Here is a 72,089-nt window from a genome sequence, read left to right as displayed (position 1 = left end):
ATGACCTTTCATTTGATAGTGACAACATGCTCAAACAATGCTTGTCAACCTTGATTAAGTGTTATAACTATCAACTATGTGGTCCTCTGTAGCTCAGCTGGTAGAGCACGGCGCTTGTAACGCCAAGGTAGTGGGTTTGATCCCCAGGACCACCCATACACAAAAAAAAATGTATGCACGCATGACTGTAAGTCGCTTTGGATAAAAGCGTCTGCTAAATGGCATATTATTATATTATATTAACTATGCAAGGCAGCACTTTAGAAAATTAGAGTTAATTTGGTCTAATTCTAAAATTGGAAAAGTTCAAACAAGTTTCACATTCTAAGAATGTTTAATTATATCCGTTGTGGAAGGGGTTTCTTGGTGTCACGGCTAATATAGAAATCCTCCACAGAATCCTGGTACAGCATACCCCTTGCTCTCACCCCTGTCTTTATGCAAATAGACATATAAACCAGTCAGTGCATTTAAAATGCAGTTCAAAACGTTTTACGACACAATCTGTATATTAAGTACCCTACACATCGTTTATGGCCACTTGTGTGTTATAAAACTATGATTATTTGGGTGTATGTATTTCTGGACAAAATTCAGAAATTACAGTGAGAGCATCCCAAAGTAAGCGATCAGGGACCACAATACTGGGGGAGATACTCTAGCTGATTGAGGAAATATTACATTGTGGCAGTAGCTATACATTTAGGAATATGCCTGATGCCATACCTCTGCTGCCTTCCAGTGTTTTTGTTTACTTTATCATAAGACGGGTGGGAGATGTTCAGGCAGTAAGGAACGGTAACAGGCTTGTCAATTACAGACAGGCTGGGGCAGATGTAAATTGGGGATGTATATCCTATCCTCAATGCCATCTTTCAGAGGCAATGATTCCACTGTAGGGGCACCAAAAACCTGGGGTTGTTTTTAGATTGGTTTTAGTATCTGGATATGTGTGTAGAGGGTCATTGAATAATGAAACATAAACAGAAAACATACTCTCAATTTAACATGTGTTTAGTCTTTGATAAATAAGAATACTTATCATTGATAATCTATATCTGAAATGTATATTTTGACATCTACATCAATAGTACGTGACAAAGTGATATTTCAATTTTTTGACTGTCCTTAGTACTACAGATCACAGGATAAAATGAAAAGTGTTGCCCTATTCTACACATACTGAAGTTTCACATGAAAACATACATAGATACACTATATATACAAAAGTATGTGGACACCCCTTAAAAGTAGTGGATTCGGCTATTTCAGCTACACCCATTGCTGACAGGTGTATAAAATCGAGCACACAGCCATGCAGTCTCCAGAGACAAACATTGGCAGTAGAATGGCCTTAATGAAGAGCTCAGTGACTTTCAACATGGCACCGTCATAGGATGCAATCTTTCCAACAAGTCAGATGCCAGTAAAACGCTACCTGCCCCAATGCAGGTCCTCTGTAGCTCAATTGTAGAGCATGGCGCTTGTAACGCCAGGGTAGTGAGTTCGATCCCCAGATCCCCGGGACCACCCATACGTGAAAATGTATGCACACGTGACTGTAAGTCGCTTTGGATAAAAGCGTCTGCTAAATGGCATATTATTTTTATTATTAATGCATAGTGCCAACTGTAAAGTTTGGTGGAGGAGGAATAATGGTCTGGGGCTAGACCCCTTAGTTCCAGTAAAGAGAATTCTTAACACTACAGTATACAATGACATTCTAGACGATTCTGTGCTTCCAACTTTGTGGCCACAGTTTGGGGAACGCCCTTTCCTGTTTCAGCATGACAATACCTCTGTGCACAAAGTGAGGTCCATACAGAAATGGTTTGTCGAGATCGGTGTGGAAGAACTTGACTAGCCTGCACAGAGCCCTGACCTCAACCCCGTCGAACGTCTTTGGGATGAATTGGAACACCGACTGCGAGCCACGCCTAATCGCCCAACATCAGTGGCCGTCCTCACTAATGCTCTTGTGGCTGAATGGAAGCAAGTCCACGCAGCAATGTTCCCAGAAGAGTGGAGGCTATTATAGCAGCAAAGGGGGGACCAGCTCCATATTAATGCCCATGATTTTGGAATGAGATGTTCGACCAGCAAGTGTCCATATACTTTTGGTCATGTAGCATATATCACAAAATCCATACACAAGATGGCATGGTGTAATATTCTGTGGTGTAAAAGAACCCCCAGTGTTGATGTTAATAACCAGTTATTGTTTTACGCTGTGGAGAGTAAAATGATCCCACCAAAATCACGCCCAACATTATCATATTACCCAGCATGCTACACTGCAGGTAGATTTTTTTGGATTGTTTTTAATATCTGTGTTTCTGCATATACGATTGACTGATTAATATATTTTTCTAAACTAATCCAATGAGGTATTTAGATTTATTGCACCTGTTACTGAAATGGTTATTCCAGTTTAAATGCTTTAGGTAGTGTCCTTTATCAATTTCCATTACCCTGACAGTCATTCTGAATGCGGGTTGTGGGTGAATAAAAATTCAAACTGTTGGATATCTTAACTCTGACTGGATTCCAGTAGGAATTACACATCACTTTAACAAGCAATCATAATGTTTTGCAGACCTGATGTGGCCTGTAAAACAGGAGTTTCCGAACACCACTGAGTCAGGATAAATCTAGGCCATCAAAGCAAGGCCTTAAGATATATGTAATGTATATTGTCATAGTCTTTCATTTTAATGATAACATTTGCTTATGAACTCACTTGGTGAAAGCCACAGACCTTTTAAAAATAGATTATTCAACAACAACCGAGTGGCGCAGTGGTCTAAGGCCACTAGAGATCCTGGTTCGAATCCAGGCTCTGTCGTAGCCGGCCGCGACCGGGAGACCCAAGGGGCGGCACACAATTGGCCCAGCGTTGTCCAGGGTAGGGGAGGGAATGGCCGGCAGGGATGTAGTTCAGTTGGTAGAGCATGGCGTTTGCAACGCCAGGGTTGTGGATTTGATTCCCACGGGGGACCAGTATGAAGAAATCAAACAAACAAAAAATGTATGCACTCACTAACTGTAAGTCACTCTGGATAAGAGTGTCTGCTAAATGACTAAAATGTAAATGTGTCACTAACAAATACAGTCATGGGTGGTAACTCTGCAATTCACTCAAAAAGAAAAGGCACCCTGGGAAATAAGCAAATTTGGCAATACACCATACACCATTTCACTCCAATGTAGAGTGAAATTGTGTATTTTTCATCCCACAGTGGAGTAAGTGCATTTTCTATTTCACTCCAGAGTAAAGTTAAATACTAATTAGTTCACTCCAGTGTATTGTGAATTTCACACAGCCAGTGTAAATGTTCTACTCTGTATAGGGTCACAGAAATACTGTCTAAATGTAAACATTTGAACACTTTTGAAAGTGCAAAATTAACACTGCAGCGAGTTAGTTTAACACTTTTAACACCGATTTTGCTGTTTACTCTTATGGTAATATTGACAGAAAACTCAAAAATTGACCAAATCTGGAAGAAAATTGACCAGATCTGTTCAGCACACATAAGGTAGAGGAAAAAAGCCATATGAACAAGAGCAATAATTAAAATAATCTTCAAACCAAAGAGTAAATTATTTTACATTTTGGTGTGTAAACTTGATTATTTTGCAGTTGAGAAGACTAAAAGAAGTTCTAATCATGTGTTTAACTATTCAAAGCAAATAGGCATCCTTATGTGACATGCCTGCATTGGGAAGATCTATTAGCTAATTACAGCTTAGCTCTGAGAAGGGAGGTACTTGTGTGGTGGGGGCTATTTTTTATGATGCAAGGGTGCAGATATGATAGAAATACCCACATCATTGTACTGGGAGGCAGCAGATTCTCCAACGTGCTCTTAACCTAAGGATATACAGCAACAGTAGGAGGAGAGTGATCCTGAAGATTTCTTACCCCTTTTTGGAACTCATACTCACTCAACTACATGCAGGTATGTGTGCTCTTCCTCTCTATCCTCGTCATCTCTTGGGGTAGTGAACACTAAGGCCCTTCCGAGGCCTGACTCCTACTCCCACTGGGATGAGCTAGGACTGGGCCGGTGGAAGAGATGTTGGCGCCTTATAAAACCAAGCAGGATAGCCAGTTCTAGGAGAACAGGCTGAGATCCAGGAGGCTGAAACTCAGTGTTGAAATGAATTTCCATGCTATCTATATAATTTGTTGTGCTGTCTTTGAAATTGCTGTGACACAGTTTCAACGGACAATGTAAGAATTAAACTATAATCAATGATAAATCTAACATCTTCACACGTTACCACAAACATGCATATTCATTTGCAAATTTTCCACTTAAAATATGATTTCCATCTGAGGATTTCAACTTTCAGTTCTTGCACAGGGACACTCAGACATACAGTTGAATGAATGAATGAATGAATGACATTTTATTTTTGTGTCAATTCGCCAGTTGGCAACCCATCCCTTACGGGATTAATTGACACATAAACAAACATTGCAATAATTCACAGTGATAATTCAGTGATCATTTTTCCAGTGTTCTGTGCAGCGCGCACCGCATAATGAATGAAAAATAAATAAATAAATAATAATAACTCTAGAGCAGTAAAAATAACACAAATAAATAAAGATAAATAAATACAAAAATGGATGGCGTTTGAAACCGGTCTGGCACAAAAATAAGATTCTAGTGTGGGACAGGTCTACACACAATCTACAGAACAAAAATATAAACGCATGTAAAGTATTGGTTCCATGTTTCATGAGCTGTTTCAATATGCAGGGGCGCAGTTAGTGCCGATTCACCCGAGAGCACTTCTCTAATTTGAAACATGAGCTTTTACCAGCTCAAAGGGTATGCAGTGTAATCATTGGCTACTGGGATCTGGATCTTTATCCAATTGCTGAGTGTTTCAGGCCTCATGATTTTCATAGTAGCACTTGAATAACATTATGTTGCATACTGTCTGAAGTGAATACACTGTGTATGCACTTGTTATTGGCGCAGTGGTCTAAGGCACTGCGTCGCAGTGCTGGCTGTGCCACTAGAGATCCTGGTTCGAATCCAGGCTCTGTTGTAGACGGCTGCGACCATGGGGCGGCGCACAAGTTGTCCAGGGTAGGGGAGGGAATGGCCGGCAGGGGTGTAGCTCAGTTGGTAGAGCATGGCGTTTGCAATGCCAGGGTTGTGGGTTCGATTCCCACGGGTGGCCAGTATGAAAAAACAAATAATGTATGCACTAACTGTAAGTTGCTCTGGATAAGAGTGTCTGCTAAAATGTAAGTAACACTATTTCTTCAACAGTCATTTTGTAATCATTCTAGAACTGAGTGTTCTTTTACCTTCATGATATCTTTATTTCAATTGAGTTTCAATTTCATTTTTACTGGATTCTCAGTCAGTCTCTTGGTGCCTTCAGTAGGTCTTAAGAAGTGATTTTAGGATCTCCAGTTAGATCAGTGATTCAGTTGTATAGAACTTAGTGGGGCATATACTGTAGATCTGCTGACATTTCAGTATTTTTTTAAACATTTAACGTTAAAAAAGGACACATCAGTAATGGAAGTTTACATGCCTCATAGTACAGATGATAGCTCATTTATAAACTGCCAATAAGTTGAGCTGTCTATAAATTATTTATTTGTTATATTATAGATCTTCTATTGTAATGAATAGCTGACTTTGCCCTACCTAACTGATGGTAACAATACCGAAGTCATATATACAGTTAGTTAATGCATTACTACGGAAAAAGAGACACATTTTATGATTGTTCTTATGTTTATGTTTCAATTAAATATATATATATATGACTTGAAAAAATTCAGTATCGGTACTGTTACCATCAGTTGGGTTGGGCAAAGTCAGCTATTCATTACAATAGAAGATCTATAAGATAACAATTCAATAATTTATAGACAGCTCAACAGCATCGGTTTCTTGCTGTAGCAAACGAACATTCAATTGTCATCAACTGTATTTTCATATCATATAAAGTAGTGTGTAAAATAGTATGTGCCTCTTGTTAGTATTATATGTACTTTAACACCGTCAACTACAGTTCAATCACCCATAAATGTGGTTGTATGGGTGCGCCTTTCAAAAAGTAGAAACATCTGTTTTGATGAATCTAAACTAGGCCTCTACATTTGACCAAGGACATGCCATTTACACCCTGGGTCATGTGACCACATATAAAATGTATTAAAAAAAGACCCTTACATTTCATCATCCTGCTTTACAAATGCGTGTTTCTTAAGACAGAAAAATCAGCTTTTTTGTATGGTGAAATAAGAACAGGTTGAACAATTGAGAAGATGACTTCTAGTTAATAATTCAACAGGTTTAAATGTCTATGAAGGTTTGACTTGCACAGTTTATGCTATCATACCCAATGCTCTAAGGGGTCATTCCTACAAAATGTTGATTTAATATCCTAGTTTGTATTATTAAGTGATTTCCTCCCCCAAGCAGGTTTAACATACATGGACAAAAGGGCAATTTCATTGATAAACATTTAGAATAAATGTGCCAAACTCGATGGAATGACATTGAGGGAGAGAGTACCCCAACATTTTGCAGTTGATCTGAGGCCATATATAACAAGCATTTCCAAGTAGGAGTGCTGATTCAGGATCAGTTTTGCATTTTAGATCACTATGAATAAGATTATATGGACAGGGGGGACCTGATCATACATCAAAACTCCAAATCTGAGACACTTGATACATACAGCCCCAGGACTCAGGTTCCCATGTTTCCAGCAAAAGGGGGTGTTAACCAAATGTCAAACCAGAGCGAGGTTAAATTGGGAAACTCCACTTACTTCTGTCTAGCTAGCTAGCTAACTTCACTACCAAAACAAAGATGTAATACACAATTTTTGTAAATGGTCAGGCGGTGAATTGCATTCTGGGAATCCTAGTATGCAAACACCCCCTTTTTCCTCCAAACATAATGATGGTCATTATGGCCAAACAGTTATATTTTTGTTTCATCAGACCAGAGGACATTTCTCCAAAAAGTACGATCTTTGTCCCCATGTGCAGTTGCAAATCGTAGTCTGGCTTCTTTATGGCGATTTTGGAGCAGTGGCTTGTTCCTTACTGAACGGCCTTTCAGGTTATGTCGATATAGGACCCGTTTTACTGTGGATATAGATACTTTTGTACCGTTTCCTCCAGCATCTTCACAAGGTCCTTTGCTGTTGTTCTGGGATTGATTTGCACTTTTCGCACCAAAGTACGTTCATCTCTAGGAGACAGAACGCGTCTCCTTCCTGAGCGGTATGACGGCTGCGTGGTCCCATGGTGTTTATACTTGCGTACTATTGTTTGTACAGATGAACGTGGTACCTAGAGACGTTTTGAAATTGCTTCCAAGGATGAACCAGACTTGTGGAGGTCTACAAATATTTTTCTGAAGTCTTGGCGGATTTCTTTTGATTTTCCCATGATGTCAAGCAAAGAGGCACTGAGTTTGAAGGTAGGCCTTGAAATACATCCACAGGTACACCTACAATTGACTCAAATAATGTCAATTAGCCTATCAGATATTTCGAAAGCCATGACATCATTTTCTGAAATGTTCCTAGTTGTTTAAAGGCACAGTCAACTTAGTGTATATAAACTTCTGAACCACTGGAAATGTGACACAGTGAATTATGAGTAAAATAATCTGTCTGTAAACAATTGTTGTGTCATGCACAACGTAGATGTCCTAACCGACTTGCTAAAACTATAGTTTGTTAACAAGACATTTGTGGAGTGGATGAAAAACGAGTTTTAATGACTCCAACCTACGTGTATGTAAACTTCCGACTTCAACTATATATATATATACAGTGGGGAGAACAAGTATTTGATACACTGCTGATTTTGCAGGTTTTCCTACTTACAAAGCATGTAGAGGTCTGTAATTTTTATCATAGGTACACTTCAACTGTGAGAGATGGAATCTAAAACAAAAATTCAGAAAATCACATTGTATGATTTTTAAGTAATTAATTTCCATTTTATTGCATGACATAAGTATTTGATCACCTACCAACCAGTAAGAATTCCGGCTCTCACAGACTTGTTCGTTTTTCTTTAAGAAGCCCTCCTGTTCTCCACTCATTACCTGTATTAACTGCACCTGTTTGAACTCGTTACCTGTATAAAAGATACCTGTCCACACACTCAATCAAACAGACTCCAACCTCTCCACAATGGCCAAGACCAGAGAGCTGTGTAAGGACATCAGGGATACAATTGTAGACCTGCACAAGGCTGGGATGGGCTACAGGACAATAGGCAAGCAGCTTGGTGAGAAGGCAACAACTGTTGGCACAATTATTAGAAAATGGAAGAAGTTCAAGATGACGGTCAATCACCCTCGGTCTGGGGCTCCATGCAAGATCTCACCTCGTGGGGCATCAATGATCATGAGGAAGGTGAGGGATCAGCCCAGAACTACACGGCAGGACCTGGTCAATGACCTGAAGAGAGCTGGGACCACAGTCTCAAAGAAAACCATTAGTAACACACTACGCCGTCATGGATTAAAATCCTGCAGCGCACGCAAGGTCCACCTGCTCAAGCCAGCGCATGTCCAGGCCCTTCTGAAGTTTGCCAATGACCATCTGGATGATCCAGAGGAGGAATGGGAGAAGATCATGTGGTCTGATGAGACAAAAATAGAGCTTTTTGGTCTAAACTCCACTCGCCGTGTTTGGAGGAAGAAGAAGGATGAGTACAACCCCAAGAACACCATCCCAACCGTGAAGCATGGAGGTGGAAACATCATTCTTTGGGGATGCTTTTCTGCAAAGGGGACAGGACGACTGCACCGTATTGAGGGGAGGATGGATGGGGCCATATATTGCGAGATCTTGGCCAACAACCTCCTTCCCTCAGTAAGAGCATTGAAGATGGGTCGTGGCTGGGTCTTCCAGCATGACAATGACCTGAAACACACAGCCAGGGCAACTAAGGAGTGGCTCCGTAAGAAGCATATCAAGGTCCTGGAGTGGCCTAGCCAGTCTCCAGATCTCAACCCCATAGAAAATCTTTGGAGGGAGTTGAAAGTCCGTGTTGCCCAGCGACAGCCCCAAAACATCACTGCTCTAGAGGAGATCTGCATGGAGGAATGGGCCAAAATAACAGCAACAGTGTGTGAAAACATTGTGAAGACTTACAGAAAACGTTTGACCTGTGTCATTGCCAACAAAGGGTATATAACAAAGTATTGAGTAACTTTTGTTATTGACCAAATACTTATTTTCCACCATAATCATTTTCTCTGTCATAGTTGACCTATGATGAAAATTACAGGCCTCTCATCTTTTTAAGTGGGAGAACTTGCACAGTTGGTGGCTGACTAAATACTTTTTTCCCGCACTGTATATATATATATATATATATATATATATGTACACACACACAGTATCTCACAAAAGTGAGTACACCCCTCACATTTTTGTAAATATTGGAGTATATCTTTTCATGCGACACTTTTGTTGCCAGCGGTTTAGACATTAATTGCTGTGTGTTGAGTTATTTTGAGGGGACAGCAAATGTACACTGTTATACAAGCTGTACATTCACTACTCTACAATGTAGCAAAGTGTCATTTCTTCAGTGTTGTCACATGAAAAGATATACTCAAATATTTACAAAAATGTGAGGGGTGTACTCACTTTTGTGAGATACTGTATATATGTGTATATGTTTGGGAGGGAACAGCTATGTGTTTGATATTTTCTAAGAAGTGATATGTGTCCCTAAAATAACTGGGGTGCTTAGTGGAGAGGGGGTTGATATAATTAAGATGTTGTAGGACTCACTGTTGCAGTCAGAAACAATTTCTCTTCCGGGGGGAACCTCAACGGGAACTATCCAGGTGTCTGGTTCTTTGTGTATACACCCACTCAATTGGTTGGCACTTAAAATAGCCTTTGGGGGTTGAGTAGTCAAGTTGAAGCCGCAGTAGCGAATTTACTTGGCTTTGACGGCATTCTCGGTCTTCTTGGGGAGTAGCACCGCCCGGAATGTTGGGTCCTCGTCGTTACGGAAGGCCAGCTGCAGTTGACAGGGGATGATGTGAGTTTTCTTGTTTGCACAGGCAGTGTCTCCGGCCAACTCCAGGATCTCAGCAGTCAGGTATTCAAGCACGGCGGCCAGGTAGACTGGTGCGACAGCGCCCACACGCTCAGCGTAGTTGCCTTTGCCCATCAGCCTGTTCACTACATTCTGATTTTAAAAAATAAGGGCATCTTGTAATCCAGCTTGATTTAAATGTTCACTAACCTGGGATATGTATGTTAAGGATTATGTTTACCAATAGATGTCAGTATTGACTCAATACGGGGTTTACTTTCCGCTATCCCTAGCCGTTTAAATGTCTGACGTATAACCGTGCATGAGAAAGCCACAGGTAGCATAATGTAGTCCCCATACCCATTCCATACAAGTGAGTGTCAGTAGTCTACTACACTGTAAACCCGAATGTTCAAAATAATTAATTGTAATACGTAGTGTAAACTTAAAATGTTCTTAAAAGTTGTACTTACTTAAAAATGTTGAGTGCCAGTAGCAATTTTCTTCTTTTTGAGTTTATTGAACTTATAATAATAATAATATGAACATTTTTCATTTTTATGTAACTGCTACTTAACATATTTTTTTTTTACTCAAAACTATATGGATTAAACATGAATTTATGTCTTATTTTGAAAGAACAAATGAATCAAATCAAGAACTTATTGAGAATAAATCAATTGCATCAGATAGATTTGTATATATATATATAAAATATTACACACACACACAAGTGTATATACGTTTATAAATAATTAATTGTTAATAGTTTGCTTGTTACAAGGTTGGCTAGTTAATACTGTAACGACCCTGTATTGTGTTCTGTGTTCATGGATGTGTTATCGTTCTCATGGGTACTAGCAGGGGTTAAATATGCCAGGACAGATGGAAAGGTTGGGGGGGTATGATGGGTAATCCCGTGGGGTTTTGGAATGATTAAATAGGGGTTACGGTCTCATCTCTCTCTCTTCTGTTCGGGACCCTTGATTTGACATGTTCTATTTGTGTATGTTCAAGGTTTAGCGGCGTGGGTTGTGGCCTGAACAATAACCCATTCAGGAATAAACCTGTGTTCTGCCTGTACACCTGGTGCCCGTCTCTCTTTTACTTTATGACCCAGCCGGGGGTCATTACATTGGTGTCAGAAGTGCTTTCGAACGACGGGATAGATCGAGATTAGGCGAGTTAGCTGTTTCAGTATAGGCCGTGGTTAGCTTTAGCGTGACTCGCATCTACGGTCATGATGATCGGGGCGAGGCGGAAATTTAAGGAAGAGTCGGACAAAGTGTCCGTTGTGGGCTCGGGTGTACCCGGTCGGGAGGGTCAGGCGATGACGGCTGTAGAAGAGCTGGAGAGCCACATGGCGGGAGTTAAATTGTCAGTCAGCAAGATGGCAGAACGGGCGGGTTTTCCTTCAAACCGCTCGACCAGAAAAGACGTCACGGCGACGGAGATATCGACGTCACCGCGTCCGGAAATGGCTGGACCTCCTTATGTAAACAGAGATGGCAGCGCCCTATTGCCATTAGCCACGGTAGCGGCTAAACTTCCAAAGTTCAATGGACAAGGTAAATGGGAAGTTTTTTTCACTCAATTCGAGTTGTTGGCTAGAGCCGGGAGGTGGTCTGACGAGACGAAAGGCTTGCCCTGAGCCTGTCAGAGGAGGCGTCGGAATGCCTGCTAACGCTAGCCCCGGACGAGAGGGGCGACTACGGTGCGCTAGTGGAGGCATTGGGGGGCCGTTTCGGCAGCGATACACAGCCCAACATGCTGCGGATTGAACTGAATAACAAAAAGAGACTTCAGGGGGAATCATTAAAGGCGTTGGCAAGTGATATTCTGAGCCTGACCAGGTGGGCTTATGCAAATATGCCGATTGGGGTGCAAGACGAGCTGGCACGGGACAGTTTTATTAGAGCGCTCTCCCCCACCGAACTGGGTAAGCATGTGCAGATGTTGGACCCAGCATCTCTGCGGGCTGCAGTGGAGATAGCCAGGAAGAGGGAGCTGATCTGGGGTGAGGGAGTGAGAGTGGAGGTTGCCAGTCAACCAGAGGTGAGAGCAGCGGCGGCCGGGGTGCCTTTAAAGATAGCTTCGCTTGGGGGGAAGATGAGGTAGGGCAAACGCACCTGGTTCAGCACGACATCGACACTGGGGACAACCAACCCATTAAAATTCGGCCCCGTCGCATTCAAAATAAAAATAAATAAATAAATAATTCCCCTTGCCAAGAGGGAAGCAGCAGCCACAGCTATTGCTGACATGTTGCGGGCTGATTTCATTGAGCCATCAGATAGCCCATGGTCCGCGCCGGTCGTCATGGTGCCTAAGAAAGGGGGTAAACTTAGGTTTTGTGCGGACTACAGGGGCCTAAATTCTGTCACCATTAAAGACTCTTACCCCATACCGAGGATCGATGAGTCGCTAGACCACGTCAGAGGGTCCTCGTGGTTCTCTTCCCTTGATCTGCGCAGTGGCTACTGGCAGGTGCCCCTCTCGCCTGGGGCACGTGAAAAAACGGCCTTCTCCACGGATAGGGGCCATTGGCAGTTCAAGGTGCTGTGCTTCGGGCTTTGTAATGCTCCTGCCACCTTTGAGAGGCTCATGGACAGAGTGCTGGCGGGGGTTCCGAGAGACGAGTGTGTCGTGTACCTAGACGACATATTGGTACACGGCACGTCGTTTGAGGGGGCACTGGGGGCACTTAGGCGAGTGCTGGAGAGGATCTCGGGGGCGGGGCTAAAATTACACCCGGAAAAGTGCCATTTCATGCAAAGGGAGGTGGCGTTCCTGGGTCATCAGCTGGGTGGTGAGGGTATCAGCACGTTGCCAGACAAAGTGGAGGCTGTGAGGGGGTGGCCAATTCCAAGGGGAAAAAAAGAGGTTAAGAGCTTCCTGGGTCTGGCATCCTACTATCGTAGGTTTGTGAAAGGGTTCGCGGGGATAGCAGCTCCTTTGAACCACCTTCTCAAGAAGGACACTGTCTTTCTTTAATTAATTGCTGTGTGTTGAGTTATTTTGAGGGGACAGCAAATGTACACTGTTATACAAGCTGTACATTCACTACTCTACAATGTAGCAAAGTGTCATTTCTTCAGTGTTGTCACATGAAAAGATATACTCAAATATTTACAAAAATGTGAGGGGTGTACTCACTTTTGTGAGATACTGTATATATGTGTATATGTTTGGGAGGGAACAGCTATGTGTTTGATATTTTCTAAGAAGTGATATGTGTCCCTAAAATAACTGGGGTGCTTAGTGGAGAGGGGGTTGATATAATTAAGATGTTGTAGGACTCACTGTTGCAGTCAGAAACAATTTCTCTTCCGGGGGGAACCTCAACGGGAACTATCCAGGTGTCTGGTTCTTTGTGTATACACCCACTCAATTGGTTGGCACTTAAAATAGCCTTTGGGGGTTGAGTAGTCAAGTTGAAGCCGCAGTAGCGAATTTACTTGGCTTTGACGGCATTCTCGGTCTTCTTGGGGAGTAGCACCGCCCGGAATGTTGGGTCCTCGTCGTTACGGAAGGCCAGCTGCAGTTGACAGGGGATGATGTGAGTTTTCTTGTTTGCACAGGCAGTGTCTCCGGCCAACTCCAGGATCTCAGCAGTCAGGTATTCAAGCACGGCGGCCAGGTAGACTGGTGCGACAGCGCCCACACGCTCAGCGTAGTTGCCTTTGCCCATCAGCCTGTTCACTACATTCTGATTTTAAAAAATAAGGGCATCTTGTAATCCAGCTTGATTTAAATGTTCACTAACCTGGGATATGTATGTTAAGGATTATGTTTACCAATAGATGTCAGTATTGACTCAATACGGGGTTTACTTTCCGCTATCCCTAGCCGTTTAAATGTCTGACGTATAACCGTGCATGAGAAAGCCACAGGTAGCATAATGTAGTCCCCATACCCATTCCATACAAGTGAGTGTCAGTAGTCTACTACACTGTAAACCCGAATGTTCAAAATAATTAATTGTAATACGTAGTGTAAACTTAAAATGTTCTTAAAAGTTGTACTTACTTAAAAATGTTGAGTGCCAGTAGCAATTTTCTTCTTTTTGAGTTTATTGAACTTATAATAATAATAATATGAACATTTTTCATTTTTATGTAACTGCTACTTAACATATTTTTTTTTTACTCAAAACTATATGGATTAAACATGAATTTATGTCTTATTTTGAAAGAACAAATGAATCAAATCAAGAACTTATTGAGAATAAATCAATTGCATCAGATAGATTTGTATATATATATATAAAATATTACACACACACACACACAAGTGTATATACGTTTATAAAGAATTAATTGTTAATAGTTTGCTTGTTACAAGGTTGGCTAGTTAATACTGTAACGACCCTGTATTGTGTTCTGTGTTCATGGATGTGTTATCGTTCTCATGGGTACTAGCAGGGGTTAAATATGCCAGGACAGATGGAAAGGTTGGGGGGGTATGATGGGTAATCCCGTGGGGTTTTGGAATGATTAAATAGGGGTTACGGTCTCATCTCTCTCTCTTCTGTTCGGGACCCTTGATTTGACATGTTCTATTTGTGTATGTTCAAGGTTTAGCGGCGTGGGTTGTGGCCTGAACAATAACCCATTCAGGAATAAACCTGTGTTCTGCCTGTACACCTGGTGCCCGTCTCTCTTTTACTTTATGACCCAGCCGGGGGTCATTACATTGGTGTCAGAAGTGCTTTCGAACGACGGGATAGATCGAGATTAGGCGAGTTAGCTGTTTCAGTATAGGCCGTGGTTAGCTTTAGCGTGACTCGCATCTACGGTCATGATGATCGGGGCGAGGCGGAAAGTTAAGGAAGAGTCGGACAAAGTGTCCGTTGTGGGCTCGGGTGTACCCGGTCGGGAGGGTCAGGCGATGACGGCTGTAGAAGAGCTGGAGTGCCACATGGCGGGAGTTAAATTGTCAGTCAGCAAGATGGCAGAACGGGCGGGTTTTCCTTCAAACCGCTCGACCAGAAAAGACGTCACGGCGACGGAGATATCGACGTCACCGCGTCCGGAAATGGCTGGACCTCCTTATGTAAACAGAGATGGCAGCGCCCTATTGCCATTAGCCACGGTAGCGGCTAAACTTCCAAAGTTCAATGGACAAGGTAAATGGGAAGTTTTTTTCACTCAATTCGAGTTGTTGGCTAGAGCCGGGAGGTGGTCTGACGAGACGAAAGGCTTGCCCTGAGCCTGTCAGAGGAGGCGTCGGAATGCCTGCTAACGCTAGCCCCGGACGAGAGGGGCGACTACGGTGCGCTAGTGGAGGCATTGGGGGGCCGTTTCGGCAGCGATACACAGCCCAACATGCTGCGGATTGAACTGAATAACAAAAAGAGACTTCAGGGGGAATCATTAAAGGCGTTGGCAAGTGATATTCTGAGCCTGACCAGGTGGGCTTATGCAAATATGCCGATTGGGGTGCAAGACGAGCTGGCACGGGACAGTTTTATTAGAGCGCTCTCCCCCACCGAACTGGGTAAGCATGTGCAGATGTTGGACCCAGCATCTCTGCGGGCTGCAGTGGAGATAGCCAGGAAGAGGGAGCTGATCTGGGGTGAGGGAGTGAGAGTGGAGGTTGCCAGTCAACCAGAGGTGAGAGCAGCGGCGGCCGGGGTGCCTTTAAAGATAGCTTCGCTTGGGGGGAAGATGAGGTAGGGCAAACGCACCTGGTTCAGCACGACATCGACACTGGGGACAACCAACCCATTAAAATTCGGCCCCGTCGCATTCAAAATAAAAATAAATAAATAAATAATTCCCCTTGCCAAGAGGGAAGCAGCAGCCACAGCTATTGCTGACATGTTGCGGGCTGATTTCATTGAGCCATCAGATAGCCCATGGTCCGCGCCGGTCGTCATGGTGCCTAAGAAAGGGGGTAAACTTAGGTTTTGTGCGGACTACAGGGGCCTAAATTCTGTCACCATTAAAGACTCTTACCCCATACCGAGGATCGATGAGTCGCTAGACCACGTCAGAGGGTCCTCGTGGTTCTCTTCCCTTGATCTGCGCAGTGGCTACTGGCAGGTGCCCCTCTCGCCTGGGGCACGTGAAAAAACGGCCTTCTCCACGGATAGGGGCCATTGGCAGTTCAAGGTGCTGTGCTTCGGGCTTTGTAATGCTCCTGCCACCTTTGAGAGGCTCATGGACAGAGTGCTGGCGGGGGTTCCGAGAGACGAGTGTGTCGTGTACCTAGACGACATATTGGTACACGGCACGTCGTTTGAGGGGGCACTGGGGGCACTTAGGCGAGTGCTGGAGAGGATCTCGGGGGCGGGGCTAAAATTACACCCGGAAAAGTGCCATTTCATGCAAAGGGAGGTGGCGTTCCTGGGTCATCAGCTGGGTGGTGAGGGTATCAGCACGTTGCCAGACAAAGTGGAGGCTGTGAGGGGTGGCCAATTCCAAGGGGAAAAAAAGAGGTTAAGAGCTTCCTGGGTCTGGCATCCTACTATCGTAGGTTTGTGAAAGGGTTTGCGGGGATAGCAGCTCCTTTGAACCACCTTCTCAAGAAGGACACTGTCTTTCAGTGGACCGAAGAGCACCAGCGGGCGTTTGAGGCCCTCAAACGTGCCCTGGTGGAGGCCCCTGTCCTGTCCTCACCAGACCCAAACCGTCCGTTTATCCTGGACACCGACACAAGCAATGAGGGCTTGGGGGCCGTGCTGGCTCAGCGTGGTTCTGACGGGGAGCACGTAGTAGCTTATTACAGCAGAACTTTTGATAAGGCTGAAAAACGCTACTGCGTGACAAGGAGGGAGCTTTTGGCTGTCGTGGCAGCAGTACGCCATTTCAAGTACTATCTGGGGGGCCTGCCGTTTGTGGTGCGGACGGATCACTCCGCCCTGCAGTGGCTTCTCTCCTTCAAGGAGCCAGAGGGTCAGATCGCCCGCTGGTTGGAGGAGCTGCAACCCTACGACTTCCAGGTGGAGCACAGGGCCGGCCTTCGCCACAGCAATGCAGACGCCTTGTCCCGCCGCCCGTGTGCTGAGGACGGCTGTGGGTACTGTGCCAAACGGGTGGAGCGAGAGAGGGAACTGTGCATGGAGGAGGGAGTCACCGCCACGGTGAGTCAGCTGAGGGTGACAGAGTGCCGGGAGCTTGAGGCTGTGGACGTCGGGGAGTGGAGGCGTCGCCAGGAGGAGGACGCAGAGCTGTGTCCTGTGCTGGGGTGGGTGGAAGAGAGAAGACGACCGCCATGGGGGGAAGTAGCCCCTCTATCACCAGTCACCAAAGGACTCTGGGCTAAATTCTCAGTCCTTAGAGTGGCTGAGGGAGTGCTCCAGAGGGGGTGGAAAAAGCCCGCTACTGGAGAAATGACGTGGCAGGTAGTGGTTCCCAAAAGGCTGCAAGGGAGCGTGTTACAGCAGCTTCACGGTGGAGTAGGCGCAGGGCATTTTGGGGTCTCCAAAACGTTAAAGCGCGTACGTAAAGGCTTCTATTGGGCCAGGCACAGGAGGGATGTGGAGGACTTTTGCAGGCAGTGCGATGAGTGTGCTGCTAAGAAAGGACCACCAGGTCAGTCACACGCCCTCCTACAACAATTCCCAGTAGGGGAGCCCATGGAGAGACTGGGGGTAGACATAGTTGGACCGTTTCCAACCACAGACAGCGGTAACAGGTGGATTCTAACTGCTATGGACTACTTCACCAAGTGGCCAGAGGCTTACGCTCTCCCAGACCAGGAGGCAGAAACAGTAGCTGATGCATTGGTAGGGGGAATAATCAGTCGGTTCGGGGTGCCACAGTCTATACACAGCGACCAGGGGAGAAACTTTGAGTCACGGGTGTTCTCAGAGTTGTGTAGACGGTTAGGCGCGGAGAAGATGCGCACTACTCCGCTTCACCCCCAGAGTGATGGGCTGGTGGAAAGATTTAACAGAACATTAGCACAACAGCTGGCTATCGTTACCTCAAAACACCAGAGAGATTGGGACACCCACTTACCGTTTATTCTTATGGCATGTAGGTCGGCTGTTCAGGAATCGACTGCGTGCTCCCCAGCGCTACTAATGTTAGGTCGTGAGTTGCGCACCCCAGCCGAACTGACGTTTGGCCACCCTCCTGATAACGACGACGGGGTTTTGCCTGGCCCGAACTATGTTCGTCGACTGCAGAACCGGTTAGAAGCGGCTCACACCTTCGCAAGAGAGCAACTCGAGAACGCAGGAATGCGCCAAAAGCGCCACTATGACTCACGCGCTAGGGGGAGGCACTTTGGAGCGGGAGAACGCGTGTGGCTTCACAACCCCACGCGCAAGAAGGGGCGGTGCCCAAAGCTGGACAGTGCCTGGGTGGGGCCGTGCCTGGTGATAGAGAGAGTGGGGGAGGTGACGTACCGGGTGGAGGTTCTCCCACGGGGCAGGAAGGTGATGGTCCACCGGGACCGATTGGCGCCCTACAGAGGGAGGAAAACGGTAGGGAATGGAAGTGAGGACTCTGATGTGAGCACACGGGGGCAGTCTAGCGAGGAGACTCTAGTGCAAGCTGAGCCTGGGACGGGGGCTGCCTCTTCGGTGGGTGCTGGAAATGACATTGGGGCAGATGAGTGTTCTGGGGGTCCACCAGTGAGAGTCAAGGGGAGGCACAAGAGACTGATGCGACCTCCGGGTCGTTTTAAGGATTTTGTTTTGTAACCCTAGGGGCTAGGGTTTAGAAAGGGGGGGGCTATGTAACGACCCTGTATTGTGTTCTGTGTTCATGGATGTGTTATCGTTCTCATGGGTACTAGCAGGGGTTAAATATGCCAGGACAGATGGAAAGGTTGGGGGGGTATGATGGGTAATCCCGCTGGGTTTTGGAATGATTAAATAGGGGTTACGGTCTCATCTCTCTCTCTTCTGTTCGGGACCCTTGATTTGACATGTTCTATTTGTGTATGTTCAAGGTTTAGCGGCGTGGGTTGTGGCCTGAACAATAACCCATTCAGGAATAAACCTGTGTTCTGCCTGTACACCTGGTGCCCGTCTCTCTGTTACTTTATGACCCAGCCGGGGGTCATTACAATACATTACAAAGATGCGCTCACATATTTTATTTTGTAGTATTTGCGTGCACTTCCTCTTCAGGCAGCAGACCGGAGCCGAGGAGAAGAGCAGGAGACCGGAGGGTAACACTCAGCTCTGCACAAATGAGTTGTGAATGTAAGTAGTCAACATAAAACTTGCTTGAATGTTTGTATGTTTGTTTCTGGAGGTTCAACGTGTTTGTAAGACGGACAAAGTGAGTCACGTTAGCAATGTTAGCAAGCTAACATGCAAAGTCATCCCTCCAGTTAGCTAGCTGTATAGGCTACATGGCTAGGCTAATGTAGTTGTAAAAAACTGGTTGAGCCCAACGTGCAGCGGTGGATAGTAAGGTATCATGTACTGCTCAATAAAAACTCAAAATCTGTGCTGGAGCTGTGTCAGTGTTGTGAGTGAAAGCAGAAGCTAACTCCATGTGTTGTGACTTAGGCTAACTGAAAGCTATTCTCTGCAAGTTGAATTAGCTGGTTACTTTTTTTGTATTAATATTTTTGTTATTGCTACGATAAGAATTTATGGATGCTACCAGCCCAACGTTACCTAACTTTGACTTATTTGTGTAATAAAATGTTTTGAATAGTCTAACAGGCATTTTACACATCTACTTTGTTTTAATCAATGTTGGTGTAGCTATATTGTTGTACACTTTTAGTATGAGGAATATGACTGCAGTTTTTGATAGTTCTGATGGAGGTTTAAACTTCATGTTAGGTGTCCTGTAAAATAATATTTTTTTGTGTGTTTTCAGGTTGCTGCAACAAATATGACTTGGCACTGTAAGTTGTGTTCAGCTTCTTTTACCACTAGAAAATATTTATTTAAACACTGCAGACTGCAGCACAGCCACTTTTCAAAAATGAGCCCGCTCCCATGCCTCCATGATGATTGCATGTGCACATTTCAGACACTTAGTGCACTGAGTACTCATCTGTCAAGATATCATACTCAAGAACATAACAGCAATGCAAAGGACATTCAGGAACTTGTGAATTTCAAGTGTCCTTTATGCACATTTCAGAAACCTTTTTCTGAGTCTGTACTCCTCAGTCACATAAGAACACACTTAAAAAAGCATGAGACAGTGGTATGCCCATACAAAGGTTGTAACTATAGCACAAATGTATACGCTTCTTTTAATTCCCATAAAAGTAGAGTGCATCAAGCGAGTCTTGCGTCAGACTTTGGTATTGACATTGTCTATGAACATACTCAGAATCTCCAAGCCACCAACTCTAACGTCACTATTGATGTGGATGAAGAGTGTCCAGTTCAGAGCACAGAAATGCAGGATGATGAGCAGTGTGATACTTCAAAACTAAAAAATCAGCTCAAACTTAATGCAGCATCTTTATTTCTAAAGATGCAGGCTATCCTTCATGTGTCAAACACAGCTTCACAAGAAATAGTTGATCACTTGAATCAGATCTTCTCTTTATCTCAGCCATTGATCAAGGATGCAATTAATGATATATTGCAGAGACATGGTCACAATATCACAGATTCCACACTCAATGAAGTTGTCAGTGCTGTCATGGACTCTAATGTTGTATTTAGTGCAACCTCCAAAGGTGCAGAGTTGTCCTCTTATAAGCAAAGGAAGACATTTATAGAGCACAACTATCCATTGGTAATGCCAGTAGAGTACCATTTAGAAGCACCTGGTCATACCATCATTTATATTCCAATCCTTCAAATGATTCAGGAGCTGTTTAAAAACACAGATATCCTGAGCAAGATCAGAGAACCAAGCACTGAGCCTGGTTATTATGTGTCATATCGTGATGGCTCTCGTTTCCAGGAAAATGAGTTACTCTCAACAGAAGATCTACACCTGGCAATACAGATATATATTGACGATCTTGAAATCACTAACCCTCTCGGCACATCAGTCACTTGAGCACTTCCACCCTATCACAGGTTTTCCTCCAGATCTACTACACAATCTTTTGGAAGGAATCGTTCCAGTTGAACTTGCACTTTGCATTAGAGAAATGATTCGGCTTAAGCACTTCACTTTAGAGTGTTTGAACCAAAGGATCACATCATTCCCATATCAGCACACTGATAAAGTAAATAAACCTCATCCAGTTCCCAAAACATTCATGACCCGGAAAACAATTGGAGGCAACAGGCATGAAAATGCCACGCTGCTCAGACTACTTCCGTTACTTGTAGGCAGTAAAGTACCAGAGGGTAATGTTGCATGGGAGGTTTTGATGGACTTGAAAGAGTTGATGGAATTAGCATTGTGCCCATCATTTTCTGATGAAACATTGGACTAATTTGTTTGCAAAATCAGTGACCACAGACAGATCCTACAAGAGGCTTTCCCTGAGTTTAGGCTTCGTCCTAAACATCACTATGTGGAGCATTACCCCACCTTAGTTAAGTGCTTTGGGCCCCTGGTGCATGTTTGGACCATGCGATTTGAAGCTAAACATCGCTTATTCAAGAGAGTGGTGCATGACGCTCAAAACTTCAAAAATTTCTTGAAGACACTGGCAATCAGACACCAACACATGATGGCATATCACCTTGGTTCACCATAGTTTTTCAAACCAAAAACGTAAACATCCAGGGTTGACTCTGTTTTGGTTTCAGCTCTACCAGAAGTAGCTCAGGCTCACATTAGAGGACAAACAACTAGTGACACTGTCTATCGTACATCAAAGGTGACCATTGATGGCACAGACTATACCAGTGGCATGTTTGTGTCAGTTGGAATCAGTGGCGGACTGTCAAAATTTTGCAGACAAACACAGATCTACCTTGTGAATCACAATGTTTATTTTATCTGTTGTGATTATGACTCCTGGTATGTAGAGCATCTTCGATCCTATGAGCTGTCAGCCATACAGGGAAGCCTGTCTATCCACCTGCAATCTGACTTCAATGATACAATCCCACTCTCTGCATACAAGATTGATGGCTTGCTGCTGTTGACTCCCAAGAGGTTCATACAAGTGAGACAAAATTAAGACCACTCTATGGTAAGTAATTCTTCATAAAATCATTAATTGTTCATTTATTGGAAAATGTGCTCAATATAATCAATCATTATATATATCAACAAACCTGCAAACAACAAACCTGCCTGATAAGTTTTGGAGACATGCAGTGTTTGTTTTGCCATACATTCATTTTTTTTTTCTTTCAAACACTGTCACTTTGGCATGGAGGTATAAAGCATTATGAATGCTGAACACGTTGGAGGTTGTCATTAATGATTATAAACATTTAGAAAGCCTTATAAATGCACTATAATGTCTGTGTGCTGATGTGTTTTTAACCTCCAAATCTCTTTATGTATTAAAGTGATGGCAGCTGAAGCCCCACAAAACATGATCCTTCATGTCATCGAGGCAGACCGTGTTAGAAAATTAAAACTCAGCTCCCGTCCAGCCTCTGTTGATGCAGTGATTGAGATTTTAAAAGAACAACTGGAATTGGACTGTGACTTCAGTTTGCAATACAAAGATCCAGACTTTGATGGAAAACTCACTTGCCTTTTTGACAACGAGGAGTTACCACAAAAAGCCTGTGTTCATATTTCAGTTAGACAGGATTCCAGTTCTCTTGCATCAACTGATACCCTTTCAGATGTGTCATCCCCAGAACGTCTGAGCAGATGGCCTCCAGGTCCTTTACAAATTCCCACATTTGCATTTGACGTTGAGCTGACACTTAGAGATGGGAATGCTGAATTTGAAAGGAATGAAAGACCTCTTCAGTTGTCAAGGGACCAAAAGCACAATATTTTAGACAAACTGGCATCTACCATATATGGTTTTAAGGCTTACCCCAGTGATAAAGAGATAGCAATGGTGGCTGAAGCTCTTGTGAGGAAACACCCCTGTTTAAAAGAAGCAGGATCTGACAATGGATGGAATGGCTGGAAGAACAGCATCAAGTTTAAAATGGGCAATTACAGGACCAAGATGAGAAGGGCTGGATGTCAGGAGGTCGCTGTAAATGCTGGGAAAAGAAGCCGAAAAAAACCTGAGAATGAACCTTCACACTCCAACATCAAAAGGCCTAAGTGTGCAGAGGTCAACTTTCTGCCTAACTTTCCTCAAGGAGAGGATCCCTCAAGTCTTAACGTTTTGAGGCAGGCTATTGTTGAGGAAGTAAAGAAGACTGAGAGAAACCTACCCCTTATTAGTAAGATGATGCAGAACACGTTGCCTTGCGACGACAGACTATTGTAATGTCCTGCCCACCGGTGAAAGAGCTAATGGACCTCTGGCCTGCTCTTCATATGCAGTCTGAGGTAAAATCATCATCAATTTAATAAATAAATTCATTTTGTAGGTTATTTTTTCTGTTTTTATCTTTGCTACTGTATGTCACATTATGTGTAATGTTGCCTAATTTAATTCATCCTAAAATAAATAATTGCTGTTACTGTCCTTTCCTCAATGGAGGTATATGCAGAGTTCCAACGGATAACTAACCAGAACCTACCTAACACTTTCTATGCCGAGCTTGATCGCCACACTCCTCGTTTGATGGCCTTATTTAGACAGAAAGCTTCCAAAACTGAAAAGACTGCAGATGCTTTGGCAAACATTTTCAAAGTCCATGATACACAGGTGATTATACATTTCACAGGTAGTCTTAGTGTAGGGTTGGGAGTTTAATGCTTCAAATAAGCTTTTGAATTCCACAATTGCACCAGTCAGCAGGTTATTAGTGGATTTATGTGCAGATATTGGCAATTAATTAATTAATTAATTAATTAATTAATTAATAATTAGTTGGGACTGTTTGTCATTGGGTTTGATAAGTAAACTTGTCACAACACTATTTTAATCTTCTTAGGAATTACATGATGTCCACACAAGGCGTACCACTGTTCTCCATGCCCTTCCTGATTATCTACTAGAGGAAGTCTCTGGATTTTTCAGAACATGTGTGGTAAATCCCAGTAAAGAGATATCAGGCCTATTGTACTGTAAATTAACAAATTCATATCTTCATTTCATTTCCAACACACTAGAATTTCTGTATATGTACCAGTGTTTCAACTACAAACCTCTGGCAAGATGTTTATAAGTGTGAAGTGTCATTTTGAGCCCATTACAGCATCAAAAAAATCAACTGCAAAGAAAATCAAGTAGCCGTCATTAGCCTCACAGTGGAACACATAAAAGTAATCTCACTTTCTCAGCAACGAGAGCACAACGCAGCAGAATGAACAGGAGTCTTTCAGACTTGTGTATTTATTGTTATTTAAATGACATCCAACTAGGGGTGGAACAGTACACAGAAGTCACGGTTCGGTTCATACCTCGGTTCAGACATCACGGTTCGGTTTGGTACAATGGAGGGGAAAGCAAAACAAAAATGCAGAAGGCACATTTTTTTATTGTGCATGTCTCAGGCTGTCCACTGAGCTAGCTGTAACAGCTTGAAGTGTATAAAGTAAGATGTAAACAGTAAACAAGAAGTACCCTGCATCATCTCCAGACTCCATCTGTAACTTGTAAACAAAATAAGACAATCAGCTAGTAGTGTGATATGGGAGACAAGCGCTGCTCTCATATGTGAATGCACAGAGCAGGGATGTTAAAAGAGCAGCTTCGGTTACACAGAGCAGTTGACAAGTTTTGGTGTTAGCTTCACACGCTAACGGCAAAGCTAACAGCTAACGGCGGAGCTAACAGCTAATACCGGAGCAAACAGCGAATCAAACGGGCCTGGAGGCCATTTGTGGTCGAGGCGAGAAGGGATACAGCTACATCCGTGTTTGGTTGTATTTGGAAGGGACTAGTTCACTTCATGTGGACTCTTCATTTGGACTGGACTGACTGACTCGACATGTAGGCGGGGCTCGGGAGCTTCAGATCTAAGGGCAGGGCTACTGATTAGGTGTCCCTAAAGAACCGCTTGTCTAACAGTAGTTCCGCATTACATTCATTAATTTGCACTCAAGTTTTATTTATTTTTATACTGTGTATTCTCCGTGTAAATTCATGTACCGTACCGAGACGCCCGTACCATTTCGGTTCAATACAAATACATATACCGTTCCACCCCTACATCCAACTGTAATCAAAATTGCCACAGCCATAGTTTCAGTAAATGTGATTAGTATATGTTCTCCCTTTCATTTTTTAAAGGATGATATGGATGAGCCAGACCTGTGGGATGCATCAGTGGTCCTCCTTACAACAGTCAGTGATGATGCCACAAGCCCAGTTCACTACCACCCAGTGAGAGTCTCTGTCGTCCTAGAGGGTGATGTGGTTGTCAATCTCCCCAGGCTTGCTGATGCCTTCCTGGTAATGTTCGGCCTGATTTATGCACTACATCTCAGCTATCCCAATGGACTGACAAACACTTTTGAGTTCACACAGAAAATCTTACTTGGTCTTGATGACTCTAAACTGTCACCCAAGCTGCGGACTCTTAAAAATTAGCTGATGTTGTATGTGTAACTGAAGATCTAAAAAGGAGTGGTGGATTCTGATGGCTCACTCTGTTAGAGCATAGTCCACAATGAGAATATGTCATGTCAGGTCCATGTTGAATACTGTTCAACTATTTATGTTAAAGTTGCTGCTCTACTCAACTGGTTTTCAGCCAAATGGCACAAAGTACACACTGTCTTTGTACGTTTTAATGTACATTTTATTGTTATTAAACTGAAAATCAGGGTTGAATTAAGTGTTTATATATGGATTATATTTTTATTCATAATTCAAATTGAAAGGCCAAAGAGAAAACGAAGCGAGATCAAATAAAAAATATTATTATTTTACTACACTACTAGGAAAAATCATGCCATAATTAAATTTAAAAAGTCAAATTTAAAATGCAAAGCTTCAACTGTCAGCTGGAAGTCGTTTCAGACCCTCCCACCAGCCGTTGGGCCATGCCTCCTCATTTAAATTGACACCTATCACTTCTAAATGAAAAGCTTAAATCAAAATGTAAAAGGTGAATCTGAAAATGTCAATGTCAAATGTAAAACGTAAAATTCAAAAGATAAAATGTCAAATTGAAAATTATAAAGGGGAAAGGCTAAAATAAAACAATTATATTTTAGATTTGAATTGAAGTATTTCCATTTTAAGCTTTTACATCATACATTTAATTATGGCATGATTTTTCCTAGTAGCGTAGTAAAATAATACTATTAATTTGATCTTGCTTCGTTTTCTCTTTGGACTTTCAATTTGAATTATGAATAAATATATCCTCCATATTTATACACTATGGCATTTTGTTTTTAAAATGTGTACTATATAGCTTTGGGAAGTACATTTTTATCAGAAAGGAAAGCTCTTCATTGATACATTTTCATAAATAAATAAACTGTCCTCAAAGTTTCAGGCTACTTTACTTTAGTAAAGTAGCCACCTTTCTAGTTGGAAACAGTGTTATAGGGACTTTATTTTCTTCTTTGGATGGGATGTTTATTCAGTTATGGAAATGGATAAAATAATTGTTATTGTCTTATTAATATATAATTAATTTTGCTTTTCGAGTTTGAATTAATTTTCTAAAACTATACAGTGCACCCTGAAGTTGCTAGATTTGAACCAGATAGCCAAAGGAAGGCTAAACACTGCCTTTGTACATGTTAATGTACCGTTTTGAAATTTTAACAGTTTTAGTTTTGAAGAATTTACAAGCAATTTGTTTATACATTGCTGCACTGCAAGTTTACAACCAGATGGCCAAAAGTGTGCCTTTGTAATTGTTTATTTAATTCTCTTTTTAATTCTTAATTATTTGTATTACTATTATTGTTATATTACTATTATTATTAAATAGATTGTTTCATTTTGTGCTAAAAGGCACAGGTGTGGGCAAATAATATTTCTAAACAAATGTTTGGTCACCACCCAAGACTTGCTGATGCCCTCCTGGTAATGTTGTATTAACAGTTTATAAGCTATTTGTGATATAATGATATTTTCTTAATGTAATTTTAGCTTTTCTGAGTTTGAATATGTTCTACTATTACATAGTTCATCTTAAAGTATAAACAAAATGCCCAGAAGTCGACTTGTTAATTGTTATTTTTTATTTATGTTTTTTTATTTAATATTTTTTTGCTAAAAGACTGGGCAAGAAAAGTTTATACTAAACATATGAATAGATTATGTTTTTTTGTTTGACCTTTAAGTCAAGAGTACTTATTATTTTTAAGGCAATCAGTTGCCACAAATATTTTAAGTTTGGTGGTAAATGATTTTGAGTTGTAACAAGTCTATGTTTTTGAGTTATGGGTAATCAGAAGATTGATTGAAAAAACGAATAAATGTTAAGTTAACTCAGGATATTTATGTTTCATTTTCATGCTTGAAATTATTAAGTTCTCTTGAGATATTGCAATGAGAAAGATGAATAAATATTCTGAGTAGCATAAACTGAAAATGTTTGAGTTGGCTTAATCAGTAAATTTAATTGAATTATAATTTAAAATTACATTTAACATGAACTCCAAATATATAAGCAATGATATACTCAAATGTTTGAGTTTATGAACTCAAAAAAACTGTGGCAACTGATTGCCTCACTTTCTTAAAGTTCTGCTTACTTATTCGGGTTTACAGTGTATATGTCTGTGCTATGTGCAGGCAGCTAGTATAATTATTGTTTGTGAAGTAAGTATGGTGATTATTATTAAGGTTCTGGTCGTCCTGAGATACCAACAAGTAGGCTATACAATATCAAGACATATATGTATTTTTCTATTAGTGTATTTGAGTTTGTTCTGTCATTTCTGGATGATTAAATTGAAATTGCATCCAACTTTATATGGCTTGTTTTAGATATAGTGATATTTGAGAATTGATTTCATTTCAAATAACTGAAAGTGAGAGGTTGTAATCTGAATAAAGGGGGGAAATGCCATTTATTGAACATGGTGAGACAGTCTTACACATTTCTAGAGAACCAGTTCGGATTTAAGTATAACTTTTGTATGACTGAAGCTTTTAGTGGTAGGTCCAAGCTTAAAATATTTAATCAATTCTGTCCTCTCTATTGATATTCATTTTATAAATAGGCCCGTTTAATTTTGTCTGGCTTGCTGTTCCAAATCAAATGGAATATTTATTTTTCATATAAATTAAAAAACTGTTCGCTAGGTGTAGGCAAGACCGTCAACTGGGATAATACTATAGAGTTAATCAGTGTGATGTGAGGCTTCTTGTTTGCACGGGCAATGTCTCCGGCCAACACCAGGATCTCAGCAGTCAGGCACTCGAGCACGGCAGCCAGGTAGACTGGTGCGACAGCGCCCACACGCTCGGCATAGTTGCCTTTGCGCATCAGCCTGGGCATCTCGTAATCCATCTTGATTTAAATGTTCATGTAAAATGTGTTCCCAACATTGAAAGAATGTCTGTGTTTGTGTGTGATTGTTTTATTCCAGGAAGATGAAGGGGGTGATGTCCTGCAGGACCTAGCAAAACATGTAAGGAAAATCGTTGTGTACTAACCTGGGATATTTACGTTAAGGATTATGTTTACCAATAGATGACAGTTTTGACTCAATACGGGGTTTGCTTTCCGCTATCGGTAGCCGTTCAAATGTCTGACATATAACCGTGCTCGAGAAAGCCACAGGTAGCGTAATGTATTTCAGCAGATTTCGTGCGTTTCTGTGTGAAAAGACACGAATTTATGTGCTACTTAATTCGTGCGAAAAGACACCAATTTAACCAGTAGGCTACACACAACAACCATAAACGGATAGCCTATTTTTCTTTATTTTCTTTATTATAGTTGTGAATATACAGAAATGTTGTCTTTATTTAATAATGTTTCAAACATTGTAGTTGTATGCCTATGTACTGTTTGAGATTTTCTGAACATCATTTATGAGAAAATACACACATTTACACTGTAAACCCTAATAAGTTCACATAACTCAAAAATTATTTTGTAACAGATTACACAAAAATATTTTAGTGATGTTTTTAAATGTTTTAAGTTTACATAAAATAAAAATTACATTTACAGTTGCCTTAAATTATAATAATAATAATAATAATAATAATAATATGCCATTTAGCAGACGCTTTTATCCAAAGCGACTTACAGTCATGCGTGCATACATTTTTTTTTGTGTATGGGTGGTCCCGGGGATCGAACCCACTACCTTGGCGTTACAAACGCCATGCTCTACCAGCTGAGCTACAGATGACCACAATTTATCTTATAAATATTGATATTCCTCAACTTATAATTAGGGAGTAATTCACTCAAAATTTTCATTATTTTTCAACTCATATAATGTGGCAAATACACTCAACATTTTCAATATTTTTCAACTCATATAATGTGGGAAATACACTCAAAACGTTCAATATTCTTCAACTCATAAATGTGGGAAATACACTCAAAATATTAAATATTCTTCAACTCATATAATGTGTGAAATACACTCAAAATTTTCAATATTCTTCAACTCATAATGTGGGACATGCAATCAAAATTAATTCTAAACTGAAATACTGATGTCGGTCCATTACACAATTATAATTAGCGAATAATGTTAGAAAACATGAAAGTGACACCAGAGTGACAATTTAACTTTTTTTTTATTCAACACAATGTGCTTTTAAAAAGGCACGAATCAAAAGGAGCTCAGTCAAAACAAAGTGCTTGTCATAAATTAAAACAAAAAAGGAAAAGGAAATGACTCCATAAAAACAAAATGTGTTTTAAAGTACATTAAGTGTTAATAGTTCCATATTCTGATAGTGGTCATTGCTACAGAGGGTAGATTCAGTATTTTGGGTCTCCATATCACACTATTCAGTAAACATTATGATAAAAACTCACAAAGGCTTCATGATAAAATTCAATAAGATTCTAATTATAATCCATCCTCAACAGCAATGACAACTATTAGAATGTGGAGCCATTTAAAACGTTTTGGCACTTACTGTACCTTGAAGGCTGCAACTCACTTTTTTTAAATAAAACATTCAAATAAAAGTACTGGTTTCTACTGTGCCGTACTTCAACTGGCAACATCAAGGTAAGCATTAGGTCACACAACATTAAACATGTATAGTGCATGAATTCAACAGTCGTTTCCCACAAGTACAGTACAAAAACTTGGGCTTGGCAATACGTCAATGTTGTGATATTTATCTATTAACAATCAATGTATTAAATCTGAGGTAGAAGAGGCAAACAGTGTAACATATTAAACATGAGGTAGAAGAGGCAAATTAATACATTTGTAAAGAGGGGAAAAAAACTAAAAACATCCTCAATACTCAGCTCAACAAATAGTCCATTCTGAGTGATTCACTCATTGAACAAATCATTCTTCAGTGTCAGTAGACATCCTTTCAGTGGTTTGTTGTCCTCAAGACACATCACAACTTTTTGGATAAATGTGAATGTAAGCTCAAGATTCTTTGGGTACTGTAGGTCTAGTGCATAGACATACCCAAAGAGCAGGAGAAATGAGTCAGCCAGGTTTGTGGGACCACTCACAAGTATTTCATCTTCCACGACAATACAGATGCTCTCAGGGCTGAAGAGGGCCGCATCAGTAGTATCATCAGTGACAACTGTCAGGAGAGCCACCGGAGTGTCAGTGAGGTCTGGACCATCTGCTGACTATAAAACACAAATAATAAAAAAATGAGTTCAGCCCCTCAAGGATACAAATCATGCTAATGATGTCTAGACATTACGGTCACTTTGCACTTAGACTGCAACTAAGCTACATGTTTAAACTATTTTCTTTACACATGCTTATTATTTTATGTTAGTTTCACACCTACCTGTAAGCATACTTTTTGTTTAGTGGAATTCTTTATACTTACCTTTTCATTTATGTAATTTCTACATGTCAGTTTGCAGAATAACAACTCAAGGAAACTTCATAAACAGGTCCTGGGGGCTATTCCAGAAAGGAGGTTCAACAAACTGAGCCTAACCCTGAACTCAGAGTTGACTTACCCTGTGAAGTGAAACTGAGTTTTCAGTTACAGAACAGCTGATCTGAGTTAGGTAAGTTGACTCAGAGTACGTTAACTCGGAGTTGAGCTTGTGCCTGACGACTAGTAAAAAGCCATCATCAATGGAGCTCCGATACGGTTATTCACCATGGCAACGGGAGAAAACAGGAAGCAGACATTTTCTGGCTGCGGCTGTTATATAAATCACTGACAGAGTTTCAGATGCAGTCGTCTTTTCATTTTGAATTTAACATCACTTTATTTTATATTAGCCTTTAAGGAAGTGGTTGAATGTTGTTCAATGTCTTATTTTAGGCTATTTAGTTTTATTTAAAATCGGCTGAAAATGAACTAAAAAATTGTTTTATCTCATACTCAATGCGGCGACAAACTAGAAACACGGACTTTGAAATTACGTTGTTGGAAAAAATACAATTGGCTATACTGATGGTTTTCACATAACCTGCTTTCTGGAATGCCCCTCTGGTTCTCCTATAGTTCTTTGAGTGATGTCATGTTTAAGCTGACTGAATAGCTAAGCAAAGGGATTGATAGTGAGGCCAGTACACTTACATTACAGGTCCTGAAAAACTTGGAGGCATCTTCACGCAGGTACACAGGAAGTGCACGAAGGACGAGGGCCCGTCTCATATTTACATCACGTTGTTCCTACATGGACAAAAAATATCCATTACAATAATAATTACACAAATATCAAAAACATTCATTGTACACTAATTATAGTAAAAATGAAAATGTTAAAAGATAAGCAAGTTAGTTATTAACAAGCAAAGCATCAAAGTTGTGTGCTTATAGATCTGCTATTTCTGTTGTTGTTCTTTGTATTTAACAAATTATTAATAAAGCGTTCAAGTGATCAACTGTTGACCCCACAGTTGAGATAAAAACATTTAGAGAAATAGCAAAAGAATGACTGTGGAAACACATAAAATAAAACCAATTATTAGTGTAACCCTCTCACCAGGCTCGAATTTGACTCTCAAGATATTACCTTATTTAGAATATCTGAACAGCATGGGATATTAGGTGAGAAGGACATCTCCAATAAGAATCCCTATTGTAAACTTGCTAGGGTGAATGACAAATAGGGTATTAACTTCAGATAGAATGATTATAGACTTGGTTATTGTTATAAGGATATGCTTTCCCATGCATTAAATGAAACTGAAACAGTAAATGACTCCACCAATACAACAGACATAAGGTTCAAGATCTATATTAATCAAATGTTCAATGTATCACATCAAAAGAAATACAAATTATAAACCCCAATGATTTTTCCACAACCCCATGTCCAAATTATTTGCAAGCTTGCTTAAACCCTGGGCACGCGTTGGAGCTCATTAAAAAAATGACGACATACATAAAGTCCCGAAGTCCACCCCACATTTGTAGTTACTCACTACTTGTAGATAATGCCTCAGCAAAATATAGTAGTTCCGTGCAGGTGTCCTCACAAGATCCACCCCGAACACAGCTATCAATGCAGCCAGTACTCGGTAGCAGCAACAGACATCCGTTGGAAACCCGAACTGATCGTCACAAGCAATTCTCTCCAAGTCTTGCACGATGCTAGGCTAACCTCTAGGATGTCGAATGTCTCCACAATGCGACGGCAGCTTCAGTCTCCACTTGGTCTTTCTTAACTAAATAATAAACACTCTCTTATAGAAATAAAATCAGGATTTCCCTTAAAAAAAACTCTGTAGGTATGGTTTTGTTCTCTCTTTATCGTTTCCTTTGGTTGTTTTTCCTTCACCAACCCCACTAACGTCTCTCCTCTCTCTTCTTTCAACTTTTCCCTCCCTTTTCTTTCCCGGCAACCAGTCCACTCTCCCATTGGCCACAACTTAACAAGTTAGCTCATTGGTCAAAACTTTAACGAGATACGTGGGAAATTTAAACTTAAAAGTAAACCAACCTATTCACTTGTAAAAAAATTTTTTACATTGCTTCAAAAGAAATGCATTAATGACATTACAAATCAGGAGCTATTCGATCACCTTTTAAATCTAATACCAATGAATTATAACAAATACACTCTATACTTGGTTTTAGCTATGTATTACATTAGTAACACTATTTCATAATACATCCTACCTGAACTGTTAAAAGGATTTCGAGATGATCTCACAACCACACACTTGAGCCTAGGAAGAAATACAAACACAGGCCTGGTTAGCATCATGATAACACACTCACATTATGTTGTTTAGCATTGTTCGTTTCACGCTAGCACATACGTACACACAGCTCGATAACGTAAAATATTTACTGTGTAAGGCAGACACTTATTGAAATAAGTATACTCACAGTATGCACTTGCATTACCGGCGAACAGCAAAAACTCATGGACCTTCCTCCACCGTCAATGTCCCGGGTAAACATGCATTATGGGAAATGTAGTTCATCCAGGAAACCTGCTGATAACGTTACACCGTTGTAAGATGAAGTAACGTAACGTATGTCACATATTTAACAACTTCTAAAGTTACAATTACTTAGATTTTTAAACTATTTACAACAAATATTCACTGTGCACATTGTACAAATGTATTCCCAGTTCCACATTTAAGACTATCGAAATTCAATTTTTAAAAAACAACATTAGAGTTACTTACCAAATCAGAGGTGATGATAAGATGGCGCTTAAGAAAACGAAGGCAATAAGACTAATGATAAAAACGGAGGTGGTGGTGGTTTCAAGCGAGCAGAATAAAACTGCGCATTGCAAACAAATTAAACTGTGTTCCACATCCACACGGGCGGCCCAAACAGCCCCGCATCAAAGCAAATTCAAGACGTCTGACTCAGCTTTCCTGAGGGAGAGATGACCCACCCACCAGAACGTCATGACGTCGATAACGTCATGACACTCACTAAACTTTTTTGAGCGTTCCACACAAATTACCTATAAAATATTGAGCCCTCTTCAATTAAAGTGGCATAAATCTCAACAGAGCTCAACACTATAGTTTGGTCAACTGCATAACGACATTTGACTGTTATGACCTTATTACTTATGAGCTAGTACAACTGTTTGGGATTACAGTGCAACAACCATAAATGGATAGCCTATTTTTCTTTATTTTCTTTATTATGGCTAATTAAACGTTATGAATATACAGAAATGTTGTCTTTATTTAATAATGTTTCAAACATTGTAGATGTATGCCTATGTACTGTTTGAGATTTTCTGAACATCATTTGTGAGAAAATACACACATTTACGTGCAACTTAATTCGTGGGAAAAATTGTTTTATTAATGCTAACGCTGTTTTCTATGCTTGATTTCGATTAATACTTTGGGATACTGGTGCACTTTTGGTCAGAAAGGCCCCTTTTCCGTGTAGGCAACAGTACACGATTTTCTTCATAATGAATTTCATATTTCGTAGAGTCTAAATTACACAATTTTCTTCATTATTCATTTAATACATGTTAAAGAGGTTAATGTAAAAATAATGAAATATGTCGGCTTTCACTTATGGCACTTCCAAGGCCTTTCTATTGTGGTTATGTCAATCATATTATATAATTAGGCTATTGTAACGCGTTCAACCAGTTAGCAAGTCAGAAATGTCCGTTTCCTAGTACCGACTAGCACTTGAATGCTGTATTATGCCAACTTCACATTCTCGTGGAAAATGGGAAGTTGTAACTCCCACATGATTGTGTTCAAGTGGTTTTGAAGTCGGAACAATTCTTAAACCAATAAGATTGGCAACAACATTTTCACTATTTCTCACTTGTAATTCCTACTTGGAGGGTCATTCAAGTGAAACTTCCCAGTCGGAACTAGGTATTTCCGATAACTCTGATAGCACCCTGAACACGACATTAATATGTGTGATCGACAACAGTAGGGTCTGGGTCCCGGCGTGTCCAGTCCCCATACCCATTCCATAGGAGTGAGTGTCAGTAGTCTACTATATGTCCGTGCTATGTGAAGTAAGTATGGTGATTATTATTAAGGTTCTGGTCGTCTGAGATACCAACAAGTAAGGCTATACAACATACAATATCAATAAATATATATTTTCTCCTATTAGTGTATTTGAGTTTGTTCTGTCGTTTCTGGATGATTTAATTGAAATTGCAACCAACTTTCTATGGCTTGTTTTAGATATAGTGATATTTGAGAGATTATTTCATTTCAAATAACTGAAAGTGAGAGGTTGTAATTTGAATAAAGGGGGGAAATGCCATTACTGAACATGTGGTGATTAGAACAAAATATTTCACTCTTGACTTTGGCGAATATTATCGCGCGGCAGTGTACTAATGCCTGCCCGCAGTGGACTATTGGCATCGTTTGCCATAGCAGGCTGGCATTAGATTGGAACATAAGATTTCACTCTTGACTTCAGCGACTATTATTGCGCATAAAGGGCCGGCTGTGTACTTTTGCGCGCACAATGTGCTTTTGCCTGCGCGCAGTGTGCAGTTGCATCCGCGCAGTGTACTATTGGTCTCGTTTGCCATAGCAGGCTAGCATTAAATTATAACACAAGATTTCACTCTTGACTTTGGCGACAATTATTGCGTGTAAAGGCCGGCAGTGATCTATTGTTTTGTGCGCGCAGTTTATTATGGCGGGCGCACGCAAAGTGTATTGTTTTTTGGCGTACAGTGTGTTTTATGGGCGCGCAGTGTATTGTTTTGGGCGCGCAGTATACTGTTTTGGGTGCGCGGTCAAAAAAAAAGAGAAGCAAAGCATCCCTTCCGATAGCCGCCAGAGGAGGCCTCCTTAACGGGCCAATCGGGGTGGTGGGGAGATGGTGTCCAATCAGCAGATGCCACTGCCGGCTTTATACATTTCACATGGCCATTTCGAGGCTATACTCCGACTGTCTAAGAAGGAAGCTAGCGCCATGGCCAGAACCAAGCAAACCGCTCGCAAATCCACCCGTGGCAAAGCCTACAGGATGCAGCTCGCCGCCAAGGCTGCGCGCAGGTGACCCTCCCCGTTACAGGCCCGGCACCGTGTCTCAGAGAGATCCGACGTTACCAAAGCTCCACTGAGCTGCTCATCCGCAATGTGCCCTTCCAGCGCATGGGGAGAAAAATCGCCCTGTTCTTCAAGACCGACCTGCGCTTCCAGAGCTCCGCCGTGATGGCCCTGCAGGAGGCCAGCGAGGCTTACCTGGTCGGTCTGTTTGAGGACACCAAACTGTGTGCCATCCACGCAAAGAGGGTGCATATCGTGCCCTAGGACATCGAGCTGGCCCGCCTTATTTGCAGAGAGCGCGCGTAAATTATGAACTGATCTCCAAAATCCCACCTCAATATTTCCATCAAAAAGTCATAATTGATCTATTTATACATGGTCCTCTGTAGCTCAATTGGTAGAGCATGGCGCTTGTAACGCCAGGGTAGTGGGTTCCATCCCTGGGACCACCCATACGTAAACATGTATGCGCACATGACTGTAAATCGCTTTGGATAAAAGCATCTGCTAAATGGCATATTATTATTATATACGCGCACGTCTACATTTCCAACCACTTCGCCGGGAAAGAGCGACGCTACCGGCTACGGAAGAGACACCAACGGCCGGGTGAGTCCATTCAAAGCTACGTGGCTAATCTGAGGGATTTGGCTAGCTCTGTTAACTACGGGACACTTCAGGACGAGATCATCAGGGATCAGTTGATAGAGGGGACGTTATGTGAAAAGACATGGGAGAAACTGCTTTTGGAATCGGATAATTTACAACTAGATGGAGCTATTAAAATAGCACTCCAGGATGAAGCGGCGTTGGAATGCTCTTCAATGCTAACAGACAGCTCTGCAGCATACACTCGGCCCCCAGCCATTCTCACACAGCAGCTTCAGCCCGAGCAGGCGCACTACAACGATCACGCGCTGCGCACGCCCTCCCACGTCGATAGCTGCATGGACACAGACACCGGCATGCCCGTGCAGCAGGCACACAGACAAACCAACAGAAGTAGCTGTGGCAACTGTGGGGCTAGCTCTCACAATTCAAGGGCTTCAAACTGCCCAGCCCGTGGGAAAATATGCAAGAACTGTTCAAAATACAATCACTTTGCGAAAGTGAGTGTGTCGTTCGGCCCCTGCTACTAGCTCTAAGTTGTCGATCATCCAAGTGTCAGACTGGGTCCGAGCCCGACGGCCTCAGCAGTACAACAAAATGCCCTCATTCTGGTCGGACCCCTTGCAGGTCAGTCGACAACTGGGGCCCGCCATATTTCATGATGAGCAATGGATCACGCTGGCACGCCAGCCGCCTCAGAAAAGTCCCTGCCCCTCGAGGAACACAAAGGCACACAAAACAGACATGCAGGCCAGAGACGCCACCGGATGGACCTCCTCCACCACTACCACCCGAGCCCCAGCCTCTGTGGGCTCCCCAAGGGCCAGATCCACAAGCGGTGGCGGATGAAGAAAGGCCTATGCGGGCACGAACTCGCCCTGCTTATCTGGGGGACTACTTAACCTCTTTTCATTCTTAGGCTCCGTTAGGTGTCTTAGTCAACCTCCAGGTTAATGGACTGAACTGGCTAGTTTGGAGAGTCCATCCGTTTAAGGGTTAATGTTTATTTCTTACAGGTATCACTCTAGGTTCTTGCCCTATGGACATTTTATATATGGTACCAGTCCCTGGTTTTGGAAAGGGGGGGAAATGTTATGTATGGTACGACGTGCTGTACGTCATACTGTACGTTGTTATGGTTTACGACAGTGTGCTGCTTTACGGATGAATGGGTTGTCAGAATGTGTGGCACATGTCATTAAACGACAGAGTGATGTACAATGTGAAACTGTGCAGATGTCCGTTCTTCTACAGCAAGGCTAGATATAACAAATATGACTCAAGTAAAAGTAGTCATCCAAATAATTACTTGAGTAAGAGTAAAAAAGTACTTGGTGAAAAAACTACTCAAGTACTGAGTAACTGTTGAGTTACTTGAGTTTATTTTTTAACACAAGGCAACAATCAGACAGACAAAAATACAAAATAATCATCTTTAGGCAAATTATAGTTCATCCAACAATAAAATAAATTAAAATGAATTACAAAATAGCTTAAATTAAAATAATTCCGGTAAATTCAAGTACTTATCAAATAAAATAATAATAATAAAAAAATAAGCACAAGTAACACACATTTCCAAACCTTTATACTTTTTTTTACCAGGCAGAACTAGAATGAGGCAGCCCATAAACTCTCATAAACTGTGTATGTGTGTGTCTCCACAGTGACAGAACAACAGAAGGAAACACAAACATTTCATACCAGGTATGCTGAACAGAAAACTGCACACCAGAAGGAAGCGGTCAACATAAAATAATCAATAGGTGTTGATTAGGCCTACTCAGTACCTTTGTATTGCATGGCAAGCAACAGCCCTTTTTCTGTGTGCCTAGAAATTAATACTCTGATCTGTGATTAGGCCACACTGCACATCTCACTGAGCAGAGGAAAAGAGCAGCAATACACATCAACTGAAAAAGCACCAGTCCATGATAGATGGCCAAATAAAACAATATTGCAGGCCTAGTATCCCAGAACACAAATTAAGCTGAATGCATGTTCTCTAAAAGGCATCAGAGGAGAGTGATGTAGTTGTAGATGGGGCATTATGTTTACTTCCAGCTCCAATATCTAACAAGAAAAGTCAGCAAAAAAAAAGTCACACTTGTCCCCACCCCCCCAAGATAAGCAGCATAAAGCATGTATGATGTGTCTTTACAATGGAGTTATACATTAATAGCTCTGTGCTCTCTAGCACAACCATTACACAGTTAAGGGGATTACACGCTTTGCTCAAAAGCAGCTGAGAGAGGAGCAGCTTCCCCCATCTAGACTCCCACAGACAGACAACAGATTTGGCAATATTCTAACCTTTAGGCTGACACTGGCCCTTTGACTGGTTGACTTCAGTCAACACTCCAGGAACTCTTTGGCACAGTAACATGAAAACCCTTTTATATTGAAGGCCCCACTGGGAGTTTGTGTGTGTGTGTCAAAACATGCAGAAACAAACTATTTCACCAAAGAATCGCTCAGTGATGTCACTATTAAGCTTCAACAGTAGCTGGCTCTCAAGGTTCTTGCTGTGAAGCTGTGATCGTTTAGCAGTGAACAGGAGTCCTGCATGACTGAAAAGTCTCTCACAGGCTGCAGATGCAGGAAGACCTGTGTTGACTTTGAGTGAAAGCTTCTTGATGTGAGGAAAGGTGTGGAGTAGATCCATACCTGCAGGGGACAGACATGAAAGGTACCTCTCCAGCTCTCCTACTTGTGATTTTCCCAACTCCATGGATGCAAAGAAGTCGTCTTCATCAGAGAGGCCGCTGTTTGCGCTGGTGACATCATCCAAGTCGGTGTTGAGGTGATTTCTGATGTAGTCAAGGCCTGTGGGTTTTAGGGCAAGATAAATTGTTTTTCAAACGAATTAAGTCTGCACATTATTCTTACCCTTCTACTGTATAGGCTGTCAAGCTGCTGATGTTTGACATTAAAAGCTACCTGAGCTTCTAACTATATTGCCACCCTGTGGTTTGTCACTGACACACTATAATCCTAAATTACAGTAATATTATACAGAGTTATATAGGTCAATGTCTACTGGTTCACATTTGAATTGATAAACAATTATATTTACCAGCATTTAAGATGTTCTCCTCTGTGGTCCAGGATGTTCTGAATCTTGGTAGGAGTATTGCTGCTGCAATCAGCTCAGGCTCTTTCATGACGTCTCCAAAACGTTTCTGGATCCCTTGCTGCAGGGCGTGAACAAGAGGTGTACACATTTTGCAAGTTGACTCCAACCTCTTCAGCTTGTCCCGCAACTGGTAAGGTGTTGGCAGCAGGAGGCCCATATGCACAGATGATTCCCCTTGGAGGATATTAAGGACCATGGCAACAGGCTTCATCACAGCAGCATACTCGACCAAAAACCCAATTTCAGCTGGATTGAACCTATAAAAGATGTAACGATAAAACAATTACTTATAGCTATTTCTGGTACAATGTGTTTATTATGCATTGTACATGTTAAATGCACAAATAAATAAAAAATAAAATAAATTATTTCATTCAAGTCATCCACAATTGTCACACCACCATGCAAAGAAAACTTAGTTACTTGAGACAAGTGGAATCACCCATTAATCAGCAAGGCTTATTTATTTTTATTATTCTTTTAAAACAAAATATACATTTTGTCAACTTACATCTTTATCTTTAATGCTGTGCAGACATTGCGAATTGCTTGTTCTCCTTGCTCTCGGTGAATGCGCACAATCCTTTCTACAGCGAGGAACAGGGAGCTCCAGCGTGTCTGATTGGGTCGGAGAAACAGCAGCTTGCATTCACGTTCCACTGTTTCATGAGCCATGGTTGACCTGCTGGTTTTATTCCAAAGAGCATGACACTTTGCAAAAGCAGACCGAGACAGCCTCTTGTAGGTTTCGTTTGCAGCTCCTCCTGCAGCAGTGGCATCAACTGTGGATATAAGATTGAGGAGATGGCATGCACACTTTTGGTGCCTTGGAAGTTGGTACTCAAGGCCTGTGTTGTCATCCAGAATAGCAGACACATCTTGACACTCCACCTCTGACTCACTCTGATCTTCTGTTGCATCATCAAGGGTGGAGTCACTCTCCTCTTGTACATTGATGGCTTCCTCCTTTTTCTCCTCACCATATAATCGAAAGGCCTTCAGGAAGTTTGAGCCACTGTCTGTTGTCGCCATGGTCACTTTTTCCCTGATGTAGTACTCAGAATGTATTTCCTCTAATGCAGCAGCACGGACATCAAACGTGTGCGAGCCTTTGACAGGTCTACAAGCCAATGCAGCGGAGTGCCTCTCCAGTGAGGTGTTGTCTATCCAGTGACAGGTGACACCTAAGTAGCTACGTTGTCTGGCAGACCAGCAGTCTGTTGTGGTAGCAACATAGTTCACAGCACTCAGCTTTTTGATGATTATGCTCTTCTTGTGTTTTGCAGCTTCTTGTATTCTTGTGCATAACGTTGTCCTTGTCATTACTGTTTGAGGTTGCAAGGTTTCTATCAAAGTCTTGAAGGATGGCGTCTCAACCACAGAAAATGGTTGGTTGGCCTCACATACAAAACTTAGCACCAGCTTGTCAAGCGTTGCTTGTGTTACCCGTCCTGGGGCAGCGAAGGCTGTGATTTTTGCATTTTTCACAAGAGTATCACTGGAAGAGGAGGACTTACGCTTTCTGTGGTTCTCTAGTAAGTCTGTGTACTTTGCCAGTTTGTTGGGGAGAACCCTCTGTGGATGAAAAAAAATCTGTAATTTTCATCATACACGTCAACTATGACAGACAAATTGAGAAATTTGCTTCCAGAAAATCACATTGTAGGATTTTTTATGAATTTATTTGCAAATTATGGTGGAAAATAAGTATTTGGTCACCTACAAACAAGCAAGATTTCTGGCTCTCACAGACCTGTAACTTCTTCTTTAAGAGGCTCCCCTGTCCTCCACTCGTTACCTGTATTAATGGCACCTGTTTGAACTTGTTATCAGTATAAAAGACACCTGTCCACAACCTCAAAACAGTCACACTCCAAACTCCACTATGGCCAAGACCAAAGAGCTGTCAAAGGAACCAGAAACAAAATTGTAGACCTGCACCAGGCTGGGAAGACTGAATCTGCAATAGGTAAGCAGCTTGGTTTGAAGAAATCAACTGTGGGAGCAATTATTATGAAATGGAAGACATACAAGACCACTGATAATCTCCCTCGATCTGGGGCTCCACGCAAGATCTCACCCCGTGGGGGCAAACTGATCACAAGAACGGTGAGCAAAAATCCCAGAACCACACGGGGGGACCTAGTGAATGACCTGCAGAGAGCTGGGACCAAAGTAACAAAGCCTACCATCAGTAACACACTACGCCGCCGGGGACTCAAATCCTGCAGTGCCAGACGTGTCCCCCGCTTAAGCCAGTACATGTCCAGGCCCGTCTGAAGTTTGCTAGAGTGCATTTGGATGATCCAGAAGAGGATTGGGAGAATGTCATATGGTCAGATGAAACCAAAATATAACTTTTTGGTAAAAACTCAACTTGTCGTGTTTGGAGGACAAAGAATGCTGAGTTGCATCCAAAGAACACCATACCTACTGTGAAGCACGGGGGTGGAAACATCATGCTTTGGGGCTGTTTTTCTGCAAAGGGACCAGGACGACTGATCCGTGTAAAGGAAATAATGAATGGGGCCATGTATCGTGAGATTTTGAGTGAAAACCTCCTTCCATCAGCAAGGGCATTGAAGATGAAACGTGGCTGGGTCATTCAGCATGACAATGATCCCAAACACACCGCCCGGGCAACGAAGGAGTGGCTTCGTAAGAATCATTTCAAGGTCCTGGAGTGGCCTAGCCAGTCTCCAGATCTCAACCCCATAGAAAATCTTTGGAGGGAGTTGAAAGTCCGTGTTGCCCAGCGACAGCCCCAAAATATCACTGCTCTGGAGGAGATCTGCATGGAGGAATGGGCCAAAATACCAGCAACAGTGTGTGAAAACCTTGTGAAGACTTACAGAAAATGTTTGACCTGTGTCATTGCCAACAAAGGGTATATAACAAAGTATTGAGAAACTTTTGTTATTGACCAAATACTTATTTTCCACCATAATTTGCAAATAAATTTATTAAAAATCATACAATGTGATTTTCTGGAGAAAAAAAATCTCATTTTGTCTGTCATAGTTGACGTGTATCTATGATGAAAATTACAGGCCTCTCATCTTTTTAAGTGGGAGAACTTGCACAATTGGTGGCTGACTAAATACTTTTTTTCCCCACTGTATATTACTTTGGTCATTTTTCCTTTAACCCATTAATGTTGTAGGTGCGCCTTTTTTCAACAGTTCCCAATAGAAATCTGTACCGCACCTGCTGCTATTTCAACCTCTAAATGGCCGCCTATGAAAAGCCAAGTGACATTTACTCCTGATGTACCGACTGACCTGTTGCAACCTCTACAACCACTGTGCTTATTATTTGACCCTGCTGGTCTTCTATGAACGTTTGAACATCTTGGAGAGAAATGTGCCCTTAATGGCCACGTACTGTTGTAATCTCCACCCGGCACAGGCAGAAGGGCACTGGGCACCCCTCAGAGCCTGGTTGTTCTCTAGGTTTGTGCCTTTCTAGGCAGTTTTTCCTAGCCACCGCGTTTCTACATCTGCATCGCTTGCCGTTTGGGGTTTTAGGCTGGGTTTCTGCATAGCACTTTGTGACATCTGTTGATGTAAAAAGGGCTTTATAGATCCACTTCATTGATTGATTGATTGATGGTAGAATTGTCAAAATACCAGTGGTAAAAGGTGTGTACCTTGATGAAACCTCAAAATGGTACGTACAACGGATTCAAAAATGGACATTACATTTTACAATGACATCCTTCATTAAAAACACCTATTTGGTATCTCTTGTATACAAAAACACAATTGAAAATACAGTGGCAGTGACCCTTTAAAACACACCTTGCAGAATAAACGTGTCTTCCTTACCCTCTAACCTCTTTAGCCTAGATGACCGCCACGGGCCCATCGGGGACGGGGTCCCAGACCGCAATGTGCTCGAGCCCCGCCTCTCGGTGACCATCCCCCGGTAGGCAGAGGTTGGTCCCAGCACAGATTCTGTGCCCCAGGCGGCTTCACCAACAACAAGCGGGCCTGTGGTAGAGGACACCGTTCCTGACCTGCTACCAGAAAAAATGAAGGGATAGAAGAGTTCCAAAAGGCACCTCAGCGTTTAACTACGAAGGTGTTACAAAGTAACCCTGACATTCAGTCTATGACAATTGTCCTCTGGCCTGGCATTTTGCTTAAGACAGTCATTTGTTCTTGAGGCCTGTCATCTTGACTGTGAGCTTTGAGCAGTCCAGCTCCACAAACACTTTCTTGAATGCCTTGAACGTGTACTCCGGCTTTTGGTGGTGGCTGAGATTCAGAGCATACAGTGAGGGGAAAAAGTATTTGATCCCCTGCTGACTTTGTACGTTTGCCCACTGACAAAGACATGATCAGTCTATAATTGTAATGGTAGGTTTATTTGAACAGTGAGAGACAGAATAACAACAAAACAATCCAGAAAAACGCATGTCAAAAATGTTATAAATTCATTTGCATTTTAATGAGGGAAATAAGTATCTTGTCCCTGACATCCTTGGAGAGGTCTTTGGTCTTGGCCACGGCGGAGAGTATGGAATATGATTGATTGATTGCTTCTGTGGACCGGTGTCTTTTATACAGGTAACACGCTGAGATTAGGAGCATTCCCTTTATGAGTGTGCTCCTAATCTCAGCTCGTTACCTGTATAAAAGACACCTGGGAGCCAGACATCTTTCTGATTGAGAGGGGGTCAAATACTTATTTCCCTCATTAAAATGCTAATCAATTTATAACATTTTGGACATGCGTTTTTTTCTGGAAGTTTTTGCTGTTATTCTATCTTTCACTGTTCAAATAAACCTACCATTCAAATTATAGACTGATCATTTCTTTGTCAGTGGGCAAACGTACAGAATCAGCAGGGGATCAAATACTGTTTTCCCCTCACTGTATGTCATGCCAAGAAGAATGGCAGAAGCCTTTGCAAAACTCAGACCGGTGATCACTTAAGGATGACGCCTACCTCCTCTGGACCATCACTCGCCACGACACCTTCCTCGTTGATCGCATAGATTTGCTTTACATGTTGCGCAAGGTCTTGCAGGAAATGACCCCCCTCAGCTTCCTGTAGAATAAATAACACACAAATACAGACATTCTGTCAATGTGGGGAACACATTTTATTCCACCTGGATTACGACATGCCCTTATTTGTTATCAGATTGCAGTGAACATTCTCTCCCTCTCTCACACACTCACACACGTGATCGAATATCCATGGATGAAAATGCTTTATTGCCCCCACACGGTAGTCTTTAATGAGGCCACCTCCAGTAAAGCTGAACAATAATTCCTCACTGAACTCACATCATGACCCTGATATAGAATAAAATCACTGATCTCATTGGATTCAATCTGTGCATGTGAAATCTATGAAATCACAGACCCAAGTATCCTATATTAGCAAAAGGTGTACAATAGCACAGTGGGGCCCGTGGCTTAAATTGCAGCACCGAACATCAGCCAGCTAAATACAAAACAGTGCATTTTTCCTGAGGATACTTTACCATCCAGCATGACCCGCAATCTGTCTGAAAGTACTCCTCCCTTGGAATGGAATAAGGACTTAGGGGCTTAGGGGTGTCCTGCATAAACCTTGCCTCAAGATGCTTTGCGGTGAGCCTGTGGAATTGTTCATTGATCTGAAAGACAAATACTGAAATATCATCAAGCAAGGCTCATAACAAAGAGGTTTGTCATAGTGAAGACATCATTTGGCATTTTCTTTTTTTGCCTGCCGACTCACCTGAGAGGCTTCTAAACAGAGCAGGCTATCTGTCTCAACACGGTTGATACGCTACTAGCTAGTTCGCGCTAATACAGACAAACCTAAATTAGCTAACGTTAGCTTAGCTTAGAAAGTAACCTAGCTAGCTACCTACTAGCTAAAGGTAGTATGACACAAATAAGGGGACGCGGAAACGTAGCGTGGGACGCCGTATTCTCGGCATATTCAACAGCGTTTAAATAATGCATTACCTTCAACAATGTTATCTTGTGATCAAGCCATCAATGTTAGGTGATTTTTGGTGATGTCAAAATGTTAGCAATTAGCAAGTTTGAAATTTCAGTGAAAATACTATTTTCAGCTTTTTGATGAGCGGTTTTGAGAAAAAAAACCTCACGTATTATCGCCATTCGGGCCCCAGTTGTTGGCCACCTTACTATTCAGTTCCATTACAAGATATATCCGTTCAATTTTGTTCAAGAGACACACGGCCCGCGTACCGGAAGTGTTTGACTAGTTGGCTAGGCTTCCGGTAAAAAATAATGAATTTCCTGTCCAGTTTTCATTGCGTGGCCCGGTGCGCCCTCTTGAGGACGATTAAAAAATGGTCCATCAGCTACAATGTCTCATCATTTGTCTTATAGATTCATCTTATGTTTTGAGAAAGTAGATAACAGTTTAAATCTAAAATATGAGTATTAATAATTTACATCAAATAAACCTTTATTTTCAGTGATGTGCATTGACATAAACAATGAAAACACTTGGAGTTTGTTGCAGAGATGCACTTGGAAAGTAAAGGAAGAACTACACAAGAGTGGTTCCATATATATATATAGCATTTTAGACTTATTTTTTTGTACAAATAAATAATTTCTTATGAACACAAACAATTAAATCTCGACCTCCATCCTTATATTGTCACAAAAATCACAATAATATTCCAGCTCCACTGCTACCTCACTGTGGTCCTCTGTAGCTCAGCTGGTAGAGCACGGCGCTTGTAACGCCAAGGTAGTGGGTTCGATCCCCGGGACCACCCATACACAAAAAAAATGTATGCACGCATGACTGTAAGTCGCTTTGGATAAAAGCGTCTGCTAAATGGCATATTATTATTATTATTATTTACCTCTTGATCCCACTGCACACACCTGCAGTGGAACCAGTGCTGGCAGAAGTCACAGCACAACCATGGCACCTCGGATCTACACTCCTGAGAGGAGCTTGCAGGCGGATCACACTCCCCGCAGCGAGCACAGCAGGTGGTCTTCTTTTATACCAAATAATAGATGGATTAATATGGTTTTACAAAATGTAGAAGTTATTCAGCAACAATAGTAATTGATACAACTGAGAGAGAGAGAGAAAAACAGATGAAGTACCTGAGAGCGGTGCCATGGGTGGCGTGACCGACGTGACCGGTGGAGCTTTTCTCTTCCTTTTCTGTGCTGCAGTTTGAGAAAAAGTACTGTTAGACAGAGCATGTTTCATGAAAACCCTTTTCCACTTTTTTACACCAACACCTCTGGAGGAAGCCGCAGAGGTTTTGGAGGAGGTGGAGATGACTTGAGGGCTGGTGCTATGCACTGTAGATATGTAAAGAGATATTCTGTTGTTTACATTGCTGTTGTATAAAACAGATAACAAACAGTCATTTTTATGTAATTTAACACGCGTTTACCTGTGGAGGTGGCGGTATTCAAATTGCAGGGGGCCAGGGACACCAGATGAGGCCGCTACGGTGGTGTGACCAGGGGAGTCTGAGGAGGCAGTTGGTCCAGAGGAGGCCGTGTTGGTGGTGACAGACAGGGTGGGTGGTGTGCATCGCGGTGGCGGTGGACAAAACCGCCGACGATGGCTTGGAGGAGCCGGTGTTTGTAACGGTGGGGTTGAGGGGCCGACGACGGTGTGGCCGGGAGAGTAGGCACGTGGCCTTCTGCAGCTGGGGACTCCGGCGGCTCCTACAGGTGTTGCACACCGGGAGGCACTGGCAGTGGTGATACAGCTGTCAGGAGTGGTTCCGGCAGGGGGTCCCGCAGAGGCGATGGCGCCAATGGTCTCATCCACGGCAGGCCTGTCCTGTGCCCTCTGTGTTCTGAGGGCTGCCCGACGCTCTTTCTCCTCTGTCTCGGCCCTCTCCTTCTCACCCCTCTCCTGCCACCGGCGCGTGTATTCCTCCCCGGTGAGGCACGTGGCGACCACAGCGACTCTTCTGTATCGGTCCATCCGATACTTCAGGACAGTAAGGATGTGCGCCAGGTCCTTCGCTATCAGCCCACCCTCTATTAGGGGGTGCTCTTCTAGAGCTAGGCCTGGGACTGGGACTGGAGATGGGGCTGAGGGTCCTCCTGTGGTCGCTGGGGAGGAGGCGCTGACGGATGGCACAGTGCTGCTGGTTCCAGGAGAGACGGTGGTGGGACACAGTAGGGACAGAGACAACATTAAACGGGACCCTTCAATGGCTGAAGGGTCAAAAAGGGAAGAGGCCACACTTATTAAACCCTTCCACCACATAGCGCATGTCCTTGCATCGCTGGTACGAGTAGCGGAATACTCTGGCAAATTCTGATTTGTTTACCATGTAGGAGTGGTCAAAATGGCTAAGGTCTGCAGCTACCTTGGAGAACTCAGCCTTTAAAGGGCCAAAGTATGCCACGTCCAGCGGCTGCAGGACACGGGTGCAGTGTGGTGGAAGACAAAGAAGTAGAACCCCTTCCCTTAGTGCCGCCGCGAGCACCTCCGGGTCCATGTGGCTATTGTGCCCATCGAAGAGGAGAAGGAGAGGGCGCTCCTTCACTGCATGCTTAATGAAGTGCAGAAACCATTTCCTGAACATGGTCCCCGTCAATGTAGCCACCGCTAGCCAAGGCTTGGGGGGGGGCATCCAAGTGTGTAGTGGCCACCGGGGAAACACTTGGGGTAGATGATAAAGGGGGAGGGGGGGGGATTGGGGGGGGACGTCCTCCCCAGCTGCGTTGACGCAGGCCAGCACTGTGATGTGCTCCTTGGTCCCAGGAGCCTGCTGGTACACGTGTTTTGCGGGCCGGGGAGCAAGCACTTTGTGCCTGCTCTGGTCGCTACGAAACCCAGACTCATCGCAGTTATAGATTTGTCTGGGTTTCTCCCTCAACCCACTCTCCTTCAAGTGCTTCTCATAAGAAGCGAAGAAGGTGTCCATCGTCAGACGCGTGCCACACTCAGCACTCCCCCTGTCCTGGGTGTCCGGCCTCCTCACGCGCAGGTTCTCGTGGCTCCTCCTGAACATTTCCCACCACCGCTTCCCCAGTGGTGGGATTGTTTCCCCTGGGTGCCGAAACCTACAATAGAATAGAATACATATAAGTGTCCATCCAGGATGAAAATGTTTGTTTTGTCATCACCATACACATCCACATTTACATCACACACATTGAGAACAGTCAGTCCACCAGTCTACATACATAAATACAGTGAACACCAAATACCTGCATATTTTGTCGGCGTATTTCATCAGCCTCTGTCTGGTGAAGGGGATCCCACGGCCGGCGCAGTAGATACAGTACTGCACCAGAGAATTTTTATCCTCTGGTGCAAGCAACGTGGGCGGTCCACTGCGACAACCACGGGTCACCAGGCCGCTCAGCCTGTCCGCCAGGGTCTGCCGAGGTACACCACGCACCTTGGTAGATAAGAAAACCAAACTGTTACTAGCAGATAAACATCACATACACACGGTACTCTCCTAATAACAAAATAAGCCTAACCTTGGCAGCCTGGGGGATAGCCATCCCTGCCCAGCAGTCCTCCATGGCACAGAACACGTCCACTGCTTCCTCTTGACTTTCTCCACGCTGTGGTGTTAATACATGTACCTAAATAACTTGGCATACTATACACATTTTGGAAAGATATCTGAATATGTATACACATTTACATTTCACAGCCAAGGCATTGAAAGGTGATGAACGTTTACACAATAACTAAAAGTGTACCCAAGTTTTTTGAGTGATGTTATCTGTAATGACGATTAGTGTCCCAATGAGTTTAATATTGATGGATACATTGTACAATTTGACTAAATACTACCTCGATGTAGCTGTTGTAAGACGAAACATACCCAACAGTGATAGGTGTCAAACAGTTCACGGGTCAAAGTTCCAAATACATTTTTGCAGATTGTGCAAAACGCCTCCGTCTGATACGATAAAGCTTGACCACATTCCGCTGTTTTCGTGATATGTATTATCTAACGCTTTAAATGTTTTCCCTTTTTGCTGTCTTAGCACTTCTATCAACATTTAGCAACCAAGCTAGTAACATTAGAAAATCCGTTAGCTATTTTTCAGAGGTAAACAGATGGATATTACATGATGTGTGGTCTGTCGCGCAGTCAAATTTTAGAATACGCAGCGTGTTCCACTAAATGTGTACATATAACTTATTTGAAAACGCTCAAAACCTGCCTTCACTTTCTCAAATTGCACTGAAAATGGGTGGTCAGCTAGCTAGAAGGGTGTCGTTAGAAGCAAAACGTACCGTTGAATTTAAACGTTGACCTCGCAGCGATTTAGTCATCCTACCGCTAGAGAGTGTCAGAGGTTTGGGGAAAATTAGCTACAAGTTAGCTAGCTAGTCTAGTCTAGGCTACGTTAGCTAGTAACACATGACCAAACGAGAGCTCGCTAACCATCGGTCACATACGACCCAACAAATGTGCAGACAAAACATGTCATCCAAAAAACTGTCATGCAGAGGCCCAAACTTTAGGCCAGCGTTTCCCAAACGCGGTCCTGGGGTCCCCAAGGGGTGCGCGTTTTGCGTTTTGCCCTAGCACTCCACAACTGATTCTAATACTCCAGCTTGATGATGATGAGTTTATTATTTGAATCAGCTGTGTAGTGCTAGGGCAAAAACTCCCAAAACGTGGCCCGAGTTTGGGAAACCCTGCTTTAGGCTAATACTAGCCTATTAGGATGACTTGGTTCGATCGCTTTAATGGCAACTGCTGAACTCTGGTTTTCACTAATTACTTGTCCCAGGTCACCATTATGAATCCAATAGCAAAACAAATGTTTCAAAATTGCTCAATAGTGAAAAAAGGCCAGGAAACGATGGGTTCTCAGCAATATTTCACCAACAACCAATCACTATTCACGCATAGACATTAGGATCATCAACAAATATTCCTAAGTCATACTACAAAAGGGTTGTAACGAAATGGATTTGTCTGTTCAATGCAAGTTCAACGTCAAAGAAAAAGTGCATCACCACAACAAACGTGTCTTTAGATACACTGTAAAAAATGACTTTGTGGAATGTACTCAAGCTATTACAGTCAACAAAAGCACACGTCATATTGTTGAGTAGATCTTTTTGCTTGTTTTTATGAGTAGATAAGCTTGAGTAAGTTGAGTTGATGTGGTCCAATACATTGAGTAAAGATGATAGAGACGTAAAAATGATTATATTACGTTGATTCGACTCAAATAGACATTGTGTTATTTTACCTGAATGATTCATCCTATTATGTATTTAGACCAACTTACTTTGGATTCACTCAATCACATCCCTTAAGAGAAAAGGTATCCGGACACCGGGAATCCATTTATTTAAACATCAACGGTTTGCAAAACATCTGTTATTATGAGTTGACAAATTACTGAATTGCTATCAACACTGCAGGTAAATCCTGATTGCTGCAGGTAGGCAACACCGTAGAAATAGGAACTACAACACTAACAACAAGTGACATTTACTCCTGATGTACTGACTGACCTGTTGCAACCTCTACAACCACTGTGCTTATTATTTGACCCTGCTGGTCATCTATGAACGTTTGAACATCTTGGAGAAAAATGTGCCCTTAATGGCCACGTATACTGTTATAATCTCCACCCGGCACAGGCAGAAGGGCACTGGCCACCCCTCAGAGCCTGGTTGTTATCTAGGTTTGTGCCTTTCTAAGGAGTTTTTCCTAGCCACCGGGTTTCTACATCTGCATCGCTTGCCGTTTGGGGTTTTAGGCCGGGTTTCTGTATAGCACTTTGTGACATCTGTTGATGTAAAAAGGGCTTTATAGATCCACTTAATTGATTTATGGTAGAATTGTCAAAATACCAGTGGTAAAAGGTGTGTGACCTTGATGAAACCTCAAAATGATACAACGGATTCCAAAAAGGAAATTTCAAACCGTAACTGTACGGGAACAAAATGGACATTACATTTCACAATGACATCCTTCATTAAAAACACCTCTTTTGTATCTTTCGTATACAAAAACGCAATGGAAAATACAGTGGCAGTGACCCTTTAAAACACACCTTGCAGAATAAACGTGTCTTCCTTACCCTCTAACTTCTTTAGCGTAGATGACCGCCACGGGCCCATCGGGGACGGGGTCCCAGACCGCAATGTGCTCGAGTCCCGCCTCTCGGTGACCATCCCCCGGTAGGCAGAGATTGGTCCCAGCACAGATTCTGTGGGCCAGGCGGCTTCACCAACAACAAGCGGGCCTGCGGTAGAGGACACCGTTCCTGACCTGCTACCAGAGAAAATGAAGGGAGCTAAGAGTTCCAAAAGGCACCTCAGCGTTTAACTACGAAGGTGTTACAAAGTAACCGTGACATTCAGTCTATGACAATTGTCCTCTGGCCTGTCATTCTGCTTAAGACAGTCATTTGTTCTTGAGGCCTGTCATCTTGACTGTGTGCTTTGAGCAGTCCAGCTCCACAAACACTTTCTGGAATGTCTTGAACGTGTACTCCGCCTTTTAGGGGTGGCTGAGATTCAGAGCATATGTCACGCCAAGAAGAATTGCAGAAGCCTTTGCAAAACTCCGACCGGTGATCACTTACGGATGACGCCTACCTCCTCTGGACCATCACTCGCCACGGCACCCTCCTCGTTGATCGCATACATTTCCTTTACATGTTGCGCAAGGTCTCGCAGGAAATGACCCCCCTCAGCTTCCTGTAAAATAAATAACACAAAAATACAGACATTCTGTCAATGTGGGGGACACAGTTTATTCCACCTGGATTACGACATGCCCTTATTCGTTATCAGATTGCAGTGAACATTCTCTCCCTCTCACACACACACACACACACACACACACACACACACACACACACACACACACACACGTGATGGAATATTCATGGCTGAAAATGCTTTATTGGCCCCACATGGTAGTCTTTAATGAGGCCACCTCCAGTAAAGCTGAACAATATTTCCTCACTGAACTCACATCATGACCCTGATATAGAATAAAATCATTGATCTCATAGGATTCAATCTGTGAATGTGAAATCTATGAAATCACCGATCCAAGTATCCTATATTAGCAAAAGGTTGATCACTTCCTGTCTTTTGGCGTGCAAATGTCTAGCTAGCTAGCTAGTCTAGGCTACGTTAGCTAGTAACACATGGCCAAACGAGAGCTCGCTAACCATCGGTCACATACGACCCAACAAATGCGCAGACAAAACATGTAATCAAAAAACTGTCATTAAAATAATGTGCATTTGTAAAGCATAGATTTGACTTGCAAAAGCGGCTGATTTTTGCGCATCATTTCCTGTATTTATGTTAAATTATTTGGAATACATTCACCACACTAAATCATGTTCACACGCACAAACAAATAATTTACTTCAAGATTTAAAGTTTAAGAGAGTGAGTACTCAATTGGACGACATTTCATTGTTACATACCTAGTCTCGTCTCAGCTCAATTTATTACCAGACTTCTTGAGGTAGTGACGTTTTTGTATTTCGCAGCAATAGTATCTCTTCTTCTGTCACTAACTTCGGGGTGCAGCGCATATGGTTCAGTGGCGCTCATCAGCGCCATCTACCGTCGGGGAGTTTGAAAAAGGAACGAACGAGTCTCTGATCTTGTCAACATCAGCATTTTGCTCTACTTACCGTGAAGTAAAATCATAATAGTCATCATCATAATAGTAGTACATTACAGTATATATTTGAGTAAAATAGTACAATTTAAAGGGAGTATGTCAGGGTCAATTACTGACAAATGAGAACACACTAATCCTCAGGGGTCATTTTGGGACAAAACGCACCACTTTGTGAAGGTTTTGTTTTGATTGAAGAGCAAGAAAATTATTAATTGGTTCCACTTCTTTCCCTTCTAAATGCGTTTGCCTAAGGAAAGCCAGTATGCACATATCTAAATGTTATAAAACATTTTTTTTTTTTTTGCCACTCAGAACACAGACATTTACCTTAAGGGGAGTTACCCTCATTTTAGACTTCCCAACCATACATTTTCATGACAGTGTTCCTAATCTGTAGTAGGCAAAGCAGTTGAAAATCGGTAGGTTAACACCAAACCGTGAAGTGATTATGAATTCAGAGCAGTCGGATTAGGTCATAGTCAAATACATTTGAACAAATGAACAACAATATAACATGGAAAGTGATGTGAGCATTGCATTGTGGAAAGCAATGACTTTACAAGAACATGTATTGCAATGCGAAGCATGTATTTCTAGATTAAACACTGATTCAGTGTGGTGAACAAGTACCTGTATGATTTGGTGTGCTCTACTTGAACATGTGCTTAGAGTTTTGAAACCACTGCCTATATGATGAGCTGTTGTATTTATTTTTTTACCACATACTTATGAAAATTGCACCGGTTGAGAGATAATGGCTCTCTGAGCCTACGGTAAAGAGTACTTCTGATCCAGCAGGTGGTGCTAAGATCCCTCCCTATATTACTTGAATGATGAGTTGACTTATTCCTTATAGCTCGCTCTCTGCCAATAAGGCGGGCCAGCTGGATGTCCTAGGACACGATGGTCACCCTCTTTGCGTGGATGGCACACAGTTTGGTGTCCTCGAACAGACCGACCAGGTAAGTCTCGCTAGCCTCCTGCAGGGCCATGACGGCGGAGCTCTGGAAGCGCAGGTCGGCGATTTTTCTCCACAGGCGCTGGAAGGGCACAATGCGGACGAGCATCTTAGTGGCCGACGGATCTCTCTGAGACACGGTGCCGGGCCTATAACTGGGAGGCGCTCCTGCGCGCAGACTTGGCGTTGAGCTGCTTCCTGTAGGCTTTGTCAAGGGTGGATTTGCAGTCGGAGTATAGCCTCGAAATGCCCATGTGAAATGTATTTTTTTTTTATTTATTTTATTTCACCTTTATTTAACCAGGTAAGCCAGTTGAGAACAGGTTCTCATTTACAACTGCGACCTGGCCAAGATAAAGCAAAGTAGTGCAATAAAAACAACACAGAGTTACATATGGGGTAAAAAAAACATAAAGTCAGAAATACAACAGAAAATATATATACAGTGTGTGCAAATGTAGCAAGTTATGGAGGTAAGGCAATAAATAGGCTATAGTGCAGAATAATTACAATAGTATTAACACTGGAATGCTAGATGTGCAAGAGATTATGTGCAAATAGAGATACTGGGGTGCAAAAGAGCAAATTAAATAACAATATAGGGATGAGGTAGTTGGGTGGGCTAATTTCAGATGGGCTGTGTACAGGTGCAGTGATCGGTAAGGTGCTCTGACAACTGATGCTTAAAGTTATTGGGGGAGATAAGAGTCTCCAGCTTCAGAGATTTTTGCAATTCGTTCCAGTCATTGGCAGCAGAGAACTGGAAGGAATGGCGGCCAAAGGAGGTGTTGGCTTTGGGAATGACCAGTGAGATATACCTGCTGGAGCGCAAACTGTGGGTGGGTGCTGCTATGGTGACCAATGAGCTAAGATAAGGCGGGGATTTGCCTAGCAGTGATTTATAGATGGCCTGGAGCCAGTGGGTTTGACGACGAACATGTAGTGAGGACCAGCCAACAAGAGCGTACAGGTCACAGTGGTGGGTAGTGTATGGGGCTTTGGAGACAAAACGGATGGCACTGTGATAGACTACATCCAATTTGCTGAGTAGAGTGTTGGAGGCTATTTTGTAAATGACATCGCCGAAGTCAAGGATCGGTAGGATAGTCAATTTTACGAGGGCATGTTTGGCAGCATGAGTGAAGGAGGCTTTGTTGCGAAATAGGAAGCCGATTCTAGATTTAACTTTGGATTGGAGATTCTTTATGTGAGTCTGGAAGTTGAGTTTACAGTCTAACCAAACACCTAGATATTTGTAGTTGTCCACATACTCTAGGTCAGACCCGTCGAGAGTGGTGATTCTAGTCGGGTGGGCGGGTGCTAGCAGCGTTCGATTGAAAAGCATGCATTTAGTTTTACTAGTGTTTAAGAGCAGTTGAAGGCTACTGAAGGATTGTTGTATGGCATTGAAGCTCGTTTGGAGGTTTGTTAACACAGTGTCCAATGAAGGGCCAGATGTATACAAAATGGTGTCGTCTGCGTAGAGGTGGATCTGAGAGTCACCAGCAGCAAGAGCGACATCATTGATATACACAGAGAAAAGTGTCGGCCCAAGAATTGAACCCTGTGGCACCCCCATAGAGACTGCCATAGGTCCAGACAACAGGCCCTCCGATTTGACACACTGAACTCTATCTGAGAAGTAGTTGGTGAACCAGGCGAGGCAGTCATTTGAGAAACCAAGGCTATTTAGTCTGCCAATAAGAATGCGGTGGTTGACAGAGTCGAAAGCCTTGGCCAGGTCGATGAAGACGGCTGCACAGTACTGTCTATTATCAATCGCGGTTATAATATCGTTTAGGACCTTGAGCGTGGCTGAAGTGCACCCGTGACCAGCTCGGAAACCGGATTGCATAGCGGAGAAGGTACGGTGGTATAAAGACGGCAGTGGCATCTGCTGATTGGACACCATCTCCCCACCACCCCGATTGGCCCATTGCGGAGGACTCCTCTGTCGGTTACTGGAAGGGATGCTTTGCTTCTTTTTTTTAGGACCGCGCGCCCAACACAATACACTGGGCGCCCAAAACAATAGTCCACTAAGCGCGTGCGTACAATAGCACACTGCTGGCCCTTTGCGCGCAATAATAGTCGTCAAAGTCAAGAGTGAAATCTTGTGTTATATTTTAATGCTAGCCTGTTATGGCAAACGAGGCCAATGGTACACTGCCTGCACACTACACACTGCGCGCCGGCAAAAGCACACTGTGCGCGCGCAACAGCACACTGACAGCCCTTTATGCGGAATATTAGTCTCCAAAGTCCAGAGTGAAATCTTGTGTTCTAATCTAATGCTTGCCTGCTATGGCAAACGAGGCCTAGTAGGTGTTATTGTTCATTCATGGCCTCATATGGGAACATGATATAGTGCCATGTATGTAAGTAATAGTCGACATAATTGTGTATACACCCACTCAATTGGTTGGCTCTTAAAATAGCCTTTGGAGGTTGAGTTGTCAAGTTGAAGCCGCAGTAGCGAATTTACTTGGCTTTGACGGTCTTCTTGGGGAGTAGGTAATGGGGGCTTCTTGTTTGCACGGGCAATGTCTCCGGCCAACTCCAGGATCTCAGCAGTCAGGCACTCGAGCACGGCAGCCAGTTAGACTGGTGCGACAGCGCCCAAAAGCTCGGCATAGTTGCCTTTGCACATCAGCCTGGGCATCTCTTAATCCATCTTGATTTAAATCTTCATGTAAAATTTGTTCCCAACATTGAAAAATGTCTGTGTTTGTGTGTATTTTTTTTTCCCAGCAAGATGAAGGGGGTGATGTCCTGCAGGACCTAGCACAACATGTAAGGAAAATATTTGTGTACTAACCTGGGATATTTACGTTAAGGATTATGTTTACCAATCGATGACAGTATTGACTCAATACGGGGTTTGCTTTCCGCTATCCGTCGCCGTTTAAATGTCTGACATATAACCGTGCTCGAGAAAACCACAGGTAGCATAATGTATTTCATCAGATTTCGTGCGTTTCTGTGTGAAAAGACACGAATTTATGTGCTACTTAATTCGTGTGAAAAGACAGCAATTTAACACACAACAACCATAAACTGATAGCCTATTTTTCTTTATTTTCTTTATTATGGCTAATTAAACGTTATGAATATACAGAAATGTTGTCTTTATTTAATAATGTTTCAAACATTGTAGTTGTATGCCTATGTACTGTTTGAGATTTTCTGAACATCATTTGTGAGAAAATACACACATTTACGTGCAACTTAATTCGTGGGAAAAATTGTTTTATTAATGATAACGCTGTTTTCTATGCTTGATTTCGATTAATACTTTGGGATACTGGTGCACTTTTGGTCAGAAAGCCCCCTTTTCCGTGTAGGCAACAGTACACGATTTTCTTCATAATGCATTTCATATTTCGTAGAGTCTAAATTACACAATTTTCTTCATTATTCATTTAATACATGTTAAAGAGGTTAATGTAAAAATAATGAAATATGTCGGCTTTCACTTATGGCACTTCCAAGGCCTTTCTATTGTGGTTATGTCAATCATATTATATACTTAGGCTATTGTAACGCGTTCAACCAGTTAGCAAGTCAGAAATGTCCGTTTCCTAGTACAGACTACCACTTGAATGCTGTATTATGCCAACTTCACATTCTCGTGGAAAATGGGAAGTTGTAACTCCCACATGATTGTGTTCAAGTGGTTTTGAAGTCGGAACAATTCTTAAACCAATAAGATTGGCAACAACATTTTCACTATTTCTCACTTGTAATTCCTACTTGGAGGGTCATTCAAGTGAAACTTCCCAGTCGGAACTAGGTATTTCCGATAACTCTGATAGCACCCTGAACACGACATTAATATGTGTGATCGACAACAGTAGGGTCTGGGTCCCGGCGTGTCCAGTCCCCATACCCATTCCATAGGAGTGAGTGTCAGTAGTCTACTATATGTCCGTGCTATGTGAAGTAAGTATGGTGATTATTATTAAGGTTCTGGTCGTCTGAGATACCAACAAGTAAGGCTATACAACATACAATATCAATAAATATATATTTTCTCCTATTAGTGTATTTGAGTTTGTTCTGTCGTTTCTGGATGATTTAATTGAAATTGCAACCAACTTTCTATGGCTTGTTTTAGATAGAGTGATATTTGAGAGATTATTTCATTTCAAATAACTGAAAGTGAGAGGTTGTAATTTGAATAAAGGGGGGAAATGCCATTACTGAACATGTGGTGATTAGAACAAAAGATTTTACTCTTGACTTTGGCGAATATTATCGCGCGGCAGTGTCCTAATGCCTGCGCGCAGTGGACTATTGGCATCGTTCGCCATAGCAGGCTGGCATTAGATTAGAACATAAGATTTCACTCTTGACTTCAGCGACTATTATTGCGCATAAAGGGCCGGCAGTGTACTTTTGCGCGCACATTGTGCTTTTGCCTGCGCGCAGTGTGCAGTTGCATCCGCGCAGTGTACTATTGGCCTCGTTTGCCATAGCAGGCTAGCATTAAATTATAACACAAGATTTCACTCTTGACTTCAGCGACTATTATTGCGCATAAAGGGCCGGCAGTGTACTTTTGCGCGCACATTGTGCTTTTGCCTGCGCGCAGTGTGCAGTTGCATCCGCGCAGTGTACTATTGGCCTCGTTTGCCATAGCAGGCTAGCATTAAATTATAACACAAGATTTCACTCTTGACTATGGCGACTATTATTGCGTGTAAAGGCCAGCAGTGATCTATTGTTTTGGGCGCGCAGTGTATTATTGCGGGCGCACGCAAAGTGTATTGTTTTTTGGCGTACAGTGTGTTTTATGGGCGCGCAGTGTATTTTTCTGGGCGCGCAGTGTACTGTTTTGGGTGCGCGGTCAAAAAAAAAGAGAAGCAAAGCATCCCTTCCGATAGCCGACAGAGGAGGCCTCCGTAACGGGCCAATCGGGGTGGTGGGGAGATGGTGTCCAATCAGCAGATGCCACTGCCGGCTTTATACATTTCACATGGGCATTTCGAGGCTATACTCCGACTGTCTAAGAAGGAAGCTAGCGCCATGGCCAGAACCAAGCAAACCGCTCGCAAATCCACCCGGTGCAAAGCCTACAGGATGCAGCTCGCCGCCAAGGCTGCGCGCAAAGTCAACATGTAAGGAAAATCGTTGTGTACGAACCTGGGATATTTACGTTAAGGATTATGTTTACCAATCGATGACAGTATTGACTCAATACGGGGTTTGCTTTCCGCTATCCGTCGCCGTTTAAATGTCTGACATATAACCGTGCTCGAGAAAACCACAGGTAGCATAATGTATTTCATCAGATTTCGTGCGTTTCTGTGTGAAAAAACACAAATTTATGTGCTACTTAATTCGTGTGAAAAGACAGCAATTTAACACACAACAACCATGAACGGATAGCCTATTTTTCTTTATTTTCTTTATTATGGCTAATTAAACATTATGAATATACAGAAATGTTGTCTTTATTTAATAATGTTTCAAACATTGTAGTTGTATGCCTATGTACTGTTTGAGATTTTCTGAACATCATTTGTGAGAAAATACACACATTTACGTGCAACTTAATTCGTGGGAAAAATTGTTTTATTAATGCTAACGCTGTTTTCTATGCTTGATTTCGATTAATACTTTGGGATACTGGTGCACTTTTGGTCAGAAAGCCCCCTTTTCCGTGTAGGCAACAGTACACGATTTTCTTCATAATGCATTTCATATTTCGTAGAGTCTAAATTACACAATTTTCTTCATTATTCAGTTAATACATGTTAAAGAGGTTAATGTAAAAATAATGAAATATGTCGGCTTTCACTTATGGCACTTCCAAGGCCTTTCTATTGTGGTTATGTCAATCATATTATATACTTAGGCTATTGTAACGCGTTCAACCAGTTAGCAAGTCAGAAATGTCCGTTTCCTAGTACAGACTACCACTTGAATGCTGTATTATGCCAACTTCACATTCTCGTGGAAAATGGGAAGTTGTAACTCCCACATGATTGTGTTCAAGTGGTTTTGAAGTCGGAACAATTCTTAAACCAATAAGATTGGCAACAACATTTTCACTATTTCTCACTTGTAATTCCTACTTGGAGGGTCATTCAAGTGAAACTTCCCAGTCGGAACTAGGTATTTCCGATAACTCTGATAGCACCCTGAACACGACATTAATATGTGTGATCGACAACAGTAGGGTCTGGGTCCCGGCGTGTCCAGTCCCCATACCCATTCCATAGGAGTGAGTGTCAGTAGTCTACTCTATGTCCGTGCTATGTGAAGTAAGTATGGTGATTATTATTAAGGTTCTGGTCGTCTGAGATACCAACAAGTAAGGCTATACAACATACATGGGTGGTCCTCTGTAGCTCAGCTGGTAGAGCACGGCGCTTGTAACGCCAAGGTAGTGGGTTCGATCCCCGGGACCACCCATACACAAAAAATGTATGCACGCATGACTGTAAGTCGCTTTGGATAAAAGCGTCTGCTAAATGGCATATTATTATTATTATTATTATTATACAATATCAATAAATATATATTTTCTCCTATTAGTGTATTTGAGTTTGTTCTGTCGTTTCTGGATGATTTAATTGAAATTGTAACCAACTTTCTATGGCTTGTTTTAGATATAGTGATATTTGAGAGATTATTTCATTTCAAATAACTGAAAGTGAGAGGTTGTAATTTGAATAAAGGGGGGGAAATGCCATTACTGAACATGTGGTGATTAGAACAAAAGATTTTACTCTTGACTTTGGCGAATATTATCGCGCGGCAGTGTCCTAATGCCTGCGCGCAGTGGACTATTGGCATCGTTCGCCATAGCAGGCTGGCATTAGATTAGAACATAAGATTTCACTCTTGACATCAGCGACTATTATTGCGCATAAAGGGCCGGCAGTGTACTTTTGCGCGCACATTGTGCTTTTGCCTGCGCGCAGTGTGCAGTTGCATCCGCGCAGTGTACTATTGGCCTCGTTTGCCATAGCAGGCTAGCATTAAATTATAACACAAGATTTCACTCTGACTTCAGCGACTATTATTGCGCATAAAGGGCCGGCAGTGTACTTTTGCGCGCACATTGTGCTTTTGCCTGCGCGCAGTGTGCAGTTGCATCCGCGCAGTGTACTATTGGCCTCGTTTGCCATAGCAGGCTAGCATTAAATTATAACACAAGATTTCACTCTTGACTATGGCGACTATTATTGCGTGTAAAGGCCAGCAGTGATCTATTGTTTTGGGCGCGCAGTGTATTATTGCGGGCGCACGCAAAGTGTATTGTTTTTTGGCATACAGTGTGTTTTATGGGCGCGCAGTGTATTGTTTTGGGTGCGCAGTGTACTGTTTTGGGTGCGCGGTCAAAAAAAAAGAGAAGCAAAGCATCCCTTCCGATAGCCGACAGAGGAGGACTCCGTAACGGGCCAATCGGGGTGGTGGGGAGATGGTGTCCAATCAGCAGATGCCACTGCCGGCTTTATACATTTCACATGGGCATTTCGAGGCTATACTCCGACTGTCTAAGAAGCAAGCTAGCGCCATGGCCAGAACCAAGCAAACCGCTCGCAAATCCACCCGTGGCAAAGCCTACAGGATGCAGCTCGCCGCCAAGGCTGCGCGCAAAGTCAACATGTAAGGAAAATCGTTGTGTACGAACCTGGGATATTTACGTTAAGGATTATGTTTACCAATCGATGACAGTATTGACTCAATACGGGGTTTGCTTTCCGCTATCCGTCGCCGTTTAAATGTCTGACATATAACCGTGCTCGAGAAAACCACAGGTAGCATAATGTATTTCATCAGATTTCGTGCGTTTCTGTGTGAAAAGACACGAATTTATGTGCTACTTAATTCGTGCGAAAAGACAGCAATTTAACACACAACAACCATAAACGGATAGCCTATTTTTCTTTATTTTCTTTATTATGGCTAATTAAACGTTATGAATATACAGAAATGTTGTCTTTATTTAATAATGTTTCAAACATTGTAGTTGTATGCCTATGTACTGTTTGAGATTTTCTGAACATCATTTGTGAGAAAATACACACATTTACGTGCAACTTAATTCGTGGGAAAAATTGTTTTATTAATGATAACGCTGTTTTCTATGCTTGATTTCGATTAATACTTTGGGATACTGGTGCACTTTTGGTCAGAAAGCCCCCTTTTCCGTGTAGGCAACAGTACACGATTTTCTTCATAATGCATTTCATATTTCGTAGAGTCTAAATTACACAATTTTCTTCATTATTCATTTAATACATGTTAAAGAGGTTAATGTAAAAATAATGAAATTTGTCGGCTTTCACTTATGGCACTTCCAAGGCCTTTCTATTGTGGTTATGTCAATCATATTATATACTTAGGCTATTGTAACGCGTTCAACCAGTTAGCAAGTCAGAAATGTCCGTTTCTTGGTACCAACTAGCACTTGAATGCTGTATTATGCCAACTTCACATTCTCGTGGAAAATGGGAAGTTGTAACTCCCACATGATTGTGTTCAAGTGGTTTTGAAGTCGGAACAATTCTTAAACCAATAAGATTGGCAACAACATTTTCACTATTTCTCACTTGTAATTCCTACTTGGAGGGTCATTCAAGTGAAACTTCCCAGTCGGAACTAGGTATTTCCGATAACTCTGATAGCACCCTGAACACGACATTAATATATGTGATCGACAACAGTAGGGTCTGGGTCCCGGCGTGTCCAGTCCCCATACCCATTCCATAGGAGTGAGTGTCAGTAGTCTACTATATGTCCGTGCTATGTGAAGTAAGTATGGTGATTATTATTAAGGTTCTGGTCGTCTGAGATACCAACAAGTAAGGCTATACAACATACAATATCAATAAATATATATTTTCTCCTATTAGTGTATTTGAGTTTGTTCTGTCGTTTCTGGATGATTTAATTGAAATTGCAACCAACTTTCTATGGCTTGTTTTAGATAGAGTGATATTTGAGAGATTATTTCATTTCAAATAACTGAAAGTGAGAGGTTGTAATTTGAATAAAGGGGGGAAATGCCATTACTGAACATGTGGTGATTAGAACAAAATATTTTACTCTTGACTTTGGCGAATATTATCGCGCGGCAGTGTCCTAATGCCTGCGCGCAGTGGACTATTGGCATCGTTCGCCATAGCAGGCTGGCATTAGATTAGAACATAAGATTTCACTCTTGACTTCAGCGACTATTATTGCGCATAAAGGGCCGGCAGTGTACTTTTGCGCGCACATTGTGCTTTTGCCTGCGCGCAGTGTGCAGTTGCATCCGCGCAGTGTACTATTGGCCTCGTTTGCCATAGCAGGCTAGCATTAAATTATAACACAAGATTTCACTCTTGACTTCAGCGACTATTATTGCGCATAAAGGGCCGGCAGTGTACTTTTGCGCGCACATTGTGCTTTTGCCTGCGCGCAGTGTGCAGTTGCATCCGCGCAGTGTACTATTGGCCTCGTTTGCCATAGCAGGCTAGCATTAAATTATAACACAAGATTTCACTCTTGACTATGGCGACTATTATTGCGTGTAAAGGCCAGCAGTGATCTATTGTTTTGGGCGCGCAGTGTATTATTGCGGGCGCACGCAAAGTGTATTGTTTTTTGGCGTACAGTGTGTTTTATGGGCGCGCAGTGTATTTTTCTGGGCGCGCAGTGTACTGTTTTGGGTGCACGGTCAAAAAAAAAGAGAAGCAAAGCATCCCTTCCGATAGCCGACAGAGGAGGCCTCCGTAACGGGCCAATCGGGGTGGTGGGGAGATGGTGTCCAATCAGCAGATGCCACTGCCGGCTTTATACATTTCAGATGGGCATTTCGAGGCTATACTCCGACTGTCTAAGAAGGAAGCTAGCGCCATGGCCAGAACCAAGCAAACCGCTCGCAAATCCACCCGGTGCAAAGCCTACAGGATGCATCTCGCCGCCAAGGCTGCGCGCAAAGTCAACATGTAAGGAAAATCGTTGTGTACGAACCTGGGATATTTACGTTAAGGATTATGTTTACCAATCGATGACAGTATTGACTCAATACGGGGTTTGCTTTCCGCTATCCGTCGCCGTTTAAATGTCTGACATATAACCGTGCTCGAGAAAACCACAGGTAGCATAATGTATTTCATCAGATTTCGTGCGTTTCTGTGTGAAAAGACACGAATTTATGTGCTACTTAATTCGTGTGAAAAGACAGCAATTTAACACACAACAACCATGAACGGATAGCCTATTTTTCTTTATTTTCTTTATTATGGCTAATTAAACGTTATGAATATACAGAAATGTTGTCTTTATTTAATAATGTTTCAAACATTGTAGTTGTATGCCTATGTACTGTTTGAGATTTTCTGAACATCATTTGTGAGAAAATACACACATTTACGTGCAACTTAATTCGTGGGAAAAATTGTTTTATTAATGATAACGCTGTTTTCTATGCTTGATTTCGATTAATACTTTGGGATACTGGTGCACTTTTGGTCAGAAAGCCCCCTTTTCCGTGTAGGCAACAGTACACGATTTTCTTCATAATGCATTTCATATTTCGTAGAGTCTAAATTACACAATTTTCTTCATTATTCATTTAATACATGTTAAAGAGGTTAATGTAAAAATAATGAAATATGTCGGCTTTCACTTATGGCACTTCCAAGGCCTTTCTATTGTGGTTATGTCAATCATATTATATACTTAGGCTATTGTAACGCGTTCAACCAGTTAGCAAGTCAGAAATGTCCGTTTCCTAGTACAGACTACCACTTGAATGCTGTATTATGCCAACTTCACATTCTCGTGGAAAATGGGAAGTTGTAACTCCCACATGATTGTGTTCAAGTGGTTTTGAAGTCGGAACAATTCTTAAACCAATAAGATTGGCAACAACATTTTCACTATTTCTCACTTGTAATTCCTACTTGGAGGGTCATTCAAGTGAAACTTCCCAGTCGGAACTAGGTATTTCCGATAACTCTGATAGCACCCTGAACACGACATTAATATGTGTGATCGACAACAGTAGGGTCTGGGTCCCGGCGTGTCCAGTCCCCATACCCATTCCATAGGAGTGAGTGTCAGTAGTCTACTCTATGTCCGTGCTATGTGAAGTAAGTATGGTGATTATTATTAAGGTTCTGGTCGTCTGAGATACCAACAAGTAAGGCTATACAACATACAATATCAATAAATATATATTTTCTCCTATTAGTGTATTTGAGTTTGTTCTGTCGTTTCTGGATGATTTAATTGAAATTGCAACCAACTTTCTATGGCTTGTTTTAGATAGAGTGATATTTGAGAGATTATTTCATTTCAAATAACTGAAAGTGAGAGGTTGTAATTTGAATAAAGGGGGGAAATGCCATTACTGAACATGTGGTGATTAGAACAAAATATTTCACTCTTGACTTTGGCGAATATTATCGCGCGGCAGTGTCCTAATGCCTGCGCGCAGTGGACTATTGGCATCGTTCGCCATAGCAGGCTGGCATTAGATTAGAACATAAGATTTCACTCTTGACATCAGCGACTATTATTGCGCATAAAGGGCCGGCAGTGTACTTTTGCGCGCACATTGTGCTTTTGCCTGCGCGCAGTGTGCAGTTGCATCCGCGCAGTGTACTATTGGCCTCGTTTGCCATAGCAGGCTAGCATTAAATTATAACACAAGATTTCACTCTGACTTCAGCGACTATTATTGCGCATAAAGGGCCGGCAGTGTACTTTTGCGCGCACATTGTGCTTTTGCCTGCGCGCAGTGTGCAGTTGCATCCGCGCAGTGTACTATTGGCCTCGTTTGCCATAGCAGGCTAGCATTAAATTATAACACAAGATTTCACTCTTGACTATGGCGACTATTATTGCGTGTAAAGGCCAGCAGTGATCTATTGTTTTGGGCGCGCAGTGTATTATTGCGGGCGCACGCAAAGTGTATTGTTTTTTGGCGTACAGTGTGTTTTATGGGCGCGCAGTGTATTGTTTTGGGTGCGCAGTGTACTGTTTTGGGTGCGCGGTCAAAAAAAAAGAGAAGCAAAGCATCCCTTCCGATAGCCGACAGAGGAGGACTCCGTAACGGGCCAATCGGGGTGGTGGGGAGATGGTGTCCAATCAGCAGATGCCACTGCCGGCTTTATACATTTCACATGGGCATTTCGAGGCTATACTCCGACTGTCTAAGAAGGAAGCTAGCGCCATGGCCAGAACCAAGCAAACCGCTCGCAAATCCACCCGTGGCAAAGCCTACAGGATGCAGCTCGCGGCCAAGGCTGCGCGCAAAGTCAACATGTAAGGAAAATCGTTGTGTACGAACCTGGGATATTTACGTTAAGGATTATGTTTACCAATCGATGACAGTATTGACTCAATACGGGGTTTGCTTTCCGCTATCCGTCGCCGTTTAAATGTCTGACATATAACCGTGCTCGAGAAAACCACAGGTAGCATAATGTATTTCATCAGATTTCGTGCGTTTCTGTGTGAAAAGACACGAATTTATGTGCTACTTAATTCGTGCGAAAAGACAGCAATTTAACACACAACAACCATAAACGGATAGCCTATTTTTCTTTATTTTCTTTATTATGGCTAATTAAACGTTATGAATATACAGAAATGTTGTCTTTATTTAATAATGTTTCAAACATTGTAGTTGTATGCCTATGTACTGTTTGAGATTTTCTGAACATCATTTGTGAGAAAATACACACATTTACGTGCAACTTAATTCGTGGGAAAAATTGTTTTATTAATGATAACGCTGTTTTCTATGCTTGATTTCGATTAATACTTTGGGATACTGGTGCACTTTTGGTCAGAAAGCCCCCTTTTCCGTGTAGGCAACAGTACACGATTTTCTTCATAATGCATTTCATATTTCGTAGAGTCTAAATTACACAATTTTCTTCATTATTCATTTAATACATGTTAAAGAGGTTAATGTAAAAATAATGAAATATGTCGGCTTTCACTTATGGCACTTCCAAGGCCTTTCTATTGTGGTTATGTCAATCATATTATATACTTAGGCTATTGTAACGCGTTCAACCAGTTAGCAAGTCAGAAATGTCCGTTTCTTGGTACCGACTAGCACTTGAATGCTGTATTATGCCAACTTCACATTCTCGTGGAAAATGGGAAGTTGTAACTCCCACATGATTGTGTTCAAGTGGTTTTGAAGTCGGAACAATTCTTAAACCAATAAGATTGGCAACAACATTTTCACTATTTCTCACTTGTAATTCCTACTTGGAGGGTCATTCAAGTGAAACTTCCCAGTCGGAACTAGGTATTTCCGATAACTCTGATAGCACCCTGAACACGACATTAATATGTGTGATCGACAACAGTAGGGTCTGGGTCCCGGCGTGTCCAGTCCCCATACCCATTCCATAGGAGTGAGTGTCAGTAGTCTACTATATGTCCGTGCTATGTGAAGTAAGTATGGTGATTATTATTAAGGTTCTGGTCGTCTGAGATACCAACAAGTAAGGCTATACAACATACAATATCAATAAATATATATTTTCTCCTATTAGTGTATTTGAGTTTGTTCTGTCGTTTCTGGATGATTTAATTGAAATTGCAACCAACTTTCTATGGCTTGTTTTAGATATAGTGATATTTGAGAGATTATTTCATTTCAAATAACTGAAAGTGAGAGGTTGTAATTTGAATAAAGGGGGGAAATGCCATTACTGAACATGTGGTGATTAGAACAAAAGATTTTACTCTTGACTTTGGCGAATATTATCGCGCGGCAGTGTCCTAATGCCTGCGCGCAGTGGACTATTGGCATCGTTCGCCATAGCAGGCTGGCATTCGATTAGAACATAAGATTTCACTCTTGACTTCAGCGACTATTATTGCTCATAAAGGGCCGGCAGTGTACTTTTGCGCGCACATTGTGCTTTTGCCTGCGCGCAGTGTGCAGTTGCATCCGCGCAGTGTACTATTGGCCTCGTTTGCCATAGCAGGCTAGCATTAAATTATAACACAAGATTTCACTCTTGACTTCAGCGACTATTATTGCGCATAAAGGGCCGGCAGTGTACTTTTGCGCGCACATTGTGCTTTTGCCTGCGCGCAGTGTGCAGTTGCATCCGCACAGTGTACTATTGGCCTCGTTTGCCATAGCAGGCTAGCATTAAATTATAACACAAGATTTCACTCTTGACTATGGCGACTATTATTGCCTGTAAAGGCCAGCAGTGATCTATTGTTTTGGGCGCGCAGTGTATTATTGCGGGCGCACGCAAAGTGTATTGTTTTTTGGCGTACAGTGTGTTTTATGGGCGCGCAGTGTATTGTTTTGGGTGCGCAGTGTACTGTTTTGGGTGCGCGGTCAAAAAAAAAGAGAAGCAAAGCATCCCTTCCAATAGCCGACAGAGGAGGCCTCCGTAACGGGCCAATCGGGGTGGTGGGGAGATGGTGTCCAATCAGCAGATGCCACTGCCGGCTTTATACATTTCACATGGGCATTTCGAGGCTATACTCCGACTGTCTAAGAAGGAAGCTAGCGCCATGGCCAGAACCAAGCAAACCGCTCGCAAATCCACCCGTGGCAAAGCCTACAGGATGCAGCTCACCGCCAAGGCTGCGCGCAGGAGAGCCTCCCCGTTACAGGCCTGGCACCGTGTCTCAGAGAGATCCGTCGTTACCAAAGCTCCACTGAGCTGCTCATCCGCAATGTGCCCTTCCAGCGCCTGGGGAGAAAAATCGCCCTGTTCTTCAAGACCGACCTGCGCTTCCAGAGCTCCGCCGTGATGGCCCTGCAGGAGGCCAGCGAGGCTTACCTGGTCGGTCTGTTTGAGGACATCAAACTGTGTGCCATCCACGCAAAGAGGGTGCATATCGTGCCCTAGGACATCGAGCTGGCCCGCCTTATTTGCAGAGAGCGCGCGTAAATTATGAAGTGATCTCCAAAATCCCACCTCAATATTTCCATCAAAAAGGCATAATTGATCTATTTATACGTGGTCCTCTGTAGCTCAATTGGTAGAGCATGGCGCTTGTAACGCCAGGGTAGTGGGTTCCATCCCTGGGACCACCCATACGTAAACATGTATGCGCACATGACTGTAAATCGCTTTGGATAAAAGCGTCTGCTAAATGGCATATTATTATTATATACGCGCACGTCTACATTTCCAACCACTTCGCCGGGAAAGAGCGACGCTACCGGCTACGGAAGAGACACCAACGGCCGGGTGAGTCCATTCAAAGCTACGTGGCTAATCTGAGGGATTTGGCTAGCTCTTGTAACTACGGGACACTTCAGGACGAGATCATCAGGGATCAGTTGATAGAGGGGACGTTATGTGAAAAGACATGGGAGAAACTGCTTTTGGAATCGGATAATTTACAACTAGATGGAGCTATTAAAATAGCACTCCACGTTGAAGTGGCGTTGGAATGCTCTTCAATGCTAACAGACAGCTCTGCAGCATACACTCGGCCCCCAGCCATTCTCACACAGCAGCTTCAGCCCGAGCAGGCGCACTACAACGATCACGCGCTGCGCACGCCCTCCCACGTCGATAGCTGCATGGACACAGACACCGGCATGCCCGTGCAGCAGGCACACAGACAAACCAACAGAAGTAGCTGTGGCAACTGTGGGGCTAGCTCTCACAATTCAAGGGCTTCAAACTGCCCAGCCCGTGGGAAAATATGCAAGAACTGTTCAAAATACAATCACTTTGCGAAAGTGAGTGTGTCGTTCGGCCCCTGCTACTAGCTCGAAGTTGTCGATCATCCAAGTGTCAAACTGGGTCCGAGCCCGACGGCCTCAGCAGTGCAACAAAATGCCCTCATTCAGGTCGGACCCCTTGCAGGTCAGTCGACAACTGGGGCCCGCCATATTTCATGATGAGCAATGGATCACGCTGGCACGCCAGCCGCCTCAGAAAAGTCCCTGCCCCTCGATGAACACAAAGGCACACAAAACAGACATGCAGGCCAGAGACGCCACCGGATGGACCTCCTCCACCACTACCACCCGAGCCCCAGCCTCTGTGGGCTCCCCAAGGGCCAGATCCACAAGCGGTGGCGGATGAAGAAAGGCCTATGCGGGCACGAACTCGCCCTGCTTATCTGGGGGACTACTTAACCTCTTTTCATTCTTAGGCTCCGTTAGGCGTCTTAGTCAACCTCCAGGTTAATGGACTGAACTGGCTAGTTTGGAGAGTCCATCCGTTTAAGGGTTAATGTTTATTTCTTACAGGTATCACTCTAGGTTCTTGCCCTATGGACATTTTATATATGGTACCAGTCCCTGGTTTTGGAAAGGGGGGGAAATGTTATGTATGGTACGACGTGCTGTACGTCGTACTGTACGTTGTTATGGTTTACGACAGTGTGCTGCTTTACGGATGAATGGGTTGTCAGAATGTGTGGCACATGTCATTAAACGACAGAGTGATGTACAATGTGAAACTGTGCAGATGTCCGTTCTTCTACAGCTAGGCTAGATATAACAAATATGACTCAAGTAAAAGTAGTAATCCAAATAATTACTTGAGTAAGAGTAAAAAAGTACTTGGTGAAAAAACTACTCAAGTACTGAGTAACTGTTGAGTTACTTGAGTTTATTTTTTAACACAAGGCAACAATCAGACAGACAAAAATACAAAAGAATCATCTTTAGGCAAATTATAGTTCATCCAACAATAAAATAAATTAAAATGAATTACAAAATAGCTTAAATTAAAAGAATTCCGGTAAATTCAAGTACTTATCAAATAAAATAATAATAATAAAAAAATAAGCACAAGTAACACACATTTCCAAACCTTTATACTTTTTTTTACCAGGCAGAACTAGAATGAGGCAGCCCATAAACTCTCATAAACTGTGTATGTGTGTGTCTCCACAGTGACTGAACAACAGAAGGAAACACAAACATTTCATACCAGGTATGCTGAACAGAAAACTGCACACCAGAAGGAAGCGGTCAACATAAAATAATCAATAGGTGTTGATTAGGCCTACTCAGTACCTTTGTATTGCATGGCAAGCAACAGCCCTTTTTCTGTGTGCCTAGAAATTAATACTCTGATCTGTGATTAGGCCACACTGCACATCTCACTGAGCAGAGGAAAAGAGCAGCAATACACATCAACTGAAAAAGCACCAGTCCATGATAGATGGCCAAATAAAACAATATTGCAGGCCTAGTATCCCAGAACACAAATTAAGCTGAATGCATGTTCTCTAAAAGGCATCAGAGGAGAGTGATGTAGTTGTAGATGGGGCATTATGTTTACTTCCAGCTCCAATATCTAACAAGAAAAGTCAGCAAAAAAAAAGTCACACTTGTCCCCACCCCCCCAAGATAAGCAGCATAAAGCATGTATGATGTGTCTTTACAATGGAGTTATACATTAATAGCTCTGTGCTCTCTAGCACAACCATTACACAGTTAAGGGAATTACACGCTTTGCTCAAAAGCAGCTGAGAGAGGAGCAGCTTCCCCCATCTAGACTCCCACAGGCAGACAACAGATTTGGCAATATTCTAACCTTTAGGCTGACACTGGCCCTTTGACTGGTTGACTTCAGTCAACACTCCAGGAACTCTTTGGCACAGTAACATGAAAACCCTTTTATATTGAAGGCCCCACTGGGAGTTTGTGTGTGTGTGTCAAAACATGCAGAAACAAACTATTTCACCATAGAATCGCTCAGTGATGTCACTATTAAGCTTCAACAGTAGCTGGCTCTCAAGGTTCTTGCTGTGAAGCTGTGATCGT

General features: G+C 42.5%; 1 protein-coding gene and 1 long non-coding RNA gene across 8 annotated transcripts; both read right to left on the bottom strand.

Moving 5' to 3' along the window:
* Nucleotides 1–29,658: 29,658 nt before the first annotated feature.
* On the bottom strand, nucleotides 29,659–33,311 carry LOC311102337. Of its 4 annotated transcripts, XR_014609994.1 has the most exons (4): nucleotides 33,179–33,311; nucleotides 32,482–32,724; nucleotides 31,631–31,726; nucleotides 29,659–30,713 (listed from the first exon to the last, which is right to left on the bottom strand). It is a non-coding gene; the product is annotated as an uncharacterized lncRNA (long non-coding RNA). The 4 variants fall into 4 exon arrangements; XR_014609995.1 differs by lacking the exon at nucleotides 32,482–32,724; XR_014609996.1 differs by lacking the exon at nucleotides 33,179–33,311 and having other exon boundaries at nucleotides 32,482–32,813.
* Nucleotides 33,312–37,953: 4,642 nt separating this feature from the next.
* LOC311102285 (uncharacterized protein) lies at nucleotides 37,954–48,101 on the bottom strand. Of its 4 annotated transcripts, none has more exons than XM_084143579.1 (4): nucleotides 47,179–48,101; nucleotides 46,880–46,945; nucleotides 46,627–46,767; nucleotides 45,318–45,422 (listed from the first exon to the last, which is right to left on the bottom strand). In XM_084143579.1, the coding sequence occupies exons 1-4, from the start codon at nucleotides 48,009–48,011 to the stop codon at nucleotides 45,401–45,403; spliced, it is 1,062 nt and encodes a 353-aa protein (XP_083999705.1). In that variant the 5' UTR covers nucleotides 48,012–48,101; the 3' UTR covers nucleotides 45,318–45,400. The 4 variants fall into 4 exon arrangements, with proteins under 4 accessions (XP_083999704.1, XP_083999705.1, XP_083999706.1 ...); XM_084143580.1 differs by having other exon boundaries at nucleotides 45,318–45,408; nucleotides 46,649–46,767; XM_084143578.1 differs by lacking the exons at nucleotides 45,318–45,422; nucleotides 46,627–46,767; nucleotides 46,880–46,945; nucleotides 47,179–48,101 and adding exons at nucleotides 37,954–39,465; nucleotides 39,716–40,032; nucleotides 40,287–41,429.
* Between the last annotated feature and the right edge of the window lie 23,988 nt (nucleotides 48,102–72,089).

The sequence above is a fragment of the Coregonus lavaretus genome (assembly GCF_964263955.1).
Source record: "Coregonus lavaretus genome assembly, chromosome: 27".
NCBI lineage: Eukaryota > Metazoa > Chordata > Actinopteri > Salmoniformes > Salmonidae > Coregonus > Coregonus lavaretus.
Note: the sequence above shows the minus strand (reverse complement) of the source record. Positions and strands in the feature narration are given on the sequence as shown.

Coding starts and splice junctions, on each gene's coding strand:
- LOC311102285 (XM_084143578.1), bottom strand. CDS start 41,098: ATGACAAGGACAACGTTATGCACAAGAATACAAGAAGCTGCAAAACAC. Junction 40,033..40,286: donor ACAGCATTAAAGATAAAGAT/GTAAGTTGACAA, acceptor CATCTTTTATAG/GTTCAATCCAGCTGAAATTG. Junction 39,466..39,715: donor GGAGAACATCTTAAATGCTG/GTAAATATAATT, acceptor TAAAACCCACAG/GCCTTGACTACATCAGAAAT.